At 47.2% G+C, this 69,623-nt stretch overlaps 4 protein-coding genes across 4 annotated transcripts; 2 read left to right on the top strand and 2 right to left on the bottom strand.

The window, feature by feature from the left end:
- Window positions 1-31,561: 31,561 nt before the first annotated feature.
- Window positions 31,562-34,128, top strand: LOC117089300 (cytochrome c oxidase subunit 6A1, mitochondrial). Its single transcript, XM_033220382.1, has 3 exons — window positions 31,562-31,720; window positions 31,870-32,012; window positions 33,852-34,128. Exons 1-3 carry the CDS (start codon window positions 31,618-31,620, stop codon window positions 33,933-33,935), a joined length of 330 nt encoding a protein of 109 aa, XP_033076273.1. The 5' UTR covers window positions 31,562-31,617; the 3' UTR covers window positions 33,936-34,128.
- A 3,437-nt stretch (window positions 34,129-37,565) lies between these two features.
- Window positions 37,566-40,009, bottom strand: TRIAP1 (TP53 regulated inhibitor of apoptosis 1). The gene is made up of 2 exons (XM_033220381.1): window positions 39,792-40,009; window positions 37,566-38,555 (listed from the first exon to the last, which is right to left on the bottom strand). The coding sequence occupies exons 1-2, from the start codon at window positions 39,978-39,980 to the stop codon at window positions 38,472-38,474; spliced, it is 273 nt and encodes a 90-aa protein (XP_033076272.1). The 5' UTR covers window positions 39,981-40,009; the 3' UTR covers window positions 37,566-38,471.
- On the top strand, window positions 40,002-54,278 carry GATC (glutamyl-tRNA amidotransferase subunit C). Its single transcript, XM_033220380.1, has 4 exons — window positions 40,002-40,124; window positions 40,220-40,392; window positions 51,626-51,729; window positions 54,104-54,278. Exons 1-4 carry the CDS (start codon window positions 40,044-40,046, stop codon window positions 54,154-54,156), a joined length of 411 nt encoding a protein of 136 aa, XP_033076271.1. The 5' UTR covers window positions 40,002-40,043; the 3' UTR covers window positions 54,157-54,278.
- A 1,594-nt stretch (window positions 54,279-55,872) lies between these two features.
- SRSF9 (serine and arginine rich splicing factor 9) lies at window positions 55,873-64,697 on the bottom strand. Its single transcript, XM_033220379.1, has 4 exons — window positions 64,325-64,697; window positions 59,846-60,006; window positions 58,150-58,322; window positions 55,873-56,371 (listed from the first exon to the last, which is right to left on the bottom strand). Exons 1-4 carry the CDS (start codon window positions 64,510-64,512, stop codon window positions 56,228-56,230), a joined length of 666 nt encoding a protein of 221 aa, XP_033076270.1. The 5' UTR covers window positions 64,513-64,697; the 3' UTR covers window positions 55,873-56,227.
- Window positions 64,698-69,623: the final 4,926 nt, after the last annotated feature.

Here is a 69,623-nt window from a genome sequence, read left to right as displayed (position 1 = left end):
GTGGTTTTTTTTAATTATGTTTTGTTTTGTTTTGTTTGAGATGGAGTCTCTCTCTGTCACCCAGGCTGGAGTACAGTGGCTCATAGCAAACTCCGCCGCCTGGGTTCAAGCCATTCTCCTGTCTCAGGCTTCCAAGTAGCTGGGATTACAGGTGCCCACCACCATGCCTGGTTAATTTTTTGTATTTTTAGTAGAGACGGGTTTTTACCATGTTCGCCAGGATGGTTTTGAACTCCTGACCTTAAGTGATCCTGCCACCTCAGCCTCCTAAAGTGCTAGGATTACAGTTGTGAGCCACCACGCCCGGCTGACAGCGGTTTTTAAGACCCTGGAAAATGGGTATATCCTTTAGCCCAGTAACTCCACTGCTAAGACATAAAAATGTTATTTGATACACAGAAAAAAATGTAGGTATAAAATGTTCATCTGAGTTGTTTATAATCACAAAAACTTGGAAACAACTTAGTGGTTTGTTAATGGAGAATGTTTAAAGAAAGGATTGTTTATTGCTGGGATATTTTATAACTATTAAAATTATATTTATAAGTTGTTTATAAAAACGTGAAGAAGCATATAGAAATATCGAATGAAGATAAGCAAAACAAAAATGTACACATGGCCGGGTGCGGTGGCTCAAGCCTGTAATCCCAGCACTTTGGGAGGCCGAGACGGGCGGATCACGAGGTCAGGAGATCAAGACCATCCTGGCTAACACGGTGAAACCCCGTCTCTACTAAAAAATGCAAAAAACTAGCCGGGCGAGGTGGCGGGCGCCTGTAGTCCCAGCTACTCGGGAGGCTGAGGCAGGAGAATGGCGTAAACCCGGGAGGCGGAGCTTGCAGTGAGCTGAGATCCGGCCACTGCACTCCAGCCTGGGCGACAGAGCGAGACTCCGTCTCAAAAAAAAAAAAAAAAAATATACACATATAGAAGGAATGGTGTAAAAAGACTAAAATCAACTTCCTGAAGAAAGCTCTGCAGAGGATTTAGTTTATACTCTTAAATGTAAACAGTAGTTATTTCTTTTCTTTTCTTTTCTTTTTTTTTTTTTTTTGAGACGGAGTCTCGCTCTGTCACCCAGGCTGGAGTGCAGTGGGACGATGATCTCAGCTCACCACAGCCTCCACCTCCTGGCTTCAAGCGATTTTTCCGCCTCAGCCTCCCAAGTAGCTGGGACTGCAAGCGTGCACCATCCCACCCGGCTAGTTTTTGTATTTTTTGTAGAGTCGGGGTTTCACCATGTTGGCCAGGCTGGTCTCAAACTCCTGAGCTTAATACTAAAAATACAAAAAATTAGCTGGGCATGGTGGCGGGTGCCTGTAGTTCCAGCTACTCGGGAGGCTGAGGCAGGAGAATGGCGTGAACCCAGGGGGCGGAGCTTGCAGTGAGCGGAGATCGCGCCACTGCACTCCAGCCTGGGCAACAGAGAGAGACTCCGTCTCAAAAAAAAAAAAAAAAATTGTAAAATATTTGTAAAATATTACCAGCCATGGTGTGGCTCACGCCTGTAATCCCAGCACTTTGGGAGGCCGAGGCGGGTGGATCACCTGAGGTCAGGAGTTCGAGACCAGCCTGGCCAACATGGTGAAACCCCCGTCTCTACTAAAAATATAAAAATCAGCCGGGCATGGTGGTGTGTGCCTATAGTCCCAGCTACTTGGGAGGCTGAGGCAAGAGAATTGCTTGAACCTGGGGAGGAAGAGGTTGCAGTGAGCTGAAATCGCACCACTGCACTCCAGCCTGGGCAACAGAGCAAAATTCTGTCTCAAAAAAAAATGTGCAAAATATTAAAAATGTATAAATATATAGAGAGATAAAACTAGAAGGAAATAAAATGTTAACATGGTTGTCTTTGAATAATATGGGGGATAATATTTTATTTAATCAACACTGTTTCTTTTTTTTTTTTTTTGAGGCAGAGTCTCGCTCTGTCGCCCGGACTGGAGTGCAGTGGCCAGATCTCAGTCAACACTGTTTCTTTAAGAAACTTTGTGTTTATTTAATGGACTATTTTTTTTTTGGAAACAGTCTTGCTCTGTTGCCAGGCTGGAGTGCAGTGGCGAGATCTCTGCTCACTGCAACCTCTACCTCCAAAGTTCAAGCGATTCTCCTGCCTCGGCCTCCTGAGTAGCTGGGAGGACAGGTGCATGCCACCATGCCCGGCTAATTTTTGTATTTTTAGTAAAGACAGTATTTCACCATGTTGGCCAGGATGGTCTCAATCTCTTGACCTCATGATCCACCCACCTCTGCCTCCCAAATGCTGGGATTACAGGTGTGAGCCACTGCACCCAGTTTGTATTTTCTTTAATAAATACATATTAGAATTATATATAGCAAAACCACATTTGTTTTGTTTTGTTTTGTTTTTGAGACAGGGTCTTGCTCTGTCACTCAGGCTGGTGTGCGGTGGCATGATCTCTGCTCACTGCAACCTCCGCCTCCTGGATTCAAACAATTCTCCTGCCTCAGCCTCCCAAGTAGCTGGGATGACAGGCTCCTGCCACCACCTCCAGCTAATTTTTGTATTTTTAGTAGAGATAGAGTTTCACCATGTTGGCCAGGCTGACCTCGAGCTCCTGACCTCAGGTGATCCACCCACCTCAGCCTCCCAAAGTGTAGGGATTACAGGCGTGAGCCACTACATCCAGCCCTAAGCCACATTTCTATTAGCTAGTTTTTAAAAATTACAAATGTAACATACACTCAACATTAAAAGAAAAAAATGCATCAGTACACAAAGGTATAAGATGAAAAAGTAAAAGTTATTTACCCCTTAGACTCCTTCCCTAAATGTAACTGTTACCAATTTCATGTATATCCTTTCAAAAATGTTCTCTGCTTATATACTTAGATATGATTATTATATATATATATATATATATATATATTTTTTTTTTTTGAGATGGAGTCTCGCTCTGTCGCCCAGGCTGGAGTGCAGTGGCTGGATCTCAGCTCACTGCAAGCTCCGCCTCCCAGGTTTACGCCATTCTCCTGCCTCAGCCTCCCGAGTAGCTGGGACTACAGGCGCCCGCCACCTCGCCTGGCTAGTTTTTTGTATTGTTTAGTAGAGACGGGGTTTCACCGTGTTAGCCAGGATGGTCTTGATCTCCTGACCTCGTGATCCGCCCGCCTCGGCCTCCCAAAGTGCTGGGATTATAGGCTTGAGCCACCGCGCCTGGCCGATTATTATATTTTAAAAAATAGATATAGACTACTCGGGAGGCTGAGATGGGAGAATCACTTGAGCCCAAGAGGTAGAGGCTGCAGTGAGGTATAATCATGCCATTGCTCTCTAGCCTGGGAACAGAGTGAGACCCTGTCTCAAACAAAACAAAACAAAAATAGATAGAGAATCACACAATCCGAATGATTTTGGAACTTGCTTAGTTATTTTTTTTTTTTTTTTTTTTTTTTTTTTTTTTTTTGAGACGGAGTCTCGCTCTGTCGCCCAGGCTGGAGTGCAATGGCCGGATCTCAGCTCACTGCAAGCTCTGCCTCCCGGGTTCACGCCATTCTCCTGCCTCAGCCTCCCGAGTAGCTGGGACTACAGGCGCCTGCCACCTCGCCCGGCTAGTTTTTTGTATTTTTTCTAGTAGAGATGGGGTTTCACCGTGTTAGCCAGGATGGTCTCGATCTCCTGACCTCGTGATCCGCCCATCTCGGCCTCCCAAAGTGCTGGGATTACAGGCTTGAGCCACCGCGCCCGGCCTTGCTTAGTTATTTACTGAAGTACAGATTTTGGGGTATCTTTGCATGTATGATATATTCTTTTTTTTTTTTTTTTTTGAAACAGAGTCTCACTCTGTCACCCAGGCTGGAATGCAGTGATGTGATCTTGGCTCACTGCAACCTCTGCCTCCCAGATTCAAGCGATTCTCATGCCTAAACCTCCCGAGTAGCTGGGATTACGGGTGCGAGCCACCATGCCTGGCTAATTTTTGTATTTTTTGTAGAGACAGGGTTTCACTATGTTGGCCAGGCTGGTCTCAAACTCCTGGCCTCAAGTGATACACCCGCCTCAGCCTCCCAAATGACTGGGATTGCAGGCGTGAGTCACCGCACCTGGCCTGATATACTCTTCTTTCTTTTCTTTCTTTTCTTTCCCTTCCTTCCTTCCTTCTTCCCTCCCTCCTTCCCTCCCTCCCTCCCTCCCTCTCTCTCTCTCTCTTTCTTTCTTTCTTTCTTTCCTTCCTTTTTGACAGAGCCTTGCTCTGTCACCCAGGCTGGAGTGCAGTGGCACAATCTTGGCTCACTGCAACCTCTGCCTCCCGAGTTCAAGTGATTTTCCTGCCTCAGCCTTCCGAGTAGCTGGGATTACAGGTGCGCACCACCACACCTGGCTGATTTTTGTATTTTTAGTAGAGACAGGGTTTCACCATATTGGCTAGGCTGGTCTCGAATTCCTGACCTCGTGATCCGCCCGCCTTGGCTTCCCAAAGTGCTGGGATTACAGGCCTGAGCCACTGCACCCAGCCGATACACTCTTATAATGACTACAAAATATTTCACTGTAAAGTTACATGATGATTTACTTAATTAATTTCCTACTGATGACCATCAAGGTTGTTGCTAGCCTTTGCTTTTATAAACACCTTCAAAATGAACAAATTTGTTTCTACTATTTACCTACTCCTACTCATGTGAGTAGAATTTTAGATGCAGAATTGCTGGACCCCAAGGGCTTGTGTATTTCATATTTCAAAATATTGCCATCCAGTAACATAAATATATATAGGTGGTCCTCTGTATTTATTCATTCCACATCCCTGGATTCCACCAACCTCAGATGGAAAATATTTGGAAAAAAACTCTGCATCTGTATTGAACATATACTTTTTTCCTTATCATTATTCCCTAAAAAACACAGTATAACAACGATTTACCGGGCATTGACATTGTATTAGGGATTATAAGTAATCTAGAAATGTCTTAGAGTATACAGGAGGGTATGCATAGATAATATGCAAATACTATGCCATTTTATATCAGGGACGTGAACATCTGTGGATTTTGGTATCTGAGGGAGGTCCCGGAACTAATCCCTCAGGGACACTGAATGACGACTGTATATGAAGAACAAGAAGAGGGCCAGGCGCGGTGGCTCAAGCCTGTAATCCCAGCACTTTGGGAGGCCGAGACGGGTGGATCACGAGGTCAGGAGATCAAGACCATCCTGGCTAACACCGTGAAACCCCGTCTCTACTAAAAAATACAAAAAACTAGCCGGGCGAGGTGGCAGGCGCCTGTAGTCCCAGCTACTCGGGAGGCTGAGGCAGGAGAATGGCGTAAACCCGGGAGGCGGAGCTTGCAGTGAGCTGAGATCTGGCCACTGCACTCCAGCCTGGGCGGTAGAGCGAGACTCCGTCTCAAAAAAAAAAAAAAAAAAAAAAAAAAAAAAAGAAGAACAAGAAGAGAAAAGATGAATGGAAGATAAAAACCTCAGTGTGAGGCCATATGCAGCGGCTCACGCCTGTAATCCCAGCACTTTGGAAGGCCGAGGTGGGTGGATCATCAGGTCAGGAGTTCAAGACATGCCTGGCCAACATGGTGAAACCCCGTTTCTACTAAAAATACAAAAATTGGCCGGGTATGGTCGCGCACGCCTGTAATCCCAGCTACTCAGAAGGCTGAGGCAGGAGAATTGCTTGAATCCAGGAGGCGGAGGTTGCAGTGAGCCAAGGTCGCATCACTGCACTCCAGCCTGGCAACAGAGACTCTGACTCAAAATAAATAATAATTAAATAAAAAGAAAAAAAAAGAAAACCTCAGTGTGTTAAGTTGTACCCAAAGTGTTTGTGCAGTATAAGTATGCAAAATGAACAAAAAATAAAAATGAACTACTTAGCCAAGAAATAAATCATCTATGGTCATATACCTAAATAGTAAAAGTGTTTTTCTTTTATTTCCTTTAATGCAGAATCAAGGAAGAAAAAAATGATATTCTTTCATGGAGCCACAGATGGTTTTTATACTTTATTTTCTCAGTGTCTTATATCAAATATTAATTTCTTTTCTGTAATCACAAAACAGTACCATGCATACTATGAAAAACAACCTGTGCTTTTTAATTAAAAAGCAATACATAGTCATGGTAATAAGTTAAAAAATAAAAAAATGTTAAACAAAATGTTAATAATGTCCCTTTCTTTACCTCTAAACTTACCCCTTAGCCAGGCACGGTGACTCACACCTGTAATCCCAGCACTTTGGGAGGCCAAGGTGGGTGGAACACCTGAGGTGAGACCAGCTTGGCCAACAGGGTGAAACCTCGTCTCTACTAAAAGTACAAAAAGTAGCAGGGCATGGGCCGGGCACGGTGACTCACGCCTGTAATCCCAGCACTTTGGGAGGCCGAGATGGGCGGATCACGAGTTCAGGAGATCGAGACCATCCTGGCTAACACAGTGAAACTCCATCTCTACTAAAAATACAAAAAAAATTAGCCAGGCATGGTGGTGGGCACCTGTGGTCCCAGCTACTTGGGAGGCTGAGACAGGAGAATGGCGTGAACCCGGGAGGCAGAGCTTGTAGTGAGCCGAGATCGCGCCACTGCCCTCCAGCCTGGGAGACAGCGAGGTTCTGTCTCAAAAAAATTAGCCGGGCTTGGTGGTGCATGCCTGTAATCCCACTTACTCGGGAGGCTGAGGCATGAGAATCACTTGAACCCGGGAAGAGGAGGTTGCAGGGAGCTGAGATTGCACCAGTGCACTCTAGCCTGGATGACAGAGTGAGACTCTGTCTCAAAAATAAACAAACAAACAAACAAACTTACCCCTCGAAATAAACAATGTTAAAGGCCTGGATAAGAATCTTTTCACCCATTTTTCTATAATAGAGTGTGTTATTTTTACATCCGAAATGAATTTTAAAGCCTTAACAAATTTGTTTAATTACCCCTGCCTGGCACTTCAGCAGATCACCCTTGCTACCTCCAACCCTGTCAAGCTGTGTGCTCTCTTTCTGTGTCCAAACAACTTGCCCTCAAAGAAACCTACTTGGGGCCCTGCTCTCTGGAGGCACCTGCGCCTCTGCCTTGGTGCAGGTTCAGCAGAAATCAAGGCCAGACCCAGGAAGCTTTGGCCCCAGCTCTGGCCCGATCTGGGCCCAGGAGAGCCAGCGCTCCCCAGCCTGGGGAGCAAGGGGCCCGGCGCCAGGCAAGGCCCTGGACTCCCAGAGAGGCCTCCTTCCCGCCTGCTTTCTCTAGGAGTAATTAAGAGTGAAATCCTCCTCCTGGTGACCCCGTGCTCCAGTCCTGGGCTGATTTACTCATGAAAGGTCTACGGAGGGCCTGGGCTTTCTCCTTTTCACATTCACAATGAGGCGCAGCCTATAAATAAAACCTCTCTGAGAAACAAGAGGCTTCAAAATGTGTGTGTGTGTGTGTGTGTGTGTCCCAGAGGGAGTGTGTGTGTGTCCAGAATGTGTGTGCGTGTGTTTGTGTGTGAGAGAGAGAGAGACCCAGAGGGAGAGAGACCAGAGGGAGAGGGGAAGTTTGAAAGAGCTAGAAAAGGGAAGGAGTGTGAATAAAAGCTGGTGTTAACTGAGCGCTTACTGTGTGCCAGGCAGCCATCCTCACAGCAACTCTGTAAGGGTGGTGGTGTGATTCCCATTTAACAGATGAAGAAATTGAGGTTCAAAGAGGGCAAGAGTTGCCCAAGATAACACAGTGAATTCAGGAGAAGGCTTGGACTCAGGAAGTGGGACTAACATAAGATTCAAATGATGGGCCGGGCATGGTGGCTCACACCTATAATCCCAGCACTTTGGGAGGCCGAGGCGGGCAGATCACCTGAGGTCAGGGGTTTGAGACCAGCCTGGCCAACATGGTGAAACCCCGTATCCACTAAAAATACAAAAATTAGCTGAGTGTGGTGGCGTGTGCCTGTGGTCCCAGCTACTCGGGAGGCTGAGGCAGGATAATCGCTTGAACCTGGGAAGCAGAGGTTGCAGTGAGCCAAGATCACGCCACCGCACTCCAGCCTGGGTGAAAGAGCAAGGTTCTGACTCAAAAAAAAAAAAAAGATTCAAATGACGACCTGTGTCTTGATTGTGATGATGATTACAGGACTATGTATTTGTCACATATGTACTAAAAAGGGAGAATTTTACTCTACGTATACTTCAATAACCATGACTTTTATCTTTTTTTTTTTTTTTTTTGAGACGGAGTCTCGCTCTGTCGCCCAGGCTGGAGTGCGGTGGCACGATCTCCGTTCACTGCAAGCTCCGCCGTCTCTCAGGTTAACGCCATTCTCCTGCCTCAGCCTCCCTAGAAGCTGGGACTACAGGCGCCTGCCACCACGCCTGGCTAATTTTTTGTATTTTCAATAGAGACAGGGTTTCACCGTGTTCGCCAGGATGGTCTCCGTCTCCTGACCTCGTGATCCGCCCGCCTCGGCCTCCCAAAGTGCTGGGATTACAGGCGTGAGCCACGGTGCCCAGCCGACTTTTATCATTTTTAATTTTATTTATTTATTTGTTTTTGAGAAAGAGTCTCGCTCTGTTGCCCAGGCTAGACTGCAGTGGCACGATCTCAGCTCACTACAACCTCTACCTCCCAGGTTCAAGCAATTCTCCTACCTCAGCCTCCTGAGTAGCTGGGACTACAGGCATGCACCACCATACCCAGCTAAGTTTTGTATTTTTTAGTAGAATCAGGGTTTTGCCATGTTGGGCAGGCTGGTCTCAATCTCCTGACTTCAGGTGATTCACCCACCTAGGCCTCCCAGAGTACTGGGATTACAGGCATGAGCCACCGTGCCCGGCCAATCCTGACTTTTAAAAAGGTAAAATAAAATAGGTCAGGCACTGTGGCTCATGTCTGTAATCCCAGCACTTTGAAAGCCGAAGTGGGAGGATCTCTTGAGCTCAGGAGTTAAAGACCAGCCTGGGCAACACGGCAAGATCCTATCTCTACAAAAAAATAAAATAAATACAAAAATTAACTGGGCACAGTGGGACGTGCCTGTAGTCCTTGCTACTGGGGAGGCTGAGATGGGAGGATTGCTTGAGGCTAGGGAATTGAGGCTGCAGTGAGTTATGTTTTCACCACTGCACTCTAGCCTGGGCAACGGAGTGAGACCCTGTCTCAAAATTTAAATAATAATAATAATAGAATAAAATACATACAAAAAAACAGAGGCCAATGGGCAGTGATTGGTGAGGTATCCTGGATACTTGGGACCTCTCTGTACCATTCCCTCTAGAAGGGCTGTTACCTTATTCACCTCTGCATCTCCAGGCTCAGGGCTCAATAATGGGGAATGTAGGTGTTCAGGAAATGTTTGCTCGATTAATTGACTACATGGGCTAAGTAATTCTCTCTGGACTCATTTTGCCATCTATAAAATGAGAAAATTATGAAACACTATGGCAAACACCTCCCAATCAGCCTCAGATGTCACCACCTCCAGGAAGTCTTCCTGGATTCCCTTCCACCCACAGACTGGTCAAGGGCCTCTTTTGGCCTCTCACAGAGCCAGGTTGTGTTCCCATCCCTGCACTGATTATAGTGTACAATATTTGTCTGGTTCTGCTCTGTGGAGGCACCTGTGCCTCTGCCTTGGCCCGGGTTCAGCAGAAATAAAGACTAGGCCTAGAAAGCGATGGGAAATACTCCACGTGAATATTCAGGTTCTTTGCGGTAGGGCCCATGTCTATTTTGCTCCTCTCTGTACCCCCAGTACCTATCCCATAGCAGGTAGAATGTTTGAGAAGTTAATGAATTAATGCATGTATGAGTTCTGGTCTCAGGTTCAAATGTGAATCATGGCTGGACGCGGTGGCTCACGCCTGTAATCCCAGCACTTTGGGAGGTCGAGGAGGGTGGATCACCTGAGGTCAGGAGTTCGAGACCAGCCTGGACAACATGGCAAAACCCTGTCTCTACTAAAAATACAAAAATTAACCAGGTGTGGTGGTGAGCGCCTGTAATCCCAGCTACTTGGGAGGCTGAGGTAGGAGAATTGCTTGAACCTGGGAGGCAGAGGTTGCAGTGAGCCGAGATTACATCACTGCACTCCAGCCTGGGCGACAAGAGCAAAACTCCGTCTCACAAAAAACAAAAAGTGAATCATGCTGGTGTTGGCTGGGGCTGGGCAAGGGTCTCAGGCAGCAGAAACCGGCCAGTGGAGAAATTCCTGCACAGTAGAGATGAATTGAAAGGCCTGACTTCTAGAGCCCCAAGAAAACAATCAGAGGGCAGATGGTTTGGGGAAGGGGGAGGGTCTGGTGAGTGGGCAATCTGCCTGCATCTGTTTGAGGCTGAGAGTGGGGTGGGGCACATGGATATGGTTAGGTACCAGTTCTGTAACTTCTTAGCTGTCATTCAGCCCCACCAACCCTCAGTCTCCATATCTGTGAAATGGGTAGGGAATATAATGATACCTGCTTCTACTCTGACATGTTTATTCGGAGGGTAAAGGTACATAATGAGGTCAAAGTGCCTAGTCAGAAATAGTTTGTATTTTATTTATTTATTTATTTATTTATTTATTTATTTATTTATTTATTTTTAGACTGAATCTCGCTCTGTTCCCCAGGCTGGAGTGCAGTGGTGCAATCTCGGCTCACTGCAGCCTCCACCTCCTGGGTTCAAGCAATTCTCCAGTCTCAGCCTCCCGAGTAGCTGGGATTACAAGTGCCCACCACTACCCCTGGGTAGTTCTTGTATTTTTAGTAGAGACGGGGTTTCACAATGTTGGCCAGGCTGGACTTGAACTCCTGACCTCAAGTGATTCCTCTGAGTTGGCCTCCCAAAGTACTGGGATTACAGGTACTTACTTATTTGTATAGAGATGGGGTCCTACTATGTTGCCCAGGCTGGTCTTGAACTCCTGGACTCAAGCAATCCTCCTGCCTCAGGCCTCCCAGAGTGCTGTGATTACAGGCATGAGCCACTGTTTCCGGATAGAAATATTTTAAACTCCCTAACATCCTTTCCTCTTTTCTCCCAAATGTTTTTATTTCTTCCTTTTTTTCCCCCTCTTTGAGACAAAGTCTCACTCAGTTGCCCAAGCTGGAGTACAGTGACACAATCATGTCTCACTACGGCTTCAATCTCCTGAGCTCAAGCCATCCTCCCAGCTCAGCCTCCTGAGTAGCTGGAACTACAGGCACATACTACCACATCCAGCTAATTTAAAAATTTTTTTGTGGAGACAGAAGTTTCACTATATTCTCCAGACTGGTCTCCAACTCCTGGACTCAAATGATCCTCCCACTTCAGTCTCCCAAAGTGCTGGGATTACAGGTGTGAGCTACCACACCCCACTCCAGTGTTTTTCATCCTAATTAGAGCTGTCACTTATGAATTCCTAAAAATAATATTAGCTTTCCTAATATTTAGTGAGTGTCTTCTGTGTGTCAGGCACTGTGCCTACACATATCATTTAATTTAACCTTCACAATCATTCTGTAAGTCTGCTATTATTCTTATCAGAGAAGAAATAGGTTCAGAGAGGTACAGGGACCTGTCTGAGATCACACAGCCTCTGAGTGGTAAGTCTGTGAGGTGAGCCATCTGTTAACTTGAGGGAACACCAGAATCCTTTGGAGGGCTTGTTCAAACACAGATTTTCTGGGCCCCACCCCAAAGTATCTGATGCAGCAGTTCTGGGGCAGTTCCCAAGAATGTACGTTTCTAGCAAGTTCCCAGGCGATGTTGCTGCTGCTGCTCCTGGGGCACACTTTGAGAAACACTGCCTAATACCAAGATTTCTCCACTATCATTATCCCAATTAGGCATGTTATGTCAAGTCCGGCCTTTTACAATACGCTCGATTCAAGGAATTTGAAGTCTAGTATAGTTCATTTAGCCCTAGGCATATATGACCCTACAGTCTTAATTAAGTCTTCAAAAAAAAAAAAAAAACCAAATGAACACATCCCAACTTTCATCCACATTAAAGGTGCAAAAAGCTGGAAAATATAAATGCGTAAAAAGGACAGAATCAACCCTGGTCACTTCAATTACTCCAGCGAGATCACTTTTTGTTATACTTTTTGTTTGTGGTTGTATAGGAAAAGCTTTCTGGATTAACCAACTCACTGGATTGAACATTCATGGGAGGTCAGTCATGGTGGCTCATTCCTGTAATCCCAGCGACTTCAGAGGCCAAGTTAGGAGGATTGCTTGAGGCCAGGAGTTCAGAAGCAGCCTGGGCAACTTGGCAAGACCCCGTCTCTCCAAAAAAAAAAAAAATTCCCTGGAATTGGCTCACTAGATTAACAAATGCTCGCTCTGCCTACTGTAAAACCTAAACAATGTGAGGCCCACAGCAGCTGGTGGGCTCGTTTCTAGTGTGACAAGCCACTAACTCTGCTGAGTGAAGATGTGACCATGTGCTTATCAAGAGTCAGGAGGGTTGGTTCTCCTATCAGTTACTCTTTTTTTTTGAGACGGAGTCTCACTCTGTCGCCCAGGCTGGAGTACAGTGGTACAATCTCGGCTCACTGCAACCTCCACCTCCCAGGTTCAAGCGATTCTTGTGCCTCAGCCTCCGGAGTAGCTGGGATTACAGGCACATACCACCACGCCTGGCTAATTTTTACATTTTTAGTAGAGATGATGTTTCATCATGCTCGCCAGGCTGGTCTAGAACTCCTGACTTCAAGTAATCTGCCCGCCTCGGCCTCCCAAAGTGCTGGGATTACAGGTATGAGCCACTGCGGCCAGCCATCAGTTACTCTTGTAATTAAATCATATAATTATATAGGACAAACTGATGAAATATAACTGGGAAAAGAAGATGGATGTTTCTATGAATGCAGCTGAATGCTTTGGAAAGACTCTAAAAAGTTAATTGGTACATATCATTACACATCTGTCCAAACCCATAGAATGTGCAGCATCAAGAGTGAGCCAGTAGGCCAGGTGTGGTGGCTCATGCCTGTAATCCCAGCACTTTGAGAGGCTGAGGCGGGCGGATCATGAGGTCAGAAGATAGAGACCATCCTGGCCAAAATGGTGAAACCCCATCTCTACTAAAAATACAGGCCAGGCGCGGTGGCTCATGCCAATAATCCCAGCAGTTTAGGAGGCCGAGGCAGGTGGATTACCTGAGGTCAGAAGTTCGAGACCAGCCTGGTCAACGTAGTGAAACCCTGTCTCTACTAAAAATACAAAAATTAGCCAGGGGTTGTGGCAGTCACCTATAATATCAGCTACTCGGGAGACTGAGGCAGGAGAATTGCTTGAACCTGGGAGGCGGAGGTTTCAGGGAGCCGAGATCGCGCCATTGCATTCTAGCCTGGGAGACAAGAGCGAAACTCTGTCTCAAAAAACAAAAAAAGAAAAAATACAAAAATTAGCTGAGTGTGGTGGCACGTAGTCCCAGCTACTTGTGAGGCTGAGGCAGGAGAAGTGCTTAAACCTGAGAGTTGGAGGTTGCGGTGAACTGAGATCATGCCACTGCACTCCAGCCTGGACAACAGGAGCAGAACTCCATCTCAAAAACAAAACAAAACAAACAAAAACACACCACTCATATAGGGTATGTTGATAATGGGGGAAGCTGTGCCTGTGTCTGGGGAGGGGAGAGATATATAGGAAATCTCTGTACCTTCTGCTTAATATTGCTGTGAACCTAAAACTGCTCCAAAAAATAAAGTTTTTGTTTGTTTGTTTGTTTATTAAGACAGGGTCTCACTCTGTTGTCCAGGCTGGAGTGCAGTGGTACAATCTTGGCTTATTCCAGTGTTCACCTCCTGGGCTTGTGCGATCCCCCTGCTTCCAAGACCTTCCGAGTAGCTGAGACTACAGGTATGCACCACCATGCCCGGTTAATTTTTGTATTTTTTGTAGAGACATGGGTCTCACTATGTTGCCCAGGCTGATCTTGACCTCCCGGGCTCAAGCAATCCTCCTGCCTCGGCCTCCCAAAGTGCTAGGATTACAGGCATGAGCCACCATGCCTGGCCAATAAAGCGTATTGAAATAGAAAAGAAGCCAGGTGCAGTGGTTCATACCTGTAATCCCAGCACTTTGGGAGGCTGACGTGGGAAGATCACTTGAGACCAGGAGTTCAAGACTAGCCCAGGAGCTTAAGACCAGCCAGGGCAACAGAGTGAGACCCTATCTCTAAAAAAGAAAAAAAAGAAAAGAAAAGAAAAAAACATGGACAAAGCCCCAGCTGACCCATGATACATATAGTATGAGCCAAAATAGACTTTTGTCATAAACAACGGGGTGAAAGAAAGGTAGTTGGGTTAGGTATGGCCTAGACAACAAAAGACTATTGGGTGGGGACAGAGATGGAATTCTAAAAATCTGGACAACCAAGGCCTTTAGTTCTACATCAACTTTTTTTTTTTTCAAGTGTGGCAAGATATTGCTCTATTGCCCAAGCTGGAGTGCAGTGACCTGGACTGAAGTATCCTCTTGCCTTAGTCTCCCATACTGTCGGGATTACAGGTGTGAGCCACCACTTCTAGCCTACATCAACTTCTAAGAAGACCAAACTAGAATTCAGGGGAGTGGTTCATGCAAAAAAGACGTGGGGAAAAACGAAACACCAGACCTGGATCAGGCTCAAAGGCAAGCCTTTGGCCCTATGTCAAAAGTTTGGTGAGGCTGGGCGCGGTGGCTCACGCCTGTAATCCCACCACTTTGGGAGGCCGAGGCAGGCGGATCACCTAAGGTCAGGAGTTTGAGACCAGCCTGACCAACATAGTGAAACCTCATCTCTACTAAAAATACAAAACTTGGCCGGGCATGGTGGTGGGTGCCTGTAATCCCAGCTACTAGGGATGCGGAGACAGGAGAATTGCTTGAATCTGGGAGGTGGAGGTTGCAGTGAGCCAAGATCCGCCACTGCTCTCCAGCCTGGGAAACAGAATGAGACTCTGTCTCAAAAAATAAATTACAGGCCGGGCGCGGTGGCTCAAGCCTGTAATCCCAGCACTTTGGGAGGCCGAGACGGGCGGATCACGAGGTCAGGAGATCGAGACTATCCTGGCTAACACGGTGAAACCCCGTCTCTACTAAAAAATACAAAAAACTAGCCGGGCGAGGTGGCGGGCGCTTGTAGTCCCAGCTACTCGGGAGGCTGAGGCAGGAGAATGGCGTAAACCCAGGAGGCGGAGCTTGCAGTGAGCTGAGATCCGGCCACTGCACTCCAGTCCGGGCCACAGAGCAAGACTCCGTCTCAAATAAATAAATAAATAAATAAATAAATTACTGGGAGTGGTGGCTCACGCCTGTAATCCCAGCACTTTGGGAGGCTGAGGCGGGCAGATCACCTAAGGTCAGGAGTTCAAGACCAGTCTGGCCAACATGGAGAAACTCCGTCTTTACTAAACAATACAAAAATTAGCCGGGCATGGTGGCAGGCTCCTGTAATCCCAGCTACTCGAGGGGCTGAGACATTAGAATCGCTTGAACCCAGGAGGCAGCTGTAGTAGTGAGCCGAGATCGTGCCACCGCACTCCAGCCTGGGCAACAGAGCAGGACTCCGTCTCAGGAAAAAAAAAAAAAAAGGGAGAGGAGATTGTGCAGTTCTCAATTATTTATCGATTTTGATTTCCTGTCTCTCCAGACCATAATACTAATATCTGCACCACACTTTGCAGCTTATAAAGCACTTTCAAGTCTATTTTATTTTATTCTCGCAACCCTGGGCAGAAGGCTTTATTACCCCTTTCTATAGTTGGGAAACTGAGGCCCAGAGAGGGGAAATGAAGGTTCCAAGTAGAGGTAAATGAGGCATTCAACTGGGGCAAGAATTTAGAGTTACTTGATGAAGTGCCTAAGCAGCCCCAGGGCATTGTGTTGGCAAAGGAACTATAGTGAAAGCACTAAACCGTACCCTTTGTGGAGGAAGATCCCCTGGGGCAGGGAAAGGCAGTAAGGAGTAGAGACTAAGAAGTTGACGTGTCTGGTTCATCTGTGTACCTAGGCCAATGTAGGCCCTCGGGAAATATTTGGTGCTTGGTTGAAGAAGTAAGAAGTGAATGAGGCTATGTGGCTCATGCCTGTAATCTCTGCACTTGGGAGGCCGAGGCGGGTGGATCACGAAATCAGGAGTTCAAGATCAGCTGGGCCAAGATGGTGAAACCCTGTCTCTACTAAAAACACAAAATTAGCTGGGCGTGGTGGTGCATGCCTGTAATCCCAGCTACTCAGGAGGCTGAGGCAGGAGAATCGCTTGCACCCGGGAGGCAGAGGTTGCAGTGAGCTGAGATCTCACTATTGCACTCCAGCCTGGGCAACAAGAGCGAAACTCCATCTCAACAACAACAACTAAAAAAAAAAAAAAAAAGTGAATGACTAAATGAATGAATAAAGGGAGAAACTTGAAGCAAGACCCCTTCGCCCTCTCTGGATTCAGTTTCCCCATTTTTTAGTTCTTGACAGCTAAGTTTCTCAGCCTTAGGAAAATGAGCAGACACAATATTGTACTCTATTTCCAGATGCACGTAGACCGCGCTCCTGAACCCTTACTGTGGATCCCTTGGGAGGGGGTGATCCACTGAACCCTATGTAGGGAGCCCCTGATTTTGAGGATCTGAGATCCCTTCCAGCCTTGGTGTTAATAGTTGTAATAACGATAATAGTAATAATAATAGGATCCAGAAGTTTTGGGACATTGGCTTTGGGTCAGGCACTGTGCTAAAACGTTTATCTTATTTAATCTCTTTACAGCCCTGTGGCACAGGCATAGTTATTATTATCTCCATTATGCAGATGAGAAAACTGAGGCTTAGAGAGGCTTTATAAATGACCTGTTCACGTTGCACAGCCTGGAAGTGAAGTCCATGGTTTCCAATTTAGCACTGCGGACACCAGAGCCCCAGCACTACCCTACCTCCATTACAGAAGAGTAGGACCTCCACGGGACCTCGCCTTCCCCTTCCCTTTCCCCTTCCCCTTCCTTCCTTCTTTCTTTTCGTTTCGTTTCTTTCTTTTTCTTTCTTTTTTTTTTTTTTTTGATGGAGTCTCACTCTGTCGCCCAGGCTGGAGTGCAGTGGCACGATCTCAGCTCACTGCAACCTCCGCCCCCTGGATTCAAGCGATTCTTCGGCCTCAGCCTCCCAAGTAGCTGGGAATACAGGTGCGCACCACCATGCCTGGCTAATTTTTCTATTTTTAGTAGAGATGGGGGTTTCACTATGTTGGCCAGGCTGGTCTTGAGCTCCTGACCTCAGGTGTGCCAGGATTATAGGTGTGAGCCACTGTGCCTGCCCCATGGAGCTCTTTCCAGGGCAAACTCAAGTTGCTTTTTTTTTTTTTTTTTTTTTTGAGATGGAGTCTCATGCTGTCGCCCAGGCTGGAGTGCAGTAGCACGATCTCAGCTCACTGCAACCACTGCCTCCTGGGTTCAAGTGATTCTCCTGCCTCAGTCCCCTGAGTAGCTGGGATTACAGGCACCTGCCACCACGCCCAACTAATTTTTGTACTTTTAGTAGAGACGGGGTTTCACCATGTTGGCCAGGTTGGTCTTGAGCTGCTGACCTCAGGTGATCCTCCCGGCTCAGTCTCTCAAAGTGCTGGGATTATAGGCATGAGCCACTGATCCCGGCCCAAGTTGCTGTATTTGAAGAGTGTATCATAACACTGGTAACAATTCCTTGATTTCAGGAGGCTGAGGCAGGAGAATGGCGTAAACCCGGGAGGCGGAGCTTGCAGTGAGCTGAGATCTGGCCACTGAACTCCAGCCCGGGCAACAGAGCAAGACTCCGTCTCAAAAATAAATAAATAAATAAATAATTCCTTAATTTAAGTATTCATTCAGAAATCATGTATGAGCACCTCCTATGTGCCAGGCACAGACTGGTTAATGGGGGCTCATGAGGATCATGGTTCCTGCCCTCACGCAGCCCCACTTATTTATTATTTATTTATTTATAGAGACAGAATCTCACTCTGTTGTCCAAGCTGGAGTGCAATGGCATAATCATAGCTTACTGCAGCCTTGAACTCCTGGGCTTGAGCAATCCTCCCACCTCAGCCTCCTGAGTAGCTAGGACTGCAGGTACAGGCCACCATGCCTGGATAATTTTTTTCGATTTTTTTTTTTTTGTAGAGATGGGGTCTTACCATGTGGTCCAGGTTGCTCTTGAAATTCTGGGCTCAAGCAATACTCCCACCTCTGCCTCCCAAAGTGCTGAAATTACAGGCATGAGCCACCGCACCTGGCCAGCCCCGTTTCTCGTATTGTTCCTCTCCACCAGATTCAGGTGTGAGCTATTGCAGTGCAGTCTCAGGCCCTGTTCTGGTCCCACAGAGTCAGATGCTGTGTGGTTGGAGGTTGGGAATCTGCATCTTACAAACTTCCCAGATGCTTTATAAACGCTGAGGTACGGGAACCCCTGGGTTGGGGCTGAGGAGACCTCGACAAGCAAAAATTCATCACACAGCAAGAAACGTTTTCTTCTCTTTTTCTTTTTGTTTTGAAACAGAGTCTCACTCTGTCACCCAGGGTGGAGTGCAGTGGCACAATCTCGGCTCACTGCAACCTCTACCTCCTGGGTTCAAATGATTCTCATGCCTCACCGCATCGAGTAGCTGGGATTGCCGGCGGACGCCATCATACCCAGCTAATTTTTGTATTTTTAGTAGAGCCCAGGTTTCACCATGTTGGCCAGGATGGTCTTGAACTCTCCTGACCTGAAATGATCGAACTCCCAAAATGCTGGGATAACAGGTGTGAGCCACCACGCCCGACCAAGGAACACTTTCTACAGGGATTATGGAGGTTGCCAGGGAAGGCTTTGGGAGGAGGTAACCTTTTTTTTCTTTGTTTTTTTTTTTTAGAGACAGGGTCTCACCACATTGCCCAAACTAGTTAGGAACTGCTGGGCTCAAGTGATCCTCCTGCCTTAGCCTCCCAAAGTGCTGGGGTTACAGGCATGAGCCACCAGGCCCAGCCAGAGGTGACCTTTTAAGATGAGACCTGAGGGGTGAGTAGGAGTGAACAGGTCAATGAGAAGGGAGAAGAGACACAGCAATGTAGAAGCCCCAGCCCTTGCCCCTAAGGAGTTGACAGCCGGGTGGGTGGAAGGATATAGTAATCTAGCATAGCAGAGTGACACTCCCAGGAGCTTGTGGAAGGTGAAATAAGCCCTGACAGCCAGAGGAATCCAGGCGACTTGGCCGAGGAGGACCATGTTTTCCAACACCCAGATAAAAGCGCAGGCTGCGTCACAACTTGGGTGAAGAGAATGGGTGTTCAAGAGAATCAGGGCTGACCAGGAGCAAGGGAGGGGTCTCCTAAGTGTTAAGGCCTCTTAACAGCCAACTAGTGATGGCTAGAAGTCCCGATCAACCTCTGATCTGGATACTGTTTTCACCTCCATTGTCAATGCTAAGCCTTTGTTTGAACTAAGTCCTTCTATCTGCAGTCCTTAGTGACCCGGCAGTAAATAGTGTAAATGGTGACATTTAAATAAGTGGAAGATTCCTTTGTAATGGGACCCAGAGAACAACTGCTAATTCAGAGGAATCTCAGGATCTCATCCCTCTTGAAATAATCTTCATGGCCACCATAGCTGAGGAGTGGGCAGTAGAACTCTGGCCCTGGCCCTGGCCCAGGCCAGCCTTCATTCAGTCCTGACATGGCTGCTTTCTAATTTGTCCTTGGATACGTGTTACTTAATCTTCTGGTTCTGTAATCTCATACTCTGGCAAAGGAAGCTAATAATAGTACTTACTACTGCCAGAGAGTTATTCTGAAAACAGAATTAATTTTCTTATTTATTAATTTTTTTGTGTGAGTTAAAGAAGTTTTCATTTACAAAAAAAGAAATATATATTTATGTATATTATTTATACATACATACATATATACACATATATTATACATATATATACATGTAATATATATGTATATACACCATATGTGTGTCTGTGTCTGTGTGTGTTGTTTGAGACAGGGTCTCACTCTGTTGCCCAGCTGGAGTGCAATGGCATGAACATAGCTCACTGTAGCTTTGAACTGGGTTCAAGCGATCCTCTCACCTCAGCCTCCCGAGTAGCTGGGACCACAGGCATGCACCACCATGCCTAGCTAGCGTCTTTTATTTTATTTATTTTTATTAATTTATTTTAGTGTGTTTTATTTATTTTGAGATGGAGTCTCGCTCTGTCGCCTAGGCTGGAGTACAGTGGCATGATCTCAGCTCACTGCAACCTCTGCCTCCCGGGTTCATGCCATTCTCCTACCTCAGCCTCCCAAGCAGCTGGGACTACAGGTATGTGCCACCACACCTGGCTAATTTTTTGTATTTTTAGTAGAGATGGGGTTTCACTGTGTTACCCAGGATGGTCTCAATCTCCTGACCTTATGACCTGCTCTCCTCGGCCTCCCAAAGTGCTGGGATTACAGGCTTGAGCCACTGCGCCCGGCATGTCTTTTTTTTTTTTTTTTTTAATTCTTTAAATTTTTTTTTGAGGTTGTCCAGGCTGGAGTGCAGTATTGTCCAGGCTGGACTGCAGTTGTCTGCTCTGTTGTCCAGGCTGGAGTGCAGTGACGTGATCTCGGCCCACTGCAACCTCTGCCTCCTGGGTTCAAGTGATTCTCTTGCCTCAGCCTCCCGAGTAGCTCGGATTACAGGCACCCGCCACCACGCCCGGCTAATTTTTGTATTTTTAGTAGAAACGGGGTTTCACCATGGTGGCCAGGGGGGTCTCGAGCTCCTGACCTAAAGTGATCCACCCACTTCGGCCTCCTAAAGTGCTGGAATTACAGGTGTGAGCCACCAGGCTCGGCCACGTCTTTTTTTTTTTAGAGATAGGGGCTTGATCTGTGTCACCTAGGCTGGTCTCGAACTCCTGGCCTCAAGCAATCCTCCCATTTCGGCCTCTCAAAGTGTTGGGATTACAGGTGTGAGCCGCCTAGCTTGGCCTATGTCTTTTACTTGTAGAAGCTTATGGGGGCACATGTGTAATTTTGTTACTTCCACAGATTGCCTAGTGCTCAAGGCAGGGCATTTAGAGTATCCATGGCCCAAATAACATACATTGTACCCATTAACTAATTGCTTATCCTCCTCTCAACTCCCACTATTTTTTTTTTTTTTTTTTGAGAGACAGAGTCTCGCTCTGTCGCCCAGGCTGGAGTGCAGTGGTGCGATCTCGGCTCACTGCAACCTCCGCCTCCTGGGTTCACGGCATTCTCCTGCCTCAGCCTCCTGAGTAGCTGGGACTACAGGTGCCCGCCACCACGTCCGGCTAATTTTTTGTATTTTTAGTAGAGACGGGGTTTCACCGTGTTAGCCAGGATGGTCTCGATCTCCTGACCTCGTGATCTGCCTGCCTCAGCCTCCCAAAGTGCTGGGATTACAGGAGTGAGCCACCACACCTGGCCTAACTCCCCCTCTTGAATTTTCTTATGAAATCTTCTTAGGATCTAGGATCACTGCAGCCTCTGTCTGCTGGGCTCAAGTGACCCTCCTGCCCGCTCAACCTCCCAAGTAGCTGGAACTACAGGCTCGCACCACCATTCTGTGCTAATTTTTGTGTTTTGATAGAGAGGAGGTTTCGCCACATTGCCCAGGCTGATCTTGAACTCCTGGGCTCAACTGATCCACCCGCCTCAGCCTCCCAAAACGCTGGAATTACAGACGTGAGCCACTGTGCCCAGCCTTTTTGTTTTTTGAATTATGATCTTGTTATGTTGCTTAGGCTGACCTTGAACTCCTGGGCGCAAGCGATCCTCCTGTCTCAGCCTCCCAGGTACCTGGGACTATAGATGTGTGCCACCGGGCTGGGCTAGAATTTATAATCCAGTGAAAGAGATGAACAACAAAGCACACTTAAAAAAAAAAAAAAGGAAAACGAATGTGATACTTGATGTAGAAGAAAAAAGGGCTGCTTGAGTCCAGGAGTTCAAGACCAGCTTGGGCAACATGGTGAAACCCTAGCTCTACAAAAAATACAAAAGTTAGGGGACCATGGTGGTGCACACCTGTAATCCTAGCACTTTGGGAGGCAGGGGCAGGCAGATCACTTGAGGCTAGGAGTTCAAGACAAGCCTGTCCAACATGGTGAAACCCCGTCTCTATTAAAAGCACAAAAATGAGCTGGGCATGGTGGCAAGCACCTGTAGTCCCAGCTACTTGGGAGGTTGAGGCACAAGAATTACTTGAACCTGGGAAGTGGAGGTTGCAGTGAGCCGAGATCACACCACTACACTCTAGCCTGAAACAGCGAGACTCTGTCTCAAAAAAATAAATAAATAAAAATAAAAATAGGCCGGGCGCAGTGGCTCAAGCCTGTAATCCCAGCACTTTGGGAGGCCGAGACGGGCGGATCACGAGGTCAGGAGATCGAGACCATCCTGGCTAACATGGTGAAACCCCGTTTCTACTAAAAAATACAAAAAACTAGCCAGGCAAGGTGGTGGGCGCCTGTAGTCCCAGCTACTCGGGAGGCTGAGGCAGGAGAATGGCATGAACCCGGGAGGCGGAGCTTGCAGTGAGCTGAGATCTGGCCACTGCACTCCAGCCTGGGCGACAGAGCAAGACTCTGTCTCAAAAAAAATAAAATAAAATAAAATAAAAATAAAGCTTGAGACAAGGTGGTGCACACCTATAGTCCCAGCTACTCAGGAGGCTGAGGCAGCAGAATTGCTTGAGGTTGGGAGGTGGGGGTTGCAGTGAGCTGAGATCGTGCCACTGCACTCCAGCCTTGGTGACAGAGCTAGACTCCATCTCATAAATAAATAAATAAATAAATAAAGCCTGAGCGGAAACCCGGGAGGCGGAGCTTGCAGTGAGCTGAGATCTGGCCACTGCACTCCAGTCCGGGCGACAGAGCGAGACTCCGCCTCAAAAATAAATAAATAAAAATAAAAATAGGCCGGGCGCAGTGGCTCAAGCCTGTAATCCCAGCACTTTGGGAGGCCGAGACGGGCGGATCACGAGGTCAGGAGATCGAGACCATCCTGGCTAACATGGTGAAACCCCGTTTCTACTAAAAAATACAAAAAACTAGCCAGGCAAGGTGGTGGGCGCCTGTAGTCCCAGCTACTCGGGAGGCTGAGGCAGGAGAATGGCATGAACCCGGGAGGCGGAGCTTGCAGTGAGCTGAGATCTGGCCACTGCACTCCAGCCTGGGCGACAGAGCAAGACTCTGTCTCAAAAAAAATAAAATAAAATAAAATAAAAATAAAGCTTGAGACAAGGTGGTGCACACCTATAGTCCCAGCTACTCAGGAGGCTGAGGCAGCAGAATTGCTTGAGGTTGGGAGGTGGGGGTTGCAGTGAGCTGAGATCGTGCCACTGCACTCCAGCCTTGGTGACAGAGCTAGACTCCATCTCATAAATAAATAATAAATAAATAAAGCCTGAGCGGAAACCCGGGAGGCGGAGCTTGCAGTGAGCTGAGATCTGGCCACTGCACTCCAGTCCGGGCGACAGAGCGAGACTCCGCCTCAAAAATAAATAAATAAATAAATAAATAAATAAATAAATAAAGCCTGAGGTTGGGCATGATGGCTCATGCCTGTAATCGCAGCACTTTGGGAGGCCGAGGCGGGTGGATCACTTGAGGTCAGGAGTTCGAGACCAGGCTGGCCAACACGGTGAAGCCCCGTCTCTACTAAAAATACAAAAATTAGCCGGGCGTGTTGGGGCATGCCTGTTGTTCCAGCTACTCGGGAGGCTGAGGCAGGAGAATTGCTTGAATCCAGGAGACGGAGGTTGCAGTGAGCAAAGATCGGGCCACTGCACTCCAGCCTGGGTGACAGAGTGAGACTCCATCTCAGAAAAAAAAAAAAAAATTAAGCACTTTGTTTGTGTCAGGTACTGTGTTTGGTGTTGGGATATAGGAGTAGGCAAGACAAACAAGGTCCCTGCTCTTGTGAAGGTTCCAGGCAACTTAGAAGTTAATGGGGGAGGTGAAGAGCAGTCCTGGAACAGGGAATGGCATGAGCGAAGGTCCTGAGGTTGGAAGGGGCTTGGCATATTTCAGAAACAGAAGGAAGTCTAGCTCGGAGGATGGATGTGGTGTCCCTACGGATAATGATGGAGATAGGCAGCAATCGTATCCCTTAGCACCTTGGAGGTCAGAGTAAGTAGTTTGAGTTCTATCCTGGGGGCAACAGGGTTTCAAACAGGGATGGTGGGATAGGCAGATTATACTTTAGAAGGATCTCCTGGCAGGTGCCCTGGCTCACACTTGTAATCCCAACACTTTGGGAAGCTGAGGCAGGAAGATCACTTTAATTCAGGAGTTTGAAAACAGCCTGGGCAACATGGTGAAACTCCATCTCTACAAAAAATACAAAACTTGGCTGGGCGTGGTGGCTCACACCTGTAATTCTAGCACTTTGGGAGGCTGAGGCAGGCGGTTCACCTGAGTTCAGGAATTCCAGACCAGCTTGGCCAACATGGTGAAACCCCGTCTCTATTAAAAATACAAAAATTAGCTGGGTGTGGTGGTAGGTGCCTATAATCCCAGCTACTCAGGAGGCTGAGGCAGGAGAATCGCTTGAACCTGGGAGGAAGAGGTTGCAGTGAGCCAAGATCACGCCATTTCACTCCAGCCTGGGCGAAAGAGCCAAACTCCATCTCAAAAAAAAAAAAAACACAGCCGGGCGCGGTGGCTCAAGCCTGTAATCCCAGCACTTTGGGAGGCCGAGACGGGTGGATCACGAGGTCAGGAGATCGAGACCATCCTGGCTAACACGGTGAAACCCCGTCTCTACTAAAAAAATACAAAAAAAAATTAGCCGGGCGAGGTGGCGGGCGCCTGTAGTCCCAGCTACTCGGGAGGCTGAGGCGGGAGAATGGCGTGAACCCGGGAGGCGGAGCTTGCAGTGAGCTGAGATCCGGCCACAGCACTCCAGCCTGGGCAGCAGAGCGAGACTCCGTCTCAAAAAAAACAAAAAAACAAAAAAACCCACAAAACTTAGCTGGTTGTGGTGGCATGCAACTGTAGTCCTAGCTACTTGGGACGTTAAAGTGGGAGGATCGTTTGAGCTCAGGAGGTCGAGGCTGGAGTGAAGTGGTGGGATCACGGCTCACCACTACACTCCAGCCTGGGTATCAGAGTGAGACTCTGCCTCAAAAAAAAAACAAAAAAAATTAAAATTAGCGATGAGTTTGTGAAAGGCAGTAAAATAGATGCTCAACTATGCATAGAACATCTCTAGAAGACCATGTGAGAAATCTCTAGTGTGGTAACGTTCTTAGGAATGAAACTGGAGTGACTAGAGGACAGGAGCGGGGAGACTTTTCATTCTTTATCTTTTTTTTCGAGATGACGTCTCGCTCTGTCACTCAGGCTGGAGTGCCATGGTGTGATCGTGGCTCACTGAAGCCTCAACTTCCTGTGCTCAAGGAATCCTCCCACCTCAGCCTCTGAAGTAGCTGACACTACAGGTACACGCCACCATGCCCAGCTAATTTTTGTATTTTTCGTAGAGATGGGATTTCACCATGTTGCCCTGGCTGGTCTTGAACTCCTGGGCTCAAGTGATCTGTCCACCTTGGCCTTCAAAGTGCTAGGATTACAGACGTGAGCCACTTCATCTGGCCTTATCTTTTTTTTTTTTTTAAAGCATGTATACATATATTTTAGAGACAGGGTCTCACTCTGTCCACCCAGGCTGAAGTACAGGGATGCACTGCAGCCTTGACCTCTTGGGTTCAAGCAATCCTCCTGTCTCAGCCTCTTTAGTAGCTGGGACTACAGGCATGCACCCCCACGTCTGGTTAATTTACTTTATTTGTAGAGATGGAGTCTCTATGTTGTCTAGGCTGGCCTTGAGCTCAAGTTACCCTCCCGCCTCGGCCTCCCAAAGTGCTGGGATGATAAGCGTGAACCAGCATGCCTGGCATATCTTTATTTTTTTTTATTTGAACCATGTGGATGTATCAGCTATTTAAAACTTAAATAATTATTAAGAAAAAAATATGGGCTCAGCTTGACACACAGGGGTGGGTCAAAGGAAGGGATGTGGAATTCGTCACAGCTGAGGTCTGTCTGTCTCTTTTATTTTTGATATGGAATCTCTTTCTGCCGCCCAGGTTGGAGTGCAATGGTATGATCTTGGCTCACTGCCACCTCTGCCTCCCAAGTTCAAACGAGTCTCCTGCCTCAGCCTCCTGAGTAGCTGGGATTACAGGCGTGTGCCACCAAGCCTGCTTAATTTTTGTATTTTTAGTAGAGACAGGGTTTACGCCATGTTGGTCAGGCTGGTCTTGAACTCCTGACGTCAGGTGATCCGCCCGCTCGGCTTCCCAAAGTGCTGGGATTACAGGAGTGAGCCACTCTGCGCCTGGCCGAGGTCTTTCTCTCAAAGCGAGCACTAACCTGGCGCCACTTAACTCCAGCCTGGGCAACAGAGCGAGACCCTGTCTCCAAAAAAATTACATTAAAAAAAAAAAAAAGAGTCCTTGAGTCTCAGGACGGGTCCCTCCAGCCCTCGCACAGGCTCCACCTCTCCTCCTCCTTCAAGGATCCTGAGACCAGACAGCCACGTAGAAGGTCGCGGGCCTGACTCCTCTGGCCAGGCTCGTGGGCGGCGCCCGCACATGCGGAGCCTGCCACCCACTGGGCGAGAGCGGTACTGCAGACGCGGGTGTTAGGGTCGCCCCACCTGGTGACTTTGCTGTAAACGTTCACTGAGCGCCTTTTCTGCTCCAGGCAGAAGGGGTCCCTGCCCTCATGTGGCTTACAATCTAATGGAACTAATACCAGCAACGGAAGTGCTGCTAGCGACTTGATTAAAACTTATTTTATTATTATTATTATTATTTGAGATGGAGTTTCGCTCTTGTTGCCCAGGCTGGAGTGCAATGGCGCAATCTCAGCTCACTGCAACCTCCGCCTCCCGGGCTCAAGCGATTCTCCTGTCTCAGCCTACCGAGTAGCTGGGACTACAGGCGAATGCCACCACGGCAGGCTAATTTTTTTTTTTAGATGGAGTCTCGCTTTGTCGCCCAGGCTGCAGTGCTGTGGCACGATCTCGGCTCACTGCAAGCTCCGCCTCCCGGGTTCACGCCATTCTCCTGCCTCAGCCTCCCGAGTAGCTGGGCCCTCTACAGGCGCCGGCCACCATGCCCGGCCAATTTTTTTCTATTTTTAGTAGAGACGGGGTTTCACCATGTTAGCCAGGACGGTCTCATCTCCTGACCTCGTGATCCGCCAGCCTCGGCCTCCCAAAGTGCTGGGATTACAGATGTGAGCCACTGCGCCTGGCCAATTTTTGTATTTTTAGTAGACATGGGGATTCATCATATTGGTCAGGCTGGTCTCCAGCTCCTGACCTCAGGTGATCCACCCACCTCAGCCTCCAGAAGTGCTGGGATTCCAGGTGTGAGTCACCACACCTTTTTAAAATTTCTTTACAGCAATGCAAGAAAAAACTTTTTTTTTTTTTTTTAATAGAGATGGGATCTCTTGCCCAGGCTGGTCTTAAAGTCCTGGAATCAAGCAATCCTCCTGCCTCAGCCTCCCAAAATGTTCCAATTACAGGCATGAGCCACCACGCCTAGCCTATAGCAACTTTATAATCTGCTTTTTGATGAAAGTTTTTGTTCTTATAATACAAGTACTATATGTTCATGGTAGAAAATTTAAAGCCCAGATGTAACTTCTGTCAACATGTGAATGTAGCCCTTACAGAATTGTCCTGTGTATTTTACAAAAACGGAAGTATACATTTAATATTTTGTAGTCTGCTTTCTTGTTTTTAACAGTTTTAGTGAGATATAAAGTAAGAGGGACCGATATCAATACATTCCACTATACCACCTTTTCACGTACAATATATCTGCTTTGTTTTAAACTTAATGGAATAGTGGATGATTAATAACAATATAACACAAATCACTGCTGTAGGCTGAGGAAGGTGCTAAGTGCTTTACACACGTCATCACATTCAGTTCTCCCAAAAACCCTAATAGTAGGTACTATTATTTTCCTTATTCTGCAGATGAAGAAACTGAAGCATAAAATGACTTGTCCAGCAATAACAGCAGAACCTGGATTTATTTTTATATTTTAAGATAGGGTCTCAGCTGGGGGTGGTGGCTCACACCTGTAATCCCAGCACTTTGGGAGGCCGAGGTGGGTGGATCTTGAGGTCAGGAGTTCGAGACCAGCCTGGCCAAGATGGTGAAAACCCATCTCTACTAAAAATACAAAAATTAGCCAGGCAAGTTGGTGGGTGCTTGTAATCCCAGCCACTTGGGAGGCTGAGGCAGGAGAATCGCATGAACCAGGGAAGTGGAGGTTGCAGTGAGCTGAGATCATCCCACTGCACTCCAGCCTGGGTGACAGAGTAAGACTCTATCTCAAAAAAAAAAAAGATAGAATCTCACTCTGTTTCCCAGGCTGGAGTGCAGTGGTGTGATCTCGGCTCGCTGCAACCTCTACTTCCTGCACTCAAGCATTCCTCCACCTCAGCCTCGTAAGTAGCTGAGATTACAGGTGGGCACCACCATGCCCAGCTAATTTCTGTATTTTTTGTAGAGATAGGGGTTTGCCATGTTGTCTAGATTGGTCTTGAACTCCAGGGCTCAAGTGATCCTCCTATCTCAGCCTCCCAAAGTGCTGGGATTATAGGTGTGAGCCACCTCACCCAGCCAGAGGTGGACTTAAATCCAGCTTTGTCTGAGAAACTGAGTTCTTAACCATTTTGTTATGCCTGGCCTGTGCCAAGCTTTGAGAGAATTTAGAGGAATCTGGAAAAAAAGGGGTCTTCTGGCTGGGCGTGATGACTCACGCCTGTAATCCCAGCACTTTGGGAGGCTGAGGTGGGCGGATCACCTGAGGTCAGGAGTTCGAGACCAGCCTGGCCAACATGGTGAAACCCTGTCTCTACTAAAAATATAAAAATTAGCCGGGCGTGGTGGTGGAAGCCTGTAATCCCAGCTGCTCCGGAGGCTGAGGCAGGAGAATCGCTTGAACCCAGGAGGCGGAGGTTGCAGTGAGTCGAGATTGTTTCACTACACTCCAGCCTGGGTGACAGAGCAAGATTCTGTCTAAAAAAAAAAGAAAGAAAGAAAGAAAGAAAGAAAGAAAGGTGGGAGGGTCTCCTGCGGCCCGAAGTGGAATGAGGAAGTTGAATAGTTGTCATACGAGGTATAGTGAGCTGAACATCACCAGGGAACCAGAGGCCAGGGTCAGGATGTAACCAGGAAAGGCTTCCTGGAAGAGGTGAGAACCAAGTGTCATGTGTACAGACAGAGGTGGGGAACCATGTGGGGCTGGCCTGAGCAGAGCCTCAGGTGTAGACGAGTGTATGAGCATCAACAGGGACCAGTAAGGAAAAATAACTGAGCACCAAATTCTATGGGGTCACAGAGGCAGATGATACTGGGGGTCTGCCCTCCAAAGCTGACAATCTAGCTAGGGAGAAGGTTGAGGGGTGGGGGTAGGAACACAGAAATAAGTAATAGCTATCACTGTGCACCCCGCCCCCATGTGTCAGGCTTTCTACCTACATGGACACATTTAAGCTCACAACATCTCTGGAAGATCCAGTTCCAGAACATCTCTGGAAGTGGCATGAGCCACTGCATGCAGCCCCCAGGAGCTCTTGATCTGAGGCACAAAGATGCTTAGGGGGTTTCCAAATATATTTTATGGTCACCTCTTCTCCCAACAATGTCTGCTATACTGTGTGTTTACACATAGGTGTGTTTTTCGAGGAAAGGGTTCAAAGCTTTCATTACACTCTTTTTTTTTTTTTCTAATAAAGAAATAAGCTTTGTTGCCCAGGCTGGTCTCAAACTCCCAAGCTCAAGCAATCTGTCCACCACCTCAGCCTCCCAAAGTGTTGGGATTACAGCCACGAGCCACCACGCTGGTCCTCATTACATTCTCAAAGGGCCTATAAAAAAAAAAAAAAAAAAGAGGCCGGGCGCGGTGGCTCACGCCTGTAATCCCAGTACTTTAGGAGGCTGAGACAGGCGGATCACAAGGTCAGGAGATGGAGACCATCCTGGCCAATATGGTGAAACCCTGTCTCTACTAAAGTATAAAAAAAAATTAGCCAGGCATGGTGGTGCACGCCTGTAATCCCAGCTACTCAGGAGGCTGAGGCAGGCGAATGGCTTGAACCGGGGAGGTGGAGATTGCAGTGAGCTGAGATCGTGCCACTGCACTCCAGCCTGGCAACAGAGCAAGACTCCGTTTCAAAAAAAAAAAAAAGTTTACTGTCATTTTATGTTATATACTTTTTTAAAAAAAAGTTTTATTTTTAAAGCTGCTTTTAGACAAGTAGAAGGAAGAAAAAGGAAGGAAGAAGGGGGTAAGGAGGAAAGAATTTTGCAGACAAAATTTAACAGATGTCAATTTTTTTTTTTTTGGGCCGCCCAGGCTGGAGTGCATTGGCATGATCTCAGCTAGTCACTGCAACTTGCCCTCCTGGGTTCAAGCGATTCTTGTGCCTCAGCCACCTGGGTAGCTAGGATTACAGGTGTGCGCCACCACGCCCAGGTAATTTTTGTATTTTTAGTAGAAGTGGGGTTTCACCATGTTGGCCAGGCTGGTCTTGAACTTGTGATGTCAAGTGATCCGCCAGTCTCCGTATCCCAAAGTGCTGGGATTACAGGCGTGAACCACCACTCCTGGCCAGATGTCAATTTTTGTTTCCACAATTTCAAGGAAGAGAAAGCCAGTGTGACCAGAGGTCAAAAGATGAGAATGTTGGCCGGGCACGGTGGCTCATGCCTGTCATCCCACTATTTTGGGAAGCCGAGGCAGACGGATTACCTGAGGTCAAGAGTTTGAGACCAGCCTGGCTAACATGGTGAAACACTGTCTGTACTAAAAATACAAAACAATTTAGCTGGGCGTGGTGGTGCACACCTGTAATCCCAGCTATTCAGGAGGCTGAGGCAGGAGAACTGCTTGAACCTGGGATGAGGAGGTTGCATTGAGCCGAGATTGCGCCGCCGCACTCCAGCCTAAGTAACAAGAGTGAAACTCCGTCTCAAAAAAAAAAAAAAAAAAGGTGAGACTGTTGAGTCAGGATTAAGATCCAGATCTGCTGGCACCAATTTCAGTGCTCTTTATATTTTCTGTTGCTATTCATTCATCATCCATTCATTCAGCAAATTTATATCAAGTATCTGGTATGTGCCAGTTGTGATTCCAAATTACACCATTCCCAGATTATTTTGAGAATGCTGCAGTGCCAAACTCTTGGTATCACAGACTGTATATTCCAGTGGGGGAGACAGACAAAATAATACAATAATATAACGACGAAGGCGCAATGTTATGTGCTATGAAAAAACGCAGTCAGAGGATGGCGAGGAAGGGGAACGGAATTTTAGATAGGGCGTTCTGGGCTCAGAACCTCCAGATGCCAGTCCATGGACTCCAACGAAGAGAGCGATTCCAGGTACCGGGGAACCCTGCACAAACCTCTCTTGAGCTTCCGCCTCGCCCAGGTTGGGACGGTAGGGGGAACCAGTGGGCACACGCATGCGCACGAAGGAAAAGGCAAAGCCTGAAGGAAGGTGCAGAGCGCATGCTCTCTCTTGCCCGAGACGCCGAGGATTTTGACGAGGACTCTCTCGGCCCGGATGATAGTGCTCAGGTTAATGCCAGTGGGAGGGCGGTGCCCAATAGTAACTTCCTTTGGAGGTTGTAGTCCTGCCCCCAGAGCCAATTTTCTACTTCCGTTTCCGGCGCTGCGGCAGTCCAGGTCGAAAATGGCGGCAGTTGTTGTGTCCCGGGTTTCTCGGCTGCTGGGTCGGTCCGGCCCACAGCTGGGGCGGCCTATGTCGAGTGGCGCCCATGGCGAAGAGGGCTCAGGTACTGGGGCTGGGGTCGACAGGTCGGGCCTCAGCCCCACTCGGGCGAGGCAGGGCGGGACTGTGACCTTGGCCCGAGGCCTTGCGGGAGGGAAAGTGAGACCCGGGTCCGCCGCATACCGGGGCTGAGCGGTTGTGGCTTCTCCGTAGCTCGCATGTGGAAGACCCTCACCTTCTTCGTCGCGCTCCCCGGGGTGGCAGTCAGCATGCTCAATGTGTACCTGAAGTCGCACCACGGAGAGCACGAGAGACCCGAGTTCATCGCCTATCCCCATCTCCGCATCAGGACCAAGGTACGCCCTTGCACATCTCTTCAAGTGTCCGTCTCTTTTCGTTATGTGTGCCTTAGTGCAAGTTCTTCATTCTCTAAAGGCATGGGTGCCAGGCGTGTACAGCTTGTTTATCCTCACAGACAGAAAATGTATTTTCTTCCATTTTGTGGAAGGACAACTGACACTCGGGATGACGTCCCAATTTTCTTTTTCAAGGTCGTACAATAAGTGCCCTTCAGTTTCCCTTTTCTCCAATTCATCCTACTTCCTGCCTTCTGAGACAGTTCTGAAACGGGTGTCCTTTGTGTAAAGTTTGGAGGTTTGGGAAATCTAATTAGAGTGGCAAAGTCTGAAGGTGGTTACCATAAGCGAACCCAGCTACATGGGGGAGGCTGAAGCAGGAGAATCCCTTGAACCTAGGAGGCGGAGTTTGCAGTGAGCTGAGATCGTGCCACCGCACTCCAGCCTGGGCGACACAGCGAGACTCTAGTCTCAAAACAACAACAAAACATGGGCATCTGCCAGCTACTCGTTGCATAATGAAAGGCTGACAGCTTTCTGTATTTCCAACCACTATCTTATCTTCTCGACTATTTTGTTGGCTGTTGATGTAGATACATTACAATGATTTGTCCTCTGTTGTTTGCTGTATCTTTAACAAGGGCTTATTATGATTCTTTAATACTGGCCCTGCGCGGTGGCTCACGCCAGTAATCGCAGCACTTTGGGAGGCTAAGGCGGGTGGATCACCTGAGGTCAGGAGTTCAAGACCAGCCTGGTCAACATGGCAAAACACTCTCTCTACTAAAAATACAAAAAATAGCCGGGTGTGGTGACGGGCGCCTGTAATCCCAGCTACTTGGAAGGCTGAGGTGGGAGAATCGCTTAAACCCAGGAGGCGGAGGTTGCAGTGAACCGAGATCCGGCCATTGCACTACATCCTGGGCAACAGGAGTGAAACTCCGTCTCAAAAAATAATAATAATAATAATAATAATAATAATATACTTAGCCAAAAGGCCGAGAAGTGATGGAAAAATAATTATTATTACATCACCTAGCCCATATAGGACTGGTCTTGTAGAAACTTAACCTAGACTCTTGAATTTTTTGAGTCTTTGAGCAGCACTCCCACCCTCGTACAGTGGAATTAGAAGTCAGACAGTAAAGGTTTCTCAACCTCAGCACTGTTGACATTTGGGGCTGGGTAATTCTTGTTGGGCCATATCCTTGGCCTGTACCCACTAGGTGGCAGTAGTACCTGCTCAACCTTGCTCCCCCTTCCCTTCCCCCGCCCCCACCACAATGTCTCCAGATATTACCCATTGTCCCCAGGAGGGGCAAAATCACCCTGGGTTGGAGATTGTTGCCTTAAAGTAATGCTTTTCAAAGGTAATAGGCAAGATAATTGAGGGTGGACTGCCGTTTCCCAGCCCAGATATTGTTTGAAGTCTGAGATGGTGCCAGAAATCTGTATTTAATTAAGCATCTCCCTCCCCTAATACTGACTGCCAACATTTTGATACAGGTGATTTGAGGATTACACTTTCATAAACACAGCACTGGATATACTAGTTACTAGGGAGAGGATTATGAGTACCTAACTTGAGCTTGCATTTTCTGCCATCCATATTTGTTTCTGGAATTAAAACTATCCTGTAGCCAGGATAACTTTAAGGGCTCCCCTGGTAGTTATAAGAGCTCATTAAATAATGGGAAGGTTGAACTATGCCAGTAGATAAAGGACTAATTTCCATTTTGTTTTTGTATATGATCTGTAGCCCTGTTATAAGCAGTTCATGACAGTGTTCTTTTCTGAATTATTTTCTGGAATTATCTAACTGACATCTTCACTTGACAGCCGTTTCCCTGGGGAGATGGTAACCATAGTCTATTCCATAACCCTCATGTGAATCCACTTCCAACTGGCTATGAAGATGAATAAAGAGAATCTGGACCACTACCTGGGCACCAGGGACCACAGCACTGGTTTGGACCATTACTCTGCACATGGACCAGAAAAAGCATACGGGACCTTGAGCTCATCTTCTTGTATCAAATGATGACTGGTATACTGGTCTTCCATCCCTTTGCTTGTGGCAGGAGATGGCTTAAATAAATAACTTAAACGTAGACTAGTCATGAGTTGAGTTACTTTCTTTGGTTGTGTTTTTTCGCAGAAATTAGCATTTGCAAGCTGAAAAGAAATTGGCATTAGTTATTTCTGTTTCCACAGTGAAGGTCTGGGCTGCTGTTTAGTGTTACAGGTCCAATTCAGCCCACTGAGTAAGTGTTTGTAACAGCCCCTCTTGGTTTATTGTGCCTGATGTGGGTAAAGGGACCAAGTGTAGCAGTGCTAATTAAGCATCAAGATTAGTCTTGGCCAGGTGCGGTGGCTCATGCCTGTAATCCCAGCACTTTGGGGGGCTGAGGCTGGCGGATCACCTGAGGTCAGGAGTTCGAGACCAGCCTGGCCAACATGACGAAACCCTGTCTCTACTAAAAATACAAAAATTAGTTGGGTGTGGTGGCGCGCTCCTATAACTGGGTGTGGAGTCTTGAACCCGGGAGGTGGAGGTTGCAGTGAGCCAAGATTGTGCCACTGCAATCCAGCCTGGGCAACAGAGCGAGACTCTTGTCTCAAAAAACCTATGGTCCTTGATGGGCCTGAGATTTCAAAGACATTGAATGGCTAGCAGAATGGCTGCATTTTACACCTGAAAGAGGTACTTGTATTTCTCAGGAGGAAGTGCTTGATCTGGGTCTCATCTTTTTCCTGTCCCACTCCACTAGCATTTACTGCAGAATCTTCCCTGTAGTCATAATTTTCTCAAACATGTCAAGTTCTTACCCTGAGGTAATCTCCTTCAGGGCCGGTAGGGTCAGAAATCTTAAGAGAAATAAAGGGAGTGTGACACATTTCTGCTTATTGACTTTTTTCTGGAATTAAAACTATCCTGTTTTAATGGATAGTAAATGGCAGTAGTAGTAGTTACAAAACCACTCTGAGAGGGCAATTAATTGCAATCAAAATTTAAAACCTTTATTTTGGCCGGGTACGGTGACTCACACCTGTAATCCTAGCACTTTGGGAGGCCAAGGCGGGCAGATCATGAGGTCAAGAGATCAAGACCATCCTGGACAACATGGTAAAACCTCATCTCTACTGAAAATACAAAAATTGGCTGGGCGTGGTGGCACGCACCTGTAGTCCCAGGAGGCGGAGGTTGCAGTGAGCCCAGATCGCTGTACTACACTCCAGCCTGGAGACAGAGTGAGACTCAGTCTCAAAACAAATAAAACCTCAAACTCTCAAAACGGAGTCTCACTCTGTTGCCCAGGCTACAGCGCAGTGGTACGATCTCAGTTCACTGCAACCTTCTCCCAGATTGAAGCGATTTCTCCTGCCTCAGCCTCCCGAATAGCTGGGACTACAGGCACGCGCCACCACGCCCGGCTAATTTTTTGTGTGTTTTTAGTAGAGACAAGGTTTCGCATGTTGGCCAGGCTGGTCTTGAACTCCTAACCTCAGGTGATCTGCTCACCTCAGCCTCCCAAACTGCTGGGATTACAGGTCTGAGCCAGAGCTGGTTTATTCTTTCTTTTTTTTTTTTTTTTTTGAGACAAGAGTTTCGCTCTTGTTGCCCAGGCTGGAGTGCCATGGCATGATCTTGGCTCACCACAACCTCCACCTCCCAGGTTCAAGCAGTTCTCCTGCCTCATCCTCCTGAGTAGCTGGGATTACAAGCATGTGCCACTACACCTAGCTAATTTTTTGTATTTTAAGTAGAGACAGGGTTTCTCTATGTTGGGCAAGCTAGCCTCAAACTCCCAACCTCAGGTGATCCGCCCACCTCAGCCTCCCAAAGTGCTGGGTTTACAGGCGTGAGCCACCACGCCTGACCAGTTGGTTTATTCTTTTTTTTTTTATTTTTTATTTTTTATTTTTGAGACGGAGTCTCGCTCTGTCGCCCAGGCTGAAGTGCAGTGGCTGGATCTCAGCTCACTGCAAGCTCCGCCTCCCGGGTTCACGCCATTCTCCTGCCTCAGCCTCCCGAGTAGCTGGGACTACAGGCGCCGCCACCTCGCCTGGCTAGTTTTTTGTATTTTTTAGTAGAGACGGGGTTTCACTGTGTTAGCCACGATGGTCTCGATCTCCTGACCTCGTGATCCGCCCGTCTCGGCCTCCCAAAGTGCTGGGATTACAGGCTTGAGCCACCGTGCCTGGCCAGTTGGTTTATTCTTAAGGCTCAAAGGAACACTTTCGTGGTAAGGTTCAAGAGGCAACGAGGTATTTCATGTTGTATTACATTAAACTGGTAATGCAAAAGTAAGGCATATACACTACAGAATAGAGAATCTCATTATCTTTCCCATTTTGTGATATAACAGCCTGTACTTCTGAGTCCCTATAGGAGTGTTTTGTTTGTGGCCAGTCTGAGTTTAGGACAGATGTATATTATACATCAGCTTGCTGCCTGGCCTCCCTTGGCTAGGTTCCAAACATCTTTTATAATCCTTGGATAAGGGACCCTAGCTAGTCATAAAATATAAATGAAGAATGTTTTGAAGTGACATTACGGACAAGTCACATTAAATATGATGTAGCGACTGGTAAAGTGGAGACAAGACAATAGAGTTAGGGCCTTCTATAAATCAAGTTTCTTGGTTTATTTTTGAGACAGAGTCTTGCTCTGTCACCCAGCCTGGAGTGCAGTGGCACAGTCACAGCCCACTGTAGTCTCCACCTTCCAGGCTCAGGTGATGCTCCCACCTCAGCCTTTCAAGTAGCTGGGACTACAGGCCCACACCACCATACCCTGCTAATTTTTTTGTAGAGACGGGGTTTCGCCATGTTGCCCAGGCTGGTCTCGAATTCCTGAGCTCAAGTGATCGGCCCATCTCACCTTCCAAAGTATTACAGGCATGAGTCACCATACCCGGCCTGTAATTCAAGTTTTATACTTCTTTGGGCATATAATAAAACCAAATTACTAAAGTAATTGTGGGGATTCCATGACATTCTGAGGTATGTAAGTGCTCTCCTGATCCTTTTTTGGTACCATATCGTATTTGTGTAGCATGTTATGGAAATTTTAGAAATCAGTGAGGTTTTGGCTGGGTGCAGTGGCTCACACCTGTAATCCCAGCACTTTGGGAGGTCAAGACTGGCAGATCACCTGAGGTCAAGAGTTCAAGAACAGCCTGGCCAATATGGTGAAACCTCATCTCTACTAAACATACAAAAATTAGCTGGGCATTGTGATGCATGCCTGTAATCCCAGCTACTCGGGAGGCTGAGGCAGGAAAATCATTGGAACCCAGGAGGTGGAGGTTGCAGTAAGCCAAGATTGCACCACTGCACTCCAGCCTGGGCGACAGAGCCAGACTGTCTCAAAAAAAAAAAAAAAAAAAAAATCAGGTTTCTGATTGCCATACCGTACCACTTAGCTTAGACAAGTCACTTTTTCTTCACCTTTAAGTTACAAAACACAAAACTCTCCCCAGTGTATACACGAGGTTTGTAGGGTAACAGGGTAATAGTTCATTAAATGCACTGAGTTCCAGAGGCAAATAATGATAGAAACTAAATGTTACAATTTATTCCATTTTGCAGGATTACAGACATTACAGGGCAGGATGAGTAAACAAGGCAAATAAAGCCAGCACCTTTAGCTCCCCCCCCACCCACCCACCATTTAACCAGATGCAGCATTTTAAGGATATGCAGGTTGACAATTCACTGACTTGGGTTGAGAGCTGGCAGTAGCAGATCTTTGTAATTTAGGTTCTTCCTCCATAGCTATTCCAAATATCTTAATTCCTGAACTACACACTGAGAGCTCTGAAATGGTGGTCATTGCAACATTCTTGCAGCTTTCACATCTTAATCTGACACCTCTGGTGAAGGCAGGGAACTGTGTTAAAAGCTGTCTTCCTCTTTGCTAATCCAGGCCACCAGCAATCTTAACCATTAGTTACTATATAAAAATAAAAGGGTGCTCAAAAGCACCCACTGAAACTGTTGTGCCCAGATCCTTTTTCAGAGCATTAGTTCCCTGAGAGAAAAAAAGAGGTCTTAACCAATTACTTTCATGAACGATGACCCCAGTACAGTGTATATGTCTTTTGCAGCAGAAATCAAGAGGTCAGGCAGCTCTGCTCATCCTGACTAGTTTATCATCATTTGCATACAAGGTATATTTATGTAAAGCTGATTCCACACCAAGTATTGCAACCATAATCTCAAAAAATTGTTCAATTTTAGCACACTGAGTTCCTGCCAGATGTCACAGCAGGTAATAAATCATCTCAGAGAGTTCATCTTTTACAACTGAGAGGAAAACATCGAAGGGGGAAATAAAACTCCTCTCTCCTAAGTTCCTCATCAAATCTGATGGCTATGTTCACAGATTTAGTTGACAAAAATCCAGAGTCCTCAATTTCTGGATTGAGAAATCCTTCAAGGTGACTGTCAAGATCAAGAAGAATTTTCAGACTTTTCTTTGCCATGGCCCATGAATTCCAGTCCTTCAATAGGAATCTCTTTCTCCTTTATTGCTTTCTGGTAGGAGGAGAAAACACATTATAAGAACCTATATGAAGCTCAAGTTGCAAGCTTTGTAAATAAAATATGACAGCACAAAAGTAAAATCAAGGTGATTATAAAGACTTATAACCATGATTCAAACCACATACTTTTTAAAAAACAAGTACCGGTAGGATGTGGTGGCTCAGGCCTATAATCGCAGCATTTTGGGAGACCAAGGCAGGTGGATCACTTGAGGCCAGAAGTTAAGAGACCAACCTGGCCAACATGGCGAAACCCTGTTTATACTAAAAATACAAAAATTAGCTGGCCATGGGGGTGCATGCCTGTAATTCCAGCTACTCCGGTGGCTGAGGCATGAGAATAGCTTGAACCTGGGAGGCGGAGGTTGCTAGTGAGCTGAGATTGTGCCATTGCACTCCAGCCTGGGAGACAGTGAGACTCTGCCTCAAAAATAAATAAAAACCAGAAGTACCATAATGAATAAATCAAGTGTAAGACTTGAGGGAGACTGGAAAAGGAGTTGTGAGGGAACCATTAAAATTAAGTGAAATTTGAAAAATAATCATCACTTTGTGTTGGTGAAAGACTTACTGGCTATGTGACCAACTAAATGGGATGAAGACAGCAACTACCTCGGGGAACTGCTGTGAGGATGTGTTGGGTTAACTTATTGGACGTGCTTTTGCCCAGTGCTGTTCTAACAATTCAAAGCAGTTCCACATCCATTGGGCCAGAATAAACATTTCCTAGTTGCAGTTGCGGGAACTGGTCAAGAAAGATAAACAGGCTAACGAAGGGTTTATAACATCAAAATAATGTGATCCTCCAGTCTGAAGTATAACCCCGCCCAGACCTCAGCTGTAGTAGTGGAAAAGTGCACCACCTGCGAAAGAATCAAGGAAACCTGGTGCTAGTGAACTCGGATCAATCACTTCCTATTTCTGGGTGTTAGTTTTTTATGTATAAAATATAACTATGCCCACCTTGCGAGTTTAGGATGAACACCAAATGAACCAAAAGATGTGACTGTGTTTCTTAAAAACAAAAGCACTGCACCAATATTTGTCATTCGAAGAGACACCCAAACGGCCTCGGTGGTGATGATAGGGGAGCGAGCTCCTGCCACTGGCTTCACAGCGGCTTTTCTCCACCCTTCCAGTCCAGTCCCAACCCCCATAAAATACGACGAGTGTAGTGGGACACAGCGCGGAGAATGCGGGGCCTGGAAACAGAGGCGGAAAGGCTCACCTGAACACACTGCTGGTAGCGCTTGAAGAGGTCGGTGCACGGGTCCCCGGAGCTGTCCCCCTTCAGAAACTTCTCGGCGAACCAGCGATTGAAGCACTGGTCGTATTCGCGCTTCATGTCCGTGCATGCCTCCCCCACACTGTTCATGGCGACAGTGGTGTCGGCGGCGGCAGCGCACTCTGATGTCATCACTCTTAGGCGCGTCGCTCGGCGTTACGCGCGGGCGCACTACGGGGGCCAAGGAAGGAAGAAATGTGGTCGCGGTTGGTGTCGCTGGGCCTTCGGGCCCCTGTGGGCGGGCGCCAGGGCTTCACCTCCAAGGTGGATCCTCAGGTAAAGGCCAGGGCCATCTAGGCGGGTGGCGGAGCAAGCCGGGAGGCACTCTGGGGCGCCGGTGACCCACACTCCCCGCCTCATTCTTCCTCCAGGGCAGTGGCCGGATCACGGCCCAGGTGATCGAGCGCCTGGAGCGTCTAGCGCTTGTGGACTTCGGCAGCCGCGAGGCAGTGGCGCGACTGGAGAAAGCTATCGCCTTCGCCGACCGGCTACGCGCCGTGGACACTGACGGGGTGGAGCCCATGGAGTCGGTCCTGGAGGACAGGTAAACTCGAGGCTGCAGCCCCGAAGCCTTGAGTGTGGCCCGTTCGCAGCCGTTTAATGTGACGATTAGCGAACAATTTTCCAGGGGGTTAAAGAGCGTTAGCGAGATTCAGGAACTTGCCCACGGTCACCTCGCGAGTCAGTGGCTTCACTCTTCCCCTTGTTCATTATGGATGCTCTCGCTCGTGTCGTCCTAGTGTAAGTAGAAACAAAACCCAAACTGCTCATCATCGCCTTTGTGTTTTTTTTCTTGAGACGGAGTCGTTCTGTTGCCCAGACTGGAGTGCAGTGGTGCGATCTCGGTTCACTGCAAGCTCCGCCTCCCCTGTTCAAGCAATTACCTTCCTCAGCCTCCCGAGTAGCTGGGATTACAGGCGCCTGACACCACGCCCGGCTAATTTTTTTTTGTATTTTTAGTAGAGACGGGGTTTCACCATCTTGGCCAGGCTCGTCTTGAACTCCTGACCTCGTGATCCACCCGTCTGGGCCGCCCAAAGTGCTGGGATTATAGGCGTGAGCTACCGCGCCTGGCCTAATCATCGCCTTTGAGCCCCTACTCCACAGAGTCCCTGCCTGCTCACTCAGACATACTCTTCTCAGTACCCTCCTTGGCTACCTTGACTGCGTCTCCAGCAAGACAAGTTCTTTCCCTCTCTAGATCTTTGCACTGACCCTTCGTTTTTTCCTGCCTCTCAGTATTTGCATGGCTGCCTCCCTCTTGGCACAGGTCTCAGCTTATCTTCTGGGAAAGGGCTCTCCTAACCTCTCCAAATCCCTTCTCCCCTTCTAGTTAGTAACATATCCTATTGGGTTTTTCCCCCTAACATTTTAATGGACTTTTGTTCATTTGTTATATCTCTTATTAAAATGTGAGCATATTATGAGATTTGGTTCCTGTTGCATTCCTGCCTCGAATTTTTATTTTTTGAGATGGAGTCTCACTCTTATCACCCAGGTTAGAGTGCAGTGGCATGATCTCAGCTCATTGCAACCTCCACCTCCCAGGCTCAAGAGATCCTCCTACCTCAGCCTCCAAGTATAGGACCACAGGCTCGTGCCACCAGGCCTGGCTAATTTTTTATATTTTTGATAGAGACAGGATTTTGCCATGTTCTCCAGGCTTGACTCCTGAGCAAAGGTGATCCACCCACCTCAGCCTCCTAAAGTACTGGGATTACAGGCATGAGCCACAGTGCCTGGCCCAGTGTTTGATTCTTTAAAATCTCTTCTCTACTTTGCAATTTTCTTTTTTTTTTTTTTTTTTTTTTTTGAGACATAGTCTCGCTCCGTCGCCTGGGCTGGAATGCAGTGGCCGGATCTCAGCTCACTGCAAGCTCCGCCTCCCGGGTTCACGCCATTCTCCTGCCTCAGCCTCCCAAGTAGCTGGGACTACAGGCGCCCGCCACCTCGCCTGGCTAGTTTTTTGTATTTTTTAGTAGAGACGGGGTTTCACCGTGTTAGCCAGGATGGTCTCGATCTCCTGACCTCGTGATCCACCTGTCTCGGCCTCCCAAAGTGCTGGGATTACAGGCTTGAGCCACCGCACCCGGCCAGAAATTTTCTTTTTCCTTTGGGACAGGGTCTCACTGTATTGCCCAGGCTGGTCACAAACTTCTAGACTCAAGAGATCCTCCTGCCTCAGCCTCCCAAATAGCTGGGACTGTAGGTGTGCACCATACCTGGCTAGTTCTTAAATTTTTGTAGAAACAGGGTCTTGCTATGTTGCCCTGTCTGGTGTCAAACTCCTGGTCTCAAGCAATTCTCCTGCCTTAGCTTCCCACTTCCTCAAGAAAGTCTAACCTTTTTTTTTTTTTTGAGATGGAGTCCTGCCCCCTGCCCCATTGCCCAGGCTGGAGTACAGTGGCATGATCTCAGCTTACTACAACCTTCACCCTCCAAGTTCAAGTGATTTCTGTGCCTCAGCCTCCGGAGTAGCTGGGATTACAGGCATCCGCCACCACGCTCAGCTAATTTTTGTATTTGCAGTAGAGACGGGGTTTCACCATGTTGACCAGGCTGTTCTCGAACCCCTGACCTCAAGTGATCTGCCCATCTTAGCCTTCCAAAATGCTGGGATTACAGGCGTGAGCCACTGTGCTGGCCAAAAAAGTCCATTCCTTTTTTTTTTTTTTGAGACAGTTTCACTCTTCCACCCAGGCTGGAGTTCAGTGGTGCAATCTCAGCTCACTGCAACCTCCGCCTTCCGGTTTCAAGTGATTCTCTTGCCTCAGCCTCCGGAGTAGCTGGGACTACAGGCGCCCTCCACCATGCCCAGCTAATTTTTGTATTTTTAGTAGAGATGGGGTTTCACCACATTGGCCAGGCTGGTCTCGAACTCATGACCTCGCAATCTGCCCGCCTTGGCCTCCCAAAGTGCTGGGATTATAGGCGTGAGCCACAAGTCTTCATTCTTCTATACTTAAGATTCTCTACCTGTGGCTTTCATGATATCCAAAAGGACTGATTTTTACATGTATTTATACATCTATTTAAGGGATATGTTGTCTCTGCCCCTCTCCTGCTCACCCACCTTCCACAGCATGTCTGTTTTTCCTCATCATGTTCTCAGCGGTTGGCAATGAATATTCGGTAAATATTTTTGTTGTTTTTTTTGAGATGGAGTCTCACTGTTGCCCAGGCTGGAGTGCAGTGGCGCAATCTTGGCTCACTGCACCTTCTGCCTTCTGGGTTTGAGATTCTTGCCTCAGCCTCCTGTGCATCCGGGATTACAAGCATGCGCCACCACACCTGGTTAATTTTTGTATTTTTAGTAGAGAGGAGTTTCACCATGTTGGCGAGGCTAGTCTTGAACTCCTGACCTCAGGTGATCTGCCCGCCTCGGCCTCCAAAAGTGCTGGGAATACAGGCGTGAGCCACCCTGCCTGGCCTCAGTAAATGTTTAATGAATTTTTTTTTTTTTTTTTGAGACAGTTTCGCTTTCTTTTTTTTTTTTTTTTTTTTTTGAGACGGAGTCGCACTCTGTAGCCCAGGCTGGAGTGCAGTGGCCGGATCTCAGCTCACTGCAAGCTCCGCCTCCCAGGTTTACGCCATTCTCCTGCCTCAGCCTCCCGAATAGCTGGGACTACAGGCGCCCGCCACCACGCCCGGCTAGTTTTTTGTATTTTTTAGTAGAGACGGGGTTTCACCGTGTTAGCCAGGATGGTCTCGATCTCCTGACCTTGTGATCCGCCCGTCTCGGCCTCCCAAAGTGCTGGGATTACAGGCTTGAGCCACCGCGCCCGGCCAGAGTTTCGCTCTTGTTGCCCAGGCTGGAGTGCAATGGTGCGATCTCAGCTCACCGCAACCTCTGCCTCCCAGGTTCAAGCGATTCTCCTGCCTCAGCCTCCCAAGCAGCTGCGATTACAGGCATGCGCCACCACGCCTGGCTAATTTTGTATTTTTAGTAGACACAGGGTTTCTCCATGTTGGTCAGGCTGGTCTCAAACTCCTGACCTGAGGTGATGTGCCCACCTTGGCCTCCCAAAGTGCTGGGATTACAGGCGTGAGCTACCGTGCCCGGCCCCAGTGTTCTTTATTAATATCTCTAGGAAAGGAGGGACCAGAAGCACAGACTCATCAGAATTCCCCAAGTTATCTAGAAGGTAAATATAAAGAAATATAAACATTATTAATAAGGGAAAAGGTCATGAAAAAAGATGACGGGGAATTTGGATCCATTAGCTAGCATCTCAACCTGGTATTCAGTGATCTGTACTGTTTTTCATAAAATTAGAAACCAGTTTGGGTTAATGATTCCCATTAATCATTTTAACAAGACATTTGTAGGACTTTAATGCTTTTAACACAGAGAATGTAAAGTGAAGACAGGCATTAAACCTTTTTTTTTGTAGTTTTTATAACTTATTTGATGTATTTGATGATCAGCAGTTAGTTCACATCCACACTGACTGTAGATTTGTGAAAGTGGTAACAAGTACATAACCAAAGTATAGAGCTTGTTTGGTGAATTTCTGACCTCTATGTTTCCTGGACCACCCACTGTACATGGACACAGTATGGACATTCCTTACTACTTTGGCCCAGACAGCTTTGTTGAGCCTGGTATCAATGCACGTATCTGGAGTTTTCCATCTCCTTCGTGGCAAATTTCCGGTCTCTTTAAGAGCCTGAGGGGCACACTTCTTGAAGTCCACTCCATGGATACACTTGTGAATATTAACGGTGTACTCCTGGGTCACCACCTAGTTGATGGCATAATGACCATTCTTCTCACCATCCTTTGCAGGAGCCCAAGTTGCTTAAATGGTTTTAGGTAGTAGGCATCTTAGCTATAAAAGCCCTGACTTGGCTGGGCATGATGGCTCACTTCTGTAATCCCAGCATTTTGGGAGGCCGAGGCAGGCAGATCACTTTAGGTCAGGAGTTTGAGACTGCCTGGCCAACATGGTGAAACCCTGTCTCTACTTAAAAAATACAAAAATTTGCCAGACATGGTGGTGCATGCCTGTAATCCCAGCAACTCTGAAGGCTGAGGCAGGAGAATTGCTTGAACCCAGGAGGCGGAGGTTGCAGTGAGCTGAGATCATGCCACTGCACTCCAGCCTGGGCGACAGTGCAAGACTCCATCTCAAAAAAAAAAAAAAAAAAAAAAAAATAGACTGGGGGCAGTGGCTCACACCTGTAATCCCAGCACTTTGGGAGGCTGAGATGGGTGGATCACGGGGTCAGGAGTTGAAGACCAGCCTGGCCAAGACGGTGAAACCCCGTCCATACTAAAAATACAAAAATTAGCCAGGCAAAGTGGCAGGCGCCTGTAATCCCAGCTACTTGGGAGACTGAGGCAGGAGAATTGCTTGAACCAGGGCGGCAGAGGTTGCAGTGGGCCGAGATGGAACCACTGCACTCCAGCCTGGGCAACAGAGTGAGATTCCGTCTTAAAAAAGACAAAACAAGGCCGGGCACGGTGGTTCACGCCTATAATCCCAGCACTTTGGGAGGCTGAGGCAGGTGGATCACCTGAGGTCAGGAATTCGAGACCAGCCTGACCAATATGGTGAAAGCCCTTCTCTACTAAAAATACAAAAATTAGCCAGACGTGGTGGGGCACTCCTGTAGTCCCAGCTATTCGGGAGGCTGAAACAGGAGAATTGCTTGAACCTGGGCAGCAGAGGTTGCAGTGAGCCGAGATCACACCACTGCTCTGGGCGACAGAGCAAGACTCTGTCTCAAAAACAAAAACAAAAAACAAAACAAAACAAAACGCCTTGACTAGCTAATAGAAATCTCTTTGCACACTAATAACATGTCATTTGGTTTGAGCTAAAAACATTAGTGTGCTTATGTGCCAGGAGCTAAGAAATTACATAATTTTTTTTTTTTTTTTTTGAGCTGGAGTCTCACTCTGTTGCCCAGGCTGGAGTGCAGTAGCACAATCTCAGCTCACCGCAACCTTTGCCTCCCAGGTTGAAGCAATTCTCCTGTCTCAGCCTCCCAAGTAGCTGGGACGACAGGTGCTAACAATGCCCAGCTAATTTTTGTATTTTTAGTAGAGATGGGGTTTCACCATATTGGTCAGGCTGGTCTCGAACTCCTGACCTCAGGTGATCCTCCCGCCTTGGCCTCCCAAAGTGCTGGGATTACAGGCACAAGCCACCATGCCTGGCCTAAATTATTTCAGTTTTCACATGCAGTCCTCGAAGGTCAATACAAGGTATCTGTTTTATAGATGGAAAAAACTGAGGTTCAGAAAGGTTATATAATGTGCGCAAAGTTTCACAGGTAATAAGCAGAGGATTTGGAACTCAGCTTCTGCTGCCAAATACTGCTCTAAGATATGCCAGCTAAAGTCAATTCCTTTATAAAAGGAATTTCTTTATAAAAGAAACTTTATTTTCTTCCATCTGAAATCCAGAGAATGAGTTGACAGCAACTCTGAGTGCAGCCAAATACTTAAAATATCCCTCAGAGTCTTATGAACCAAAAACTTCAAACTCTTGGGCTCAAGCCATCCTCCTGTCTCAGCCTCTCAAGTAGCTGGGACTACAGGTGTGCACCATTATGCCCAGCTAATTTTTTTCTTTTCTTTTCTTTTTTTGGTGGACACAGGATCTTGCTGTGTTGCCAAAGCTGGTCTCAAACTCCTGGGCTCAAGTGATCCTCCTGCCTCAGCCTCCCAAAGTGTTGTGATTATAGGCATGAACCATCATGCCTGGCCTGAACCCAGAATTTTTTTTTTCTCATTCTGTTGCCCAGGCTGCAGTGAGCCAGCAGCACAATCTTGGCTCACTGCAGCCTCCACCTCCTGAACTCAAGTGATCCTACCACCTCAGCCTCCCAAGTAGCTGAGACTATAGGCACATGCCACCACCCATAGCTAACTTTTGCATTTTTTAGGGGAGATGGGGTTTCGCCATGTTTCCCAGGCTGGTCTCGAACTCCTGGACTCAAGCAATCCACCCCCCTCAGCCTCCCGAAGTGTTGGGAATATAGATGTGAGCCACCTTGCCTGGCTCAGAACTTTTAACCAAATTAATTAGCCCCCATTCCAGTCTGCATCAAACTAGAAATAAAGTAGGAGGAAGGGAAAAGGCTTTTAGATGGAAGTAGAGGGACCACAAGAAGCTATTCCTTCCAGCCAGATAGCAGGAAAGAAGCTCAAAGAAAGAAAAGCAGTGGGAGAACTGTCCCATCAGTGAGTCCAAGGGCTGACGGAATCACAAATGGAGCCACTTTGTCCTCCCTGTTGACAGAGCACTTTCCAATGCCATTGTAGCAGCATTTCCCACAGTTACTTAAGTTACTGTTCCTGAGTTTTAACCAGCAGGGACTTCTAGTTTACAACTGAAGTCTTTCTCAACTAGGGTTCCTCAGCCAAACCAGAACACAGAAAGATTCAAGTGACTTTTTTTCAGTTCTCCCAAGGACAGTGTATGACAAATGTTAGCTCAAACACATACGAGAGAAGTTAATTTATCATCAGAATGGGTGTCTTGGGGTATATGGGCTAACTTATCTTACAGAACCTGACTGGGAAAGACAGGAGGTGAGGTAGAAGTTTAGTCAATCAGTAATTGATGTGAAAAGCTCATCTGGTCCTGTTCAGTGTTTTATACAATTCTGAGGTTCAAGAAAGTGCAGCAACTCACCAAGTGAGAGGTATGCGTGCTGTACCACTGTCACAGAGACCGTGGGTTCAGGAGCCTGTAATTAAGAAAATAAAGCGGCCGGGCGCGGTGGCTCAAGCCTGTAATCCCAGCACTTTGGGAGGCCGAGACGGGCGGATCACAAGGTCAGGAGATCGAGACCATCCTGGCTAACACGGTGAAACCCCGTCTCTACTAAAAATACAAAAAAAAAAAAAAAACTAGCCGGGCGAGGTGGCGGGCGCCTGTAGTCCCAGCTACTCGGGAGGCTGAGGCAGGAGAATGGCGGGAACCCGGGAGGCGGAGCTTGCAGTGAGCTGAGATCCGGCCACTGCACTCCAGCCTGGGTGACAGAGCGAGACTCCGTCTCAAAAAAAAAAAAAAAAAAAAAGAAAGAAAGAAAATAAAGCTAGGCATCGTGGTATACACCTGTAATCCCAGCTACTTGGGAAGCTAAGGCGGGAGGCTCACTTGAGCCCAGAAGTTTGAGACCAGCCTAGGCAACACAGCAAAACCCTGTCTCAAAAACAAAAAAAAAGGTAAAAAAAAAAAAAAAAAAAAACACCAACCCCAGAAAATGTGTCTATTTTAGGAACAATTCCATCACAACCAATAACTAAATAGAAATGTGTGGTATGTAAAGGGGTGAATTTTGTTTTCCTGGAAATTTCACTTATGCAGGAAACTTAATTACCAAACTTGATTATGTGATGATGAGTAAATAAATTAGTTGCTATTAGATCTACTCTTGGGGAAGCAGTAGCATTTCACCGCCTGTTGGTGGTAGTAAAGAGTCTTCCCCAAACCTTCAAATGTTAGGCAGGTTATGCCTGATCACCAGTGCACTGAATGGTAGGGACTGAGATGTACGGGATGCACTAAGGCTTTCTCAAAGGAGCAGGTGCTACTCACACCCCTCTCTTAAGCTGCCGTGAATGCAGGTTCAGCATTATCAGATCTTGTTTTTTAACATTTCATTTAATCTTCCCAGAAATCCTATGAAGCATTCAACCAACAAGGAAACTGAGAGAGAGGATAAGGAATGTGTAGCATTGGGATCTGAATTCAGCCATAACTCGAGAGCCTGGGCTCTTAGCCTTTTTTTTTTTTTTTTTTTTTGTTGAGACTTTGTCGCCCAGGCTGGAGTGCAGTGGCCGGATCTCAGCTCACTGCAAGCTCCGCCTCCCGGTTCACGCCATTCTCCTGCCTCAGCTCCCGAGTAGCTGGGACTACAGGCGCCCGCCACCTCGCCCGGCTAGTTTTTTGTATTTTTCGTAGAGACGGGGTTCACCGTGTTAGCCAGGATGGTCTCGATCTCCTGACCTCGTGATCCGCCCGTCTCGGCCTCCCAAAGTGCTGGGATTACAGGCTTGAGCCACCGCGCCCGGCCCTTTTTTTTTTTTTTTTAAAGACGGAGTCTTGCTCTGTCACCCAGGCTGGAGTGCAGTGGCATGATCTCCGCTCACTGCAAGCTCCACCTCCAGAGTTCACAACGTTCTCGCGCCTCAGCCTCTCGCTACAGGTACCCGCCACCACGCCTGGCTAATATTTTTGTGTGTGTTTTTAGTAGAGATGGGGTTTCACCCTGTTAGCCAGGATGGTCTCGATCTCCTGACCTCGTGATCTGCCCGTCTTGGCCTCCCAAAGTGCTGGGATTACAGGCATGAGCCACTGCGCCCGGCCTCTTAGCCATTTTTTAATACTGTCCAACAGAAACTATAAACTCCAGAAAGTCCAAGGGTTACCTTTGAATGGTATAATTACGATTTTGATTTTACTTTTGTTCTCCCAAGTTTTCTTAAATGAATGCACAGTCCTTGTGTTATTACCAAAAAAAAAAAAATCTAGTGCAACTCTCTTGTGTGTGAGAGAGACACTGTCTCACTCTGTCACCCAGGTTGGACTGCAATGGTGCAGTCTCTGCTCACTACAAACTCTGCTTCCCACATTCAAGTGATTCTTGTGCCTCAGTCTCTCGGGTAGCTGGGATTACAGGTATGCACCACCACGCCCGGTTAACTTTTGTATTTTTAGTAGAGACAGGGTTTCACCATATTGGATGGTCTCAAACTCCTGACCTCAGGTGATCCGCCCGCTTTGGCCTCCCAAAGTGCTGGGATTACAGGCTTGAGCCACTGTGCCTGGAGTTTTTTTTTTCCTTCTTGCTCTGTCGCCCAGGCTGCAATGCAGTGGCGCCATCTCAGCTCACAGCAACCTCCGCCTCCTGGGTTCAGGCGATTCTCCTGCCTCAGCCTCCTGAGTAGCTGGGATTACACATGCGTGCCACCACGCCTGGCTAATTTTTGTATTTTTAGTAGAGACGACGTTTCCCCATGTTGCCCAGGCTGGTCTTGAACTCCTGAACTCAGGTGATCCACCCGCCTCAGCCTCCCACAGTCCTGGGATTACATGTGGGAGCCACCGCACCCAGCCTCTTTTTTTCTTCCCCCTGCCACCCAAGAAATTTAATGTCTAAAAAGATCATACTTGTTCAAGGCTACACAGTGGCCTTGAACCGCCTGCCTCAGCCTCCCAAAGTGCTGGGATTACAGGCCTGAGACACTGCATCCAGCCGACAACTTAGTTCTTATGTGCAGCCTTAGCCCAGATGTTCCTGTCACATCTTTGTCCCTCATGCCAGGTCATATAACAGACTTCAACTTTCTAGTATTCATACCATGAATAAATATTTGTTGTGTCTAGCTTTGGGCTGGGTGCCACACAAAAAAAGAACTAGTCCTTTCCTAAAATAATCTTATTGTGACAACTTATTTATTTATTTATTTTTTGAGGCAGAGTCTTGCTCTGTCGCCCAGGCTGGAGTGGTGCAGTGGCGCGATCTCGACTCACTGCAAGCTCCGCCTCCCGGGTTCACGCCATTCTCCTGCCTCAGCCTCCCCAGTAGCTAGGACTACAAGCACCCGACACCAGGCCTGGCTAATTTTTTTTATATTTTTTAGTAAAGACGGGGCTTCACCATGTTAGCCAGGATGGTCTCGATCTCCTGACCTCGTGATCCGCCCGCCTCAGCCTCCCAAAGTGCTAGGATTACAGGCGTGAGACACCGTGCCCGGCCAACAACTTAGTTTTTATGTGTAGCCTTAGCCCAGATGTTCCTGTCACATCTTTGTCCCTCTATGACATGATTCAAATGCCATTAGGGTCTGCCCTCAGTCTGTGCCCACTCAAAGCAGGAGGAGCGTAGCTACTACTGAATACTGTATCAGTGATATAATAAACTGCTTATTTTTTTAGCCCAAGTATCTGGAAGCAGGCTTACACACTTTCACACCTTGAAACAATAGTGAAGCCTCATGCATATATTCAAGCTCCTGTGTTTTTTACCAGTTTGCCATCTGAAGGCTTTAGTAAAGTCACTAGGTCCCATACAACACTGGGAGATTCTTGAGCTGTTTGTGACACGTCTTGCTCAAAGGCAGCTGCACCCATCCACCAAAGTGGCTGTGGTGGAAAAAGCATTCATCTTAGGGGTACCAGATTGGTCTCAGATCCCAGTTCTGTTACTTAGGAGCCAACATCCTTAAGTCACTCTTGCGACAAGTTTGCTTCCCCATCTCTGCTTAGGTTTCTAGCTTCATCTTCCATCCCAGCAGACCACACCCCAGCCTGCTGAACTCCCTGTCCTTCTCTGAATCTCTGAGCTCTGGGTTCTCTTGCTTTGGGATTCATGCTGCTATACCTGCCAAGAAGTCCATTTCTCATACCTTCATCCCCCAATCCAGCTATTCTGAGGATGTGCTACTCACCCAGGCTGGCCTAGGTACCCTTTCTATCCTTTGGCAGGCTGTGCTAACTTCTTGTTAGATTTAAAATATTATTTTGTAATTGCTTTTACCTGTCCCCACCAAAAGACAGTTGCCCATATAATCATCAAAATCTATTTGTTAAATCAATCCAGAGAAGTGATTAGCACTTCTCAGGTCTGTTGGGACAATCTATAAACTGTAGGCTGTTATTTGGTCTACTATTGATCCCAGCTCCTCTATCTTTGAATAGTGCCCATTAACTCAAGAATATACCGCTTCCTTGTTCTCTCCTTCTTGCCCCTTCCACCATCCCCTAAAATCCCCCTTCTCTGAGAGGGTAACCTTGAGCTTCTGGGTTTTGTAGATGTCTATACCTGAGATCCGACAATGTGGTAGAAGGCAATTGTGCTGATGAATTACTACAAAACTCCCATCGAGTCGTGGAGGAGTATTTTGTGGCCCCCCCAGGTAGGTGTTGCCCAGAGTGATTTAACAGATAGTCTCACAGTGACCTTAAGAATGAAGCAGGAAGCATGAGGACCAAAGATGCTATGTGAAGGCACTTTGAAAAGGATAAAGCGCATACAGATGGTGACATTAAGGTAGCAGTAGGGTCCAGGGTCATACCTCTAGGGGGCAGTTAGTAACAGGAATAAGCAAAACAGGATTGGGGGCAAGTGGGGTAAAGGTTTAGAGTGGATGGAAATCTGGAGCTCAAGATCTGCCTAAAGGGGCAGCTGACATTCCGTGTTTCTCAAAGCCACAGTTAAGACCATGCCAGATCCTGTAATCAGCTCCAACTTTCTAGTATTCATACCATGAATAAATATTTGCTAGGTCTAGCTTTGGGCTGGGTGCCACAAAATAACCAGTCCTTTCCTAAAAGAATCGTTTTTTTTTGTTTTTTTTTTTGAGATGGAATTTCACTCTTGTTGTCCAGGCTAGAGTACAATGGTGCAATCTCAGCTCACCACAACCTCCGCCTCCCAGGTTCAAGCGATTCTCCTGCCTCAGGCTCCCGAGTAGCTGGGATTACAGGCATGTGCCACCACGCCTGGCTAATTTTTTGTATTTGTAGTAGAGGCAGGGTTTCACCATGTTAGCCAGGATTGTCTCTATCTCCCTACCTCAGGTGATCCACCCACCTCAGCCTCCCAAAAGGAATCTTATGTGCGGCCTTAGCCCAGATGTTTCTGTCATATCTTTGTCCCTCTATGACATGATTCAAATGCCATTAGGGTCTGCACTCAGTGTGTGCCCACTCAAAGCAGGAGGAGCATGGCTGCCACCGTATCAGTGGTGCCAGGCAGGAATGTAAACCCGTTTCTCCAGAGAACCTGGATACCTGGCATTTTGTGTGATCTTTTTTTTTTTTTTTTTTTTGAGATGGAGTTTCGCTTGGTCACCCAGGCTTTAGTGCAATCTTGGCTCACTGCAACCTTTGCCTCCCAGGTTCAAGCAGTTCTCTGCCTCAGCCTGCCTAGTAGCTGGGATTACAAGTGCCTGCCACTATGCCTGGCTAATTTTTTTGTATTTTTAGTAGAGACGAGATTTTGCCATCTTGGCCGGGCTAGTCTTGAACTCTTGACCTCGTGATCCACCCGCCTCAGCCTCCCAAAGTGCTGGGATTACAGGGGTGAGCGACTGCACCCCACTGATATTTCTTAAATTTTAAGTGCTGGCAACCAATTCAAGCCAAATTCACCATCCAAGCCAAATAAAACACACCTGCAAGCTAGGTGCAGTCTGTGAGCCATCAGTTTACAACTGCTGGTGTAGAGATTTGCATCATTTACCTACTGTAAATATTTTAAATAGAAGCTTTAAAATTACTCTGGGCTGACAGTAAAATCCAGAACCTTGGATAGGTTGACTGTTTTTATCTCCTCTGCAGGTAGGTGAGTACTGGAGTTGTTGTACTAACCCTCTGGGCATTTGGGAGTGGGACTAGCCAAAAGCAGTCAGGTAGACTGCTAAGTGCCAACTTCCAGTTCAGCATATCCCCTGAGGGAAAATCATTCTGAGCAGACTCCACATAAGACATTGGCCCTGGTCAGCTCAAGGTGCCAGTTAAAGGCAGGCTCTGGTTGAAGCAAGGATGGGAAAGAAAGCTAGAAAATGTGTGTGCTAAACTTTTTTGAGACGGAGTCTTGCTCTGTTGCCCAGGCTGGAGTGCAGTGGTGTGATCTTGGCTCACTGCAAGCTCCGCCTCCCAGGTTCATGCCATTCTCCTGCCTCAGCCTCCCAAGTAGCTGAGACTACAGGCGACCACCACGCCCAGCTAATTTTTTGTATTTTTAGTAGAGATGGGGTTTCACTGTATTAGCCAGGATGGTCTCCATCTCCTGACCCTGTGAGCTGCCCGCCTCGGCCTCTCAAAAGTGCTGGGATTACAGGTGTGAGCCACCGTGCCTGGTCATGAGCTACTTTTATCATGCCTCCAATCCACTAAATCACCTGTTAACTGTGGAGAGAAAGGAGACTCTCCATCTCAGAGCCTGGTAGTTGTGGCTTCAGACATATCTATTGATCAGACATGCTGTCTCTCACACAGAACCTTACTTCAGACTTCTTGGGACCACCTGAGTGCATGGTCATGGTCAGTCTTTCCTTCTACTCCTATCTGCATATTAGTGGCTAATACCTGTCTACTCCTTACTGAAAAAGGTGAATTTGGCTTCACTTAGAATTGATTCTTTCAGATACTCCGAGTTAGGAAAACAAGGTAGTAGCTATATTTACTTCCGTATTTTCCATGAGAAACTAAGTGATCAGTTAGCTCAGTAGAGCCAGCTAGGCAGCAGGCTCAGCTATAACATTCTCTTTTGTTATTTTCAAACAGGTAATATCTCTTTGCCAAAGCTGGATGAACAAGAGCCATTCCCACACAGCTGAGTAGCTCATTCTGAAAAGGGGGTACTCTGTGGCCATGTGGAAGCACAATGACAGTATTTTCTTACTGTGAACACTAATGTTCCTGCTTTTTTCAGTCACCTGAAAAAATGGATGCTCAAGCATTTCTTAACAGATTCTTCTGAAGACACAATTGGGAAAGATCTGGCCCCCAAAATGAGTTCCTGATGCTAACTGAGGTGAAAGGAAAGCGAAAGTCAGCTTCCAGGGAATTCACTTAACAAGACTATTCAGTATGGAAGACATTATTTATCTGCCTTTAACTCCTCCCAAAGGACTGTTTCAACTGCATGAAAGTGTCTTCTAGCTACGTAACTGGTAGATGGAGCATCTTGATCACTATATGACAACCCTGGCTGTCATTTTTAGTTGCCATCTGCAGTGATTTGAGCAGCCCTATTTTTACCAAACATACCTGAATTTGTTCCTGGGCTCCCACTCTCTTCCTAGAAAAGGGCTACCTTCCTACTAAGGTCTGAAGAGTGTTCAAAATAGACTAGAGCTTGGGAATGCCTAATCTAGAACTATCTGCCATCCCACAAAGTGATTATATGCCAAAGGGATACTAGTCATACATAGTGTTTCTCTTTCTGAAAAGAGAACTTACCCTAAAATTAGCCCTGGGTCTGGGAAAAAGGAGCCCTCTCCACCCCCAAAATGATTATTAAATTGAGATAAGTCCAAGATAAAACTCAGGGCCGGGCGCGGTGGCTCAAGCCTGTAATCCCAGCACTTTGGGAGGCCGAGACAGGCGGATCACGAGGTCAGGAGATCGAGACCATCCTAGCTAACACGGTGAAACCCCGTCTCTACTAAAAAATACAAAAAACTAGCCGGGCGTGGTGGTGGGCGCCTGTAGTCCCAGCTACTTGGGAGGCTGAGGCAGGAGAATGGCGTAAACTCGGGAGGCGGAGCTTGCAATGAGCTGAGATCCAGTCACTGCACTCCAGCCCAGGCGACAGAGCGAGACTCCGTCTCAAAAAAAAAAAAAAAAAAAAAAAAAAAAAAACTTAGGATACCAAGGATAAATGAAACTTATTTAGGGATAAAAGTGATAGAATCAGAGTTTTTCCTCTAACCAAACTGCCAAAGTTGGTTTTGGCTAAGAATTTCCCAATAATATTTACGTTGCTTGTTATTTTTTTAGTTTTCTGAGACAGGGCCTCACTCTGTCACCCAGACTGGAGTGCAGTGGTGTGATCACAGATAATTTGCAGCCTCCTGGGCTCAAGTGATCCTCCCGCCTCAGCCTCCTAAGTAACTGGGACTATGTATGTGCATCACCACGTCCAGTTAATTGTTTTTTTAAGTAGAGATGGGGTCTTGCTATGTTGCCTATCTGCTCTTGAACTCCTGGCCTCAAGGGATCCTCTCGCATGCCTTGGCCTCCCAAAGTGCTGGGATCACAGGCATAAGCCACCGTGTGTTTATTTTTCCCATTCCCTTCCTTTATCTGCAATGCTTTTTTCTTCAGGGCAGCCTAATTTACAAGCTTGAATTAAAAGAGAACCCAGAACCCACTCTTTGAGTTTACATTCTCAAACCAGTATCAGCAACTATCCATCCCCATATAAATAAAGTTATCTACCCCTGCTCCTTACTAACTGGGTACAAGTTATGATTACAACTCAGTGATTTTTAAAATTAGTGTGCCTATTTTGTGAAATCTGTGTACTTAATCAAGGACAACCACACATGTCAATTACTAAACGTTTAAAATATATTTCTAAACAGAATGGGCCAACTCAGTCACAGTAACTGTTGATCTCCATAGTAGAGCAACCCACAAAGACAGAACTGATTTTTTTCCCATAATCAGGGGTGAAAAATATACAACTTGTTTCTGAACCAAAACCACAATTTCTGCAGTTTAAAATGTTTCACTGCTAATATGGCCCTGGTAGAAATTATGTAGGTTTTTTTTTCTTCTTTAAAAAAAAAAAAAATTAAAAAAATTTCCTAAGACACTAAATCCTCAATCTGGAATGTAGATTCTGAGCACAAAGCAGCTCAGTTAACCTAAAAAATAAAGAAAAAATTCCCATCACCTGTCTCAGTAGGGCCTGAAAGGAGAGAAGTAGTGTGGGGAACCCCTGCTTTGGTATGGAGAGTCACGGCCCCTTGACCCAGACCGAGACCGTGAGTAGCCATAGCTGGTGCTTCTCTCAGGATAAACTCGGATGTAGGAAGTTTCACCCTGAAATGCAAACAAAAACAAAAAGAGTAATGGGGAAAAAAATCAGAGCCAGAAGAATAAGCAAACCAACATCTAACAATAATAGTTAAATTTGAGCACTTACTGTGTACTTTGTACCTGGCATTAGGCTATCTCATTAAACCCTCATAACATTATGAGGTAGGTACTCTTACTATCCCACTTCAAGAACGAAGAAAATTAAGACTTAAATTATATCATTTGCCCAAGGTAACACAATAAATGCCAATTTGACATGTTGATATTCAATTAACTATTATAAACAATATATCTGAATTACTGCCATTGACCCCCCTTCAAAGCTAAGAATTGGAAAGGATCTCAGGGGTCATATAGTTTAATCCCCTGCCACCTCATATATGCATCTTTGGATGCGCATCTATGGAAGGAGCTAGCCTGTATTTAACACCTTCCAGATGTGAGGACCTGAGCTAGATGCTTTAGATGTTATCCTCTTGCTCTAGATTCCTGACAAGTCTTGTGAAGGTGCTATTATGTGACCATTTTGCCCATGAAGGAATCAAGGTTCTAAGAGTAGTTAAGGTAAGGAATTAATAAGCGGCAAAGGAGTCATGTCCAGGCTGACTTGTCCCCAGGCCCTCTGCCTTCAGCCAGCATTCTCAGAAGATCCTAAGATGCCAAGGGGAAAGAACCCGGATGCTTTTCACCTTAGGTGAAAGTCAATAATTGGAGTTACCCTTTCTGAGGCCCTGCTTTGCAGTATAACTGAGGATCAGGTGCTGTTCTATTTCCGCTCCAAATTCAAGTCCTAGAGGACAGTCTGAACAAAAGCATCATTAAACCATGGAAGGACCAACCTCTAAGCCAAACACTAGGGAATTATATGAATCCTCAGAAAAAGAAATGAGCCCAGAGACCTGTGTCCCCAAACATCTGTAAATCTCATAGTAAGGCAGGACAGAATAACCAGAAAAAATGTCCAATTGGTGGTCTGGTTTCTGGTCTCAATGGTACCAAAGGGATAGTCTCAAACTGAGATCCAAAACAGCAGCTGCTTTCCTACAAGGAAGGACATCAAGAACTACTGAGTCTCAAGGGTGAGATAATTAACTACAAGAAAATGTCACGGTTTAGCCTGGCACAGTGGTGCATGCCTGCAGTCCCAACTACTGGAGAGGCTGAAGTGGGAGGGCTGCTTGGGCCCAGGAGTTCAAGGTCAGCCTGGGCAATATAATGAGACTCTGTCTCTAAAATCAAAAATTAGAGAAATATAAAAATTATAAAATTAAAAAAGAAAATGTCATGATAGCTCAGGTTTCAGAGAGGATCCTGCACTACTCTGGGAAAAAAGTGAAGTGACAGCTCAGCCCTGACAGCAAGACCTAGAAGGGCTGAGATGAAGAGGCTGGCCTGTAGAGCTCAGCCTAGATCCACAGGAGGGGCAGCTGAGTTCACAGAGGGATACTGCCATTTAAGCTGGTTGTGAATGGGGTGATATCAAGACCAACTGCACTAGTATTCTCTCCAGGTTACAAATACCATGACCAAACTGTGTTATGTGATACTAATATGCAGAATAAAGCATATTAAAAAACAAACATATCATGAATGCATACTTCTCTCAGCTATGACCCTGAAGGACTTAGGCATAGCAAATTCCATGGCTTTGTCCACCTAAGATAGATCTCTTATGGTACTGCGAGGTTACCAAATGGCATGGCCGCTTGCTTACCTCTGCTAGGTCAGGTTCAAGTGGAGTGATTTGAGTACAAGCTCCTCAACAGAAGGCAAGGACCCACCTCATGAGAGCGGAATTTGGTGTCATCCAGTTTACGCAGGGCATATTCCATGTCTTCTTTTCTGAGATACTCGACCATCCCCACTCCATCCTTCTGCACATCAGCATAACAGACATCCCCAGCTTCTCGCATGTGATCCTTCAGGTCCTGCCAGCTGCCTGATGGAGGAAGTCCTAGGCATGGAGAACATAAGAAAGCCCACATCCTTAAGCTATGTTAACTGCCCTGTTAAGAGCCAGCAGTACCTACGGTCCCTTCTCCATGATCACTTAAATCCTGAGGGTCCCCAAATCATAAACCTTGATAAGGGACATGAAATCAGAAAAGAGCACTGAAGTACATGTGGTAAATAAACCACCTTGAGAAGCTGGTTTTAAGTCCATCTTCCAGAGACCAGACCTTTTCAAGAGAGCAAGAAGTCTATCCCATTACAGGTATAGTATCTCTGAGAGTTCATAGTCTCTTTGTTTGTCCTTTAAAATCAATGCCAAACTCCTAATACTTTGAGTTCCAACTTTTTCCATTATGAAATTTAACAGTACCAATTATTTATTGCTTGACAGGGTTTCACAGGACATGGGAATTTTGAAACCAGACAATGAAATAACCAAAGAGTAGCTGAAGGTAACAATACAACAACAAAAAATCTAGTTTGTTTTCTTATAGGTGTGAATGACAAACTATACAGAGTACCTCTTAAAAGATCACCAACATTCTTCAATACAGTGGGGGGGAAGGTAAGACTCAGATGCTAAAACTAGTCGGGAGTCATACAACCCTACCTGATGTCATGAAAGGGAAATGTGCTCCTGCTCTCAAAGGCTGTGTTTACCGCTCACAGCTCAGGACTGCAGCCATTTCCTAATAGTTTTCTAAGCAGGATTTCAGAGCAGCATGGAGAGAAAAAAAGATAATGTATGACATCCTGAAGGAGGGAATAGAGTTCTGGGGTTAAAAAAATTACAAAGGGACACAAGGTAGGCAGATACTGAAAGTATCACTATTTAAGCACATAGGAGTATGCTGTGATTGTGTGACATTCACATCTTAAAAAGGTGCCACGCTCCTCGATATATTTCAATCCACCAGGGCCCTAAAACTCCCATGCAATATGCAGAAGGCCCCAGGTCTTTCCAGTGTGTTAATATTTTGAAGACAGAAAAACCTCCCAGTTTAGCATTTCATCACTTATAAACACTAGACAGAAATAGTCTATACTTTCCAATAAAATCTCTAAGACTCCAAGTTACGGGGTTTTAAAAAATATTTAATTCTAAAACCACCACAAAATCTGATCTTCTTCAAGATCCGAGGCTGGGTAAGTTGTTCAAATCTGGCTCCTGGAATGCCTTTCTACCATGTCTGATGCCAAGTATATTCCAAAAGAAGAGTCTTTAGAATTGTAGCTCAAGGGGTTTTCCCATTATCTTCCCTTCTCACCACTAGAAAACTCCTTTACAAGAAGTATGTTTATGTTCTTCCAAGGCTGCACTCCCAGCGCAATTTCATTTGCAGGATACTTGCCTCATTGGCAATCCAGGGCAGGGCTTCAGACTGGCACTGCACACAGGCTATTGAAAAGAAAGCCCCAGTGTCCCATGCACTGAAGAATCACAGTTATCATTTCTTGGAAGACAGACTCTGTGTTAAGTAGTATTTTACATGTATCATCTCATTCTGTTTGAAAGGAACATACCTGAAACAAGAACTCGGAAATCAGATCTTCTTGTAGGAGGCCCATTCCTCCCACCACGGGGCCACCCACCCCGACCTCCATAAGTCCTGGGGAACTCCACACGAAGCCGACACTGGCCATAATCATAACCATTTCTTCCATAAATAGCATCCTCTGCATCTCTGCAAAAAAAAAAAAAAAAAAAAGTAAAGTTTGGAGTTAGTGCTGTTCATGAGGCCAAGTGACTTTCCAGTGAGGGGCATGAATAGTAAGCATAAAAGGGAAACCGAGAGTGAAGAAAAAAAACACACAAATCAGGATCTTGATGCACTTCTGCTTCAGTCTGGAGACGTTTCATGATACTGGAATTAACCTTTACAGCTGTCACACACAGTTTTAGAGGTATGAAATTATAATGAATGAGCAAACAGATTACTTCTAAGAGGGCTAATTCAGAGAAGAAAAAAAAAGAATCAACTGCTGACAGATTATTGATTTTGCCAATAAACCACCAGTGTTTTTCTAACCTTGGTGAGCATTTTCTCAAAAAGCACACCACACACTAACACCTTAATATTTTTCTACAAGGCCTAGTGCCATAAAGTCTATGGAAATAAAAAGTAGCCAGTTAGCCAGGCATGGTGTTGTACGCCTGTAGCCCCAGCTACTTGAGAGGCTGAGATGGGAGTACAGAGCTGAGATCACACTACTGTACTCCAGCCTGGGTGACAGAGACCCTATCTCAAAAAAAAGAAAAAGAAAGTAGCCAGTTGGATAGCAGAGTATTTGAGAGTAAATAAAGTAGCTGGGCATGATGTTTGAGCCCAGGTCAAGGCCAGCCTGGGTAATACAGTGAGACCCTGTCTTTAAAAAAAATAAGGCTCAAAGGACAAAAGACAAATGCAAATGAGTGTTTTGTGATGAATGTGGAACTCTTTTTTTTTTTTTTTGAAACAGGGTCTTTTTTTTTTGAAACAGAGTAGTCACCAAGGCTGAGTGCAGTGGCTGGAGCATAACTCACTGCAGCTTCTAACTCTTGGGCTCAAGCAATCCTCCCACCTCAGCCTCCTGAATAGCTAGGGCCACAGGCGTGTACCACTGCACCCAGCTAATTTTGGGATTTTTTTGTAGAAAGAGGTCTCCCTATGTTGGCCAGCCTGGTCTTGAACTCATGGACTCAGGCGATCCTTCCCCTCAGTCTCCCAAAGCGCTAGGATTACAGGCATAAGCCACTGCACCTGGCCTTGGAACTCTAAAGTGTACCTTTTCAGCATGGTTTGGAGAACTATTTTGTCAAAAAACTCTCTAGATACAATTTTGCCAAAAGAGATAAATATTCAATAAAAGTACTTTAAGTATTTCCTAGGACTCTAGGAGAGTCAGGAATGCCACACTGATTCTCCAGTATTGGATGGTAGAAAGTATGACCTTGGAGCTTGGGTGGACAAGAGGAACTGAACGTGCTAATGAAGGCACTGTTCAGTGTCACAGGCACATAATCACTTGTAAGATTTTGGGACTAAAAGCAACAAGGACCACATCCAGTGCAACCTTGACTACATAAAATGCAGACTGGAAGAAGCAGAACTGCTAGGATGTCAGAACAGACTCTGAATAAAAATTGGCCTGCATTCAGGTCGGGCGTAGTGGCTCATGCCTGTAATCCCAGCACTTTGGGAGGTTGAGGCAGGCGGATCACTTGAGGTTAGGAGCTTGAGACCAGTCTGGGCAACATGGTGAAACCCCTTGTCTCTACTAAAAAGATAAAAATGAGCTGGGCATGGAGGTGCGCAGTTGTAATCCCAGCTACTCAGGAAGCTGAGGCAGGAGAATCACTTGAACCCAGGAGGCGAAGGTTGCAGTGAGCTGAGACTGTGCCACTACACTCCAGCCTGCGCCACAGAGAAGACTCCATCTCAATAAATACAATAAATAAATAAATAAAATTAGCCTGCATTCAAATCATTATTCTGCAAATTACTAGTAGTCATCTCTGGGTAAGAGTTTAATCAAGTTTTTACATCTCTAATGTGAATAGTATGCCTATCTCACAGGATTATTATAATGGTTAAATAAGATACTACATGAAATGCTTTGCTTGAATCTTCACATCTAGTGACACCAAAAGATAGTTTTTCTATTAAAGGAATGAGGGAAGATGACAATATAGCATATCATATAGTAAGTCTGCATTCAAAGAACAGAAGAGGGAGTTCAAGTCCATTGATCCCGGCCTGGCATGGTGGCTGAGGCCTGTAATCTCAGCACTTTGGGAGCCCAAAGCAGGTGGATCACTTGAGGTTAGGAGTTCAAGACAAACCTGGTCAACATGGAGAAACCCCATCTCTGCTGAACATACAAAAATCAGCCAGGCATGATGGAGGGCGCCTGTAATCCCAGCTACTGGGAAGCTGAGGCAGAAGAATTGCTTGAACCTGGGAGGTGGAGGTTGCGGTGAGCTGAGATAGCAACATCGCACTCCAGCCTGGGCGACGAGCAAAATTCCGTCTCAAAAAAATAAAAAGAAAAAAATCCCTTGATCCCTTACTAGCTTTCTCTCTCTTTTTCTTTTTTTTGAGATGAGTCTTGCTCTGTCACCAGGCTGGAATGCAGTGGCGCCATCTCAGCTCACTGCGACCTCCGACTCCCCGGTTCAAGCGATTCTCCTGCTTCAGCCTCCCAAGTAGCTGGGACTACAGGTGCGCACCATCACGCCCGGCTCATTTTTTTGTATTTTTAGTAGAAACGGGGTTTCACCATGTTGGCTAGGGTGGTCTCGATCTCTTGACCTTGTGATCCGCCCGCCTCGGCCTCCCAGAGTGCTGGGGTTACAGGCGTGAGCCACCTCACCCGTCCTGTGTGGTTAACCAGATTTTACAGACCAGGATATCGAGAATTTAGAGTTACTGATAAAAGAGAAAGCTAGTGTCAATCCCAGCACTGGGAGGCCGAGGCGGGCGGATCACCTGATGTCGTTCGAAACCAGCCTGATCAACATAGAGAAACCCCGTCTCTACTAAAAATACAAAAAAATTAGCCAGACGTGGTGGCGCATGCCTATAATCCCAGCTACTCGGGAGGCTGAGGCAGGAGAATCGCCTGAACCCAGGAGGCGGAGGTTGCGGTGGGCCGAGATCGCACCACTGCATTCCAGCCCAGGGAACAAGAGTGAAACCCCATCTCAAAAAGAAAAAACAAAAACAAAAACAAAAGAAACAGTACCTGCACCTCATGAATTGTTAAAAACACTAAATACAGGCTGGGCGGGTTGCTCACGCCTGTAATCCTAACACTTTGATCCGCTGAGATGGGTGGATCACCTGAGCTCAGGAGTTCGAGACCAGCCAGGGAAACATGGTGAAACCCCCTATTTTATCAATCTAAAAAAAATAAGGAAATAAAAAAAGTTAAATACACACCATGGCACTCCACCCATAGCAACTGTTGAAAAACCACAATGGCACGGTTACCAAATAAGCGAGGCATAGCCTTCTCCGGCTTAGGGGTTAAAATGCCCAGTTCCGGTTTTGAGGCAAATGAGGAGATACTAGGGACGAGCTGTCAGAGTCGACTCTTCAACCATCAAAGCCTCGCGGTGCTTCCTGCCTGCCCTTCCTCAGGTGCTCTCCTTACCCTATCAGTAAGTCCACCCCTGGTAGGCCGGACACCCTACGAACATTTCGTGTTCCCTGGGAGCAAATGATGCTAGGAAAACAGGGTGCAGGCTCTTATTTGGCCGGAGTGGAGTGACCAGGTCGGCGCCACAGCTGCTAACCACCACCAACCACAGTTTTGAAAGTTCCTCGGCTTTTTCCGGCCTGAGGGCCGACGCTGTTTGCAAAATCACAAACACTCCTTAGAGCCGGGTTAGGAATCTAGAGTTTCCAAATCCCTGGAACCTTCAGCATCTCGCCAAACCTCCCTCATTAAAGGAGGGAAGTGAAATCAGAGCCCCACTCCGGCTGTTTTAGAAGTTTTCCCAAATCCCTGATCCCTTGACAAAGTCCGGGCCCCGGCCTGGCGGGGCGGGGCGCGCGAACGGCGAGCTGTTCCACCAGAGACCCCTCCACGACCTCCAGCGGCATCCGCGACCCTGCAGCTTGCTCTCCAGTCACGGCGAGCTCCGGCCAGGGAAGGGGCGGCGGGAAGGGCGAACGGCGACCCCCGCGCTGCCCGGGGCCGCTTCCCCCCACGGTGCCGCCCCAGGCGGGAGGCGGACAGGGCTCATTTGGACCCCCCGAGACCGGTGCAGGGGGGCCTGGGCCCTCCAAAGGCTCAGCTTTTGGATTTCTAAATAAAATATTGGAATAATAAAAATAAAGGAAGTGACGACGGCGCGAAGGACGGCCCGGGCCTGCGAAGAGAGGCTGCCTCATCCTCCACCCGTGAGGGGGCGCCGTGGGGGTCTGCGCGGAGGCGGGGGGAGGGGAGCCCTGGGGGAGGGGACAGCAGGGAAGGCGGGGGCCTCAGGCACAGAGCGGGAGAGGGTGGGGGCCTCACCGGGGGTCTTCGAAGCGCACGAAGGCAAAGGGCACGAGGCCGTGCCGGTTCTTGAGCTCGATCTCGCGGATGCGGCCGTACTTGTAGAACAGGTCCTCCAGGTCCTTCTCGCGCACGTCGGTCGGAAGGTTCCCCACGTAGATGCGCCCGTCGCCCTCGCCGCCGCGCTCGTCCGCCCAGCCCGACATCCGCACCGCCCGACGCCGCGGGCCCGCCGCAGCCCACGTCGCCGCCGCCGCCGCCGCCTCAGCACGGGTCCCCCCGCAGCGTCCCCGCGGGCTCCGAGGCGCTCAGCCGCACTGCATTGTGGGAACGCGGAGCGGAAGCGAAGGGGTCGGCGGAGGCAAAAGGAGTTCTCTTAAAGGGGACGCGGCTGCGACCATTGCGCATGCGCGCAGGCCGGCGCCCCCTGGTGCGAAGGGCCTTCGGGCGCTGACAGGGAGAGCGTGGGGCCGGGCCGTGTGGATACCATCCCCAAGCGCAGTTCACGCTCGGCTGAGGAGCTGGACAGGTGACTTGGGCTCCCGCGCCTCAGTTTCTCTCTGTGGCGCCGCCTACCTCACAGACCTGTGAGCACTCACTGACGTGGGTAGCGCCCAGGACCTGCGGGGCGCAGGAGAGCTAGAGTCAGGCGGAGACTGCAGGCTGACCCCGCAGCGGCCACAAGGAGCCCCCAGCGGCTGGGCTGTCGCAGACCCCAGCCTCAGGTCAGTAGGCCCCTGGGCCACCCTGTCCCCATTTTACAGTTGCTCAGAACTGACGGTGTCAGCATGAGATGAACTCCATAGCTTGGCCTTGAGTTTGTCGGAGTCGAGGAAGTAAGACTCATAATGACTATCACAGCGATCACTATAGAGTGCATCCGACTTGTGCTTTTCATCCTCTCCCGGGAGGAGACTCAGGCCACAGAGGGTCAGGAATGGAACCCAAAGCCATGCTCGCATCCTAAGTACCGAGTCCTTACGGAGCTCAGGTAGACACCCACCTTGGCACTTACTTTTCCACATTCACATCCCAGAACGCGGAGCACTGAACCCAGGGACCTTACAGTGAGGCCTTGCACCAGAAGACTTTTTGTTTGTTTGTTTGTTTTTGATACAGGGTCTTACTCTGTTGCTCAGGCTGGAGTGCAGTGGCGCGAACACTGCAGTCTCAATCTCGCTGGACTCAGGTGATCCTCCCACCTTGGGGCACCGTGAGAGGTCTGCGCTGCCTCAGGCTAGTTTATTTTCTATTTTTTGTAGAGAGGCTGGTCTCGAACTCCTGGGCTCAAGCGATCCACCAGCCTTGGCCTCCCAAAGTGTTGGATTACCGGCTTGAGCCCCGTGTCCAGCTGGAATACTCCTAATCTAAAGACTTTTCAGGCTGGGTGCGATGGCTCACGCCTATAATCCCAACACTTTGAGAGGCCAAGGTGGGCAGATCACTTGAGGTCAGGAGTTCAAGACTAGCCTGAGCAACATGGGGAAACCCCATCTCTACTAAAAATACAAAAATTAGCTGGGCGTGGTGGCGTGTTCCTATAATCCCCAGTTACGCGGGAGGCTGAGGCAGGAGAACTGCTTGAATCCGGGAGGCGGAGGTTGCAGTGAGCCGAGATCACGCCACTCACTGCAGCCTGGGCGACGGATTGATACTGTCTCAAAAATAAATATTTTTCATATTAAAAATGAAACCTGGCCAGGCGTGGTGGCTCATGCCTGTAATCCCAGCACTTTAGGAGGCTGAGGTGGGTGGATCACTAGAGACCAGGAGTTCGAGACCAGCCTGGCCAACATGGCAAGACCCTCCTATCTCTACTAAAAATAAAATAAAAAAAAAAAATTAGCCAGGCTTGGTGGCACACCTGTAGTCCCAGCTGCTTGGGAGGATGAGGCATGAGAATTGCTTGAATCTAGGAGGCAGAGGTTGCAGTGAGCCAAGGTTGTGCCACTGCACTCCAGCCTGGGTGACAGAAGGAGACTCAAAAACAAGACAAAACAAACAAAGGGACTAAAACCAAACATTTAACTAGAAGGTAGTTCATTTCTCATTATATCATCTGAGCGTTTTAAAATCAAAACAAACCAAAAATTAGATACCCACATATGCTATGGAGTGTATATAGTTTTTGGAATACAAGTTGATAGTATACATCAGGCTTTCATAATATTACATATACCCTTTGATTTTGTAATTCTGCTTGTAGGATTTTTTGTTTGTTTGTTTTGAGACAGTCTTGCTCTGTCACCCAGGCTGGAGTGCAGTGGCGTGATCTCGGCTCACTGTAAGCTCTGCCTCCCGGGTTCATGCCATTCTCCTGCCTCAGCTTCCCAAGTAGCTGGGACTACAGGTGCCCGCCACCACGCCCGGTTAATTTATATATATATATATATTTTTTTTTTTTTGAGACGGAGTCTCGCTCTGTCACCCAGGCTAGAGTGCTGTGGCCAGATCTCAGCTCACTGCAAGCTCCGCCTCCCGGGTTCACGCCATTCTCCTGCCTCAGCCTCCCGAGTAGCTGGGACTACAGGCGCCGCCACCTCGCCCGGCTAGTTTTTTGTATTTTTTAGTAGAGACAGGGTTTCACCGTGTCAGCCAGGATGGTCTCGATCTCCTGACCTTGTGATCCGCCCGTCTCGGCCTCCCAAAGTGCTGGGATTACAGGCTTGAGCCACCGCGCCCGGCGCCAATTTTTTTATATTTTTAATAGAGACAGGGTTTCACCGTGTTAGCCAGGATGATCTCGATCTCCTGACCTCGTGATCCGCCCACCTCAGCCTCCCAAAGTGCTGGGATTACAGGCATGAGCCACCACGCCCGGCTGCTTGTAGGATTTTTATCAGACGGAAATAAGCAAGAGATTCTCATAATAAATTACATGTGTATATTTATCATTACATTCTGTGCAATTAAAAAAATTAAACTTGATAATAAGGGAGTGGATCAACACATTAACAACTTTGAATGTTACACAATTATTAAGTCATATTTTAATATGACAGGGATATTAAAGTCACACTAATTTACAGTTAAAGTGAATTGAAAGTGGTGTTTAATATATACACATAGATAGTATATTTGCTGCTTATAACAAAAAGAAAAGACTTTCCAAATGTTGTGAAGATACCTCTTGATGGCAGTGATTTCTATGTTTTTATTTATGCTTTTCTGTATTTCTCAAATTGTAATTAGCATGCACTACTTTTATAACTGGAATAAAACACAATAAATGATTCCTAAAATAAAACCATTATAACTGTCTGTTGTATTCTTGATTTTGTAAAGCGTCTAGCTGTTCTCTAGGCAAGCAGGAAAGAGCCCTAGCAAAATACGATCTTGAGTCTAAGTATACAGCCTTATAGGAGCTTACATATCCTAAAGGCATCCAAAAGTCCAGAAGCCTCCTCATTTTGGGTGGTGTGTTAGGTGTATTAATACCATTCTCTGAGTCCTACCACTCCTATGTGATTGTTGCCTGGAAAGCCAAAAAAAAAAAAAAGTGCTGTTGCAGACAATTGGGCAGTCTCCTAGGGAGAGAGAAACAGAGTCAGCTAAGTGACTCAATAGGACTGTAGGTGGAAAACTGCTTGCAAATAATAGTAATTCAGCTTTAATTGTGCAAAGTCCTGCAGCATGCAATCTCCAAAGGAGTTCAGTTACCCAGCAGAAAATATAGGGATGTGGTTAGTACAGGCTTCTTGGATTAGATAGAGCACAGCTAAATCATTAGGAGGTATTTATGATCATCCATGAAACTGCCTTTATTCCTGTACTGACCTTTGCAGGTTAGAACACAAATGAGGCCACAATTATGACTTCATGCTCAAAGGGTTCATAGGTTCCATTCTCTGCTAAGGCCAGTGACTCTAGGCAGGGACACCTTTTAAACTTTTTGTTCATCTAGATATTCAACATTATTTATGATTTAGGTCCTGTATGAGGCCCCGGGCAGGCAATAATACAGCTCCGTCCTTGAGTTGTGTATATAAGTTGCTATTCGGTCATGTAGAGTCCAATTGTAATAAGGATAAGCTGCTTGAAACTACATTGGAGGGCCACCCACCACAGTCTTAGAGATTCTAAGGAAGGCTTCTGGGAGGAGATGTTTAGATAGAGTCTTGAAGAACCTGTAGGAGTTAACTAGGGGGAAGAGAGAAGGGCATTTCAGACAAAAAGGAAGGCATGACTGCTGGGTGCAGTGGCAGTAATCCCAGCACTTTGGGAGGCTGAGGCAGGAGGATGGCTTGAGTCCAGGAGTTTGAGACCAGCCTAGGCAATGTAGTGAGACCCTTATCTCTACAAAAAATTTAAAAACTGCTAGACCTGGTGGCTCATGCCTATAATCCCAGCACTTTGGGGAGGCCAAGGTGGGTGGATCACTTGAGGTCAGGAGTTTGAGACCAGCCTGGTCAACATGGCAAAACCTCGTCTCTACTAAAAACACAAAAATTAGTCAGGGGTGGCGGCGCACGCCTATAATCCCAGATACTTGGGAAGGTGAGGCAGGAGAATTGCTTGAACCTGAGGGGCAGAGGTTGCAGTGAGCCGAGATTGCGCCACTGAACTCCAGCCTGGTCAACACTGAGACTCTGTCTCAAAAAAAAAAGAAAAAAATTAAAAATTATTGGCCGGGCACGGTGGCTCAAGCCTGTAATCCCAGCACTTTGGGAGGCCGAGACGGGCGGATCACGAGGTCAGGAGATCGAGACCATCCTGGCTAACACGGTGAAACCCCGTCTCTACTAAAAAATACAAAAAAAAGCTAGCCGGGCGACGTGGCGGGCGCCTGTAGTCCCAGCTACTGGGGAGGCTGAGGCGGGAGAATGGCATGAACCCGGGAGGCGGAGCTTGCAGTGAGCTGAGATCCGGCCACCGCACTCCAGCCTGGGCGGCAGCGCGAGACTCCGTCTCAAAAAAAAAAAAAAAAAAAAAAATCTAGGCGTGGTAACGTGCACCTGTGGTCCCAGCTACTTGATCTCGAACTCTTGAGCTCAAGTGATCTGCCCATCTCGGCCTCCCAAAGTGCTGGGATTACAGGCATAAGCCACTGCACCCAACAGTCCCAGCTACTTAAGAGGCTGAGGTGGAATGATTGCTTGAGCCTGGGAGGTTGAAGCTGTAGTGAGCTGTGATTGCATCACTGCACTCCAGCCTGGGCAACAGAGTGAGACTGTCTCAAAACATAAAAAAAGGACACCATGAGAAATCACCCAAACAGGAGAGAATGTGGAGACCAGGGAAAATCCCTACTAGTGTGACTAGGGCAGGGAGTTCAAGTAGGGAAGAAGAGAGGAGCTGAGGCTTGGGCGAGTAAGGC

Source organism: Trachypithecus francoisi, unplaced genomic scaffold (assembly GCF_009764315.1).
Source record: "Trachypithecus francoisi isolate TF-2019V2 unplaced genomic scaffold, Tfra_2.0 Lachesis_group11, whole genome shotgun sequence".
NCBI classification, from domain to species: Eukaryota; Metazoa; Chordata; class Mammalia; order Primates; family Cercopithecidae; genus Trachypithecus; species Trachypithecus francoisi.
This window is presented reverse-complemented; position numbering and strand designations above follow the sequence as displayed.

Bases quoted from the DNA above. Each gene is read 5' to 3' on its own strand.
- LOC117089300 (XM_033220382.1), top strand. From the start codon at position 31,618: ATGGCGGCAGTTGTTGTGTCCCGGGTTTCTCGGCTGCTGGGTCGGTCC. The intron at 31,721-31,869 runs GTACTGGGGCTG...GCTTCTCCGTAG, and splicing joins CCATGGCGAAGAGGGCTCAG to CTCGCATGTGGAAGACCCTC. The intron at 32,013-33,851 runs GTACGCCCTTGC...TTCACTTGACAG, and splicing joins ATCTCCGCATCAGGACCAAG to CCGTTTCCCTGGGGAGATGG.
- TRIAP1 (XM_033220381.1), bottom strand. From the start codon at position 39,980: ATGACATCAGAGTGCGCTGCCGCCGCCGACACCACTGTCGCCATGAAC. The intron at 38,556-39,791 runs GTGAGCCTTTCC...TCCTCCTACCAG, and splicing joins GCTACCAGCAGTGTGTTCAG to AAAGCAATAAAGGAGAAAGA.
- GATC (XM_033220380.1), top strand. From the start codon at position 40,044: ATGTGGTCGCGGTTGGTGTCGCTGGGCCTTCGGGCCCCTGTGGGCGGG. The intron at 40,125-40,219 runs GTAAAGGCCAGG...TTCTTCCTCCAG, and splicing joins CCTCCAAGGTGGATCCTCAG to GGCAGTGGCCGGATCACGGC. The intron at 40,393-51,625 runs GTAAACTCGAGG...TGGGTTTTGTAG, and splicing joins GAGTCGGTCCTGGAGGACAG to ATGTCTATACCTGAGATCCG.
- SRSF9 (XM_033220379.1), bottom strand. From the start codon at position 64,512: ATGTCGGGCTGGGCGGACGAGCGCGGCGGCGAGGGCGACGGGCGCATC. The intron at 60,007-64,324 runs GTGAGGCCCCCA...TTTTTTTTGCAG, and splicing joins GTGCGCTTCGAAGACCCCCG to AGATGCAGAGGATGCTATTT. The intron at 58,323-59,845 runs GTATGTTCCTTT...CTCCATGCCTAG, and splicing joins TTTCCGAGTTCTTGTTTCAG to GACTTCCTCCATCAGGCAGC.